This window comes from Ictidomys tridecemlineatus, unplaced genomic scaffold (genome assembly GCF_052094955.1).
Source record: "Ictidomys tridecemlineatus isolate mIctTri1 unplaced genomic scaffold, mIctTri1.hap1 Scaffold_46, whole genome shotgun sequence".
In the NCBI taxonomy this organism is placed as follows: domain Eukaryota; kingdom Metazoa; phylum Chordata; class Mammalia; order Rodentia; family Sciuridae; genus Ictidomys; species Ictidomys tridecemlineatus.
Window position 1 is genome coordinate 1,500,865 of NW_027522984.1, and position 60,948 is coordinate 1,561,812.

The 60,948-nt window shown below is 41.9% G+C and overlaps 1 long non-coding RNA gene and 1 pseudogene across 1 annotated transcript; one reads left to right on the forward strand and one right to left on the reverse strand.

The window, feature by feature from the left end:
- The first annotated feature begins 36,320 nt into the window (after positions 1-36,320).
- LOC144373673 (uncharacterized) lies at positions 36,321-58,256 on the forward strand. Its single transcript, XR_013433264.1, has 2 exons — positions 36,321-36,641; positions 57,786-58,256. It is a non-coding gene; the product is annotated as an uncharacterized LOC144373673 (long non-coding RNA).
- LOC144373699 (transmembrane 9 superfamily member 3-like) lies at positions 45,005-46,879 on the reverse strand (annotated as a pseudogene).
- Positions 58,257-60,948: the final 2,692 nt, after the last annotated feature.

A 60,948-nucleotide genomic window follows, 5' to 3' on the forward strand; every position in this document is an offset into this window, starting at 1 on the left:
GCAAAGACCAGACAGCCTGTCTTGACTACTCAATTCTGACGTCATACTGGGAAAGCAGTTAGAGACAGTTCAGCAGAAGTTGGGCATGGTGGTTACAATAAAGCTTTATTTAAAAGATGGAACTGAAGGTAGGCTAGATTTTGGACTATTGCCTGTGGCCTGTTGACTCCTGAACTAGTTTGTTTAATGGAGATAATAGTACTTTCATCCTCTTCTGATTTGAGGATTGAGTAAGAACAAGTAGATAAACTGCTTAGTTTAATGACTGGCATATAGATTTATTTTGCCTATTTTGTTAATTTAAAGGTTTAATGTATATGAGTATATATAGAAATTTTGTTGTGATCACTGTAATTATGTTTTGTAAACCTGTCTAATATATGTGCTCATGAAAATGTTGGTTGGGTCTGGTTCCTGGTTCTGAAATCCAAGTTCAGCCACCTGTCCTTATGAAATACTAAGCAAAAAGAATTTTCCATCCTGAGGGCCTCCAATGATTTTAATAAAGACTGAGAAAAGTCTTTAAAATAAAACAATGATTGTCCTTGATCAAAGTGCTAAGGAAGACCCAAGTTTGCTAATCGTTCTTGGTTGAGGATGAGGCCTGGCATTATCTTTAGACAAGCATCCCAAAGTAAATGGATTTAAAATTCAATTGGGAGGCTTGGTGATCTCATGGAAGCCTAATAAAAGCATTACTTGCCCAGAGCCCCGGAGGTTAGAGTGCCCTAGAACTAATTGAAAGCCATTTCACTGAGTGTTCTTCTTCAAAGTGAATGAATATTCTGATGAGTGCCGCTGTTTAATCTCAACTATTTTCTGTAAGTGGTAGCTTGATTTGCTGTTTTTATAAGTCTGATGAAGTATGTTTGAACATTAGCAGAGATTTAGCTGACGTTCCAACTTGTTTGTACAATTTTCCCCAAATTGCAGGAATTGTCCTTTCATTAATACCACTTGTGGTTTGGGTGGAGGCACGTTGTGGATGCATTATGTTTAGGACAGAACTGGAAACAAATGAACATATTAATTAGTTTTCACAGTCAAACTCCTTTGAGAGACATTTTGCATCAGATCAAGATGCAGAGAAAACACTGTAAGGTGACTGGGCACCATGCCTTCAATTAATTACATTGGAGTCTGATAACTTATTATGACAAAAATATATATTTCAATGTATAATATCATCTGAGAATACAGCAAAATGTCATGCCATTGGCCAGGAAGAAGAGGGGCTTAGAATCCCATGAAAGGATATACTGCCATTGCCATTTAAGGACAGAGCTGCATTCTGAGAAATGCAGCCTTGGTGATTTTATTGTTGTGTTAACTCATAAAAAAGACTCTTACCCAGACCTATATGGAACATGTCAATCACTTAACATGGCCTCTCCATACAATCGAGACATGTGGAAAGCACCAGGCACACGAGGCTGCTGATGGGATAATCTACTATTTTCAGTAAACTTTTTTAAAGTAGAAGAAGCATATACTGCAATATGGATAATAGTAAGTAAAGACATGAACCAGTAACCATCATTTATTATCCTTATCGAGTATTAAGGATGGTGCACACAGCTGTGTGTGCTCTGCTTTTAAACTCCTGGCTGTGAGGTAGGTTTGCTGACACCAGCATCATCACAAACTCGTGACATGATTGTGATTTGACACTACAAGGGCTGCCATGTCAGCAGGTGATAGAAATTCTCCAGCTCCATTATAGTCCCAGGGGACCATTGTCTCAGATGCTGTCCATTGTTGATTGAAATGCCCTTGTGTGGCACTTGGCTATAATCTTCTTAATGAAAAAGAAATTTAGATTCCTTGTCCTAAAGTGGAAAATTGGGAAATTTTTCCTGGTGTAGTTCTCTTTGGTACAACAGAGCCAATGTCTAATTTGGGTGGTGGTCAAGAATTAAGTCTTTGCATCCCCCTTTTTATAATCACAAAGTAACCAATGGGTACCACCATGTGGGATGGTGGCTTCATGACTTTGTATATGTGGGGCAGGACCCTAGCACCACCAGCAATTAACAAGTGACCTTGAGCCTCCTGGGAACAAGGTGAACACCTTGTTCCAGCTTCCCTGGGCTCTTTTGGGGTTACCCCTAAAAGTGTCATGTCCTGGGAGCTACTTTGGTCTCAGGTGAAATGGGGAAGTTAGATTGTTTAGATCCTCTCTAAAACAAGGATGCAAACATTGTCTCACAGGACCGCTGAGAGGGAGAAGGACAGCTGTGGCTCTGGCTCCAAGAGAGTCTGGGGCTTGGTGAGCTTGGTAAATAAAACCTCTGTAAGATGAGCCTTTGACATTGATTTTGGAGTGTGAATGTGAGTCTTGCAAATAGGGCACAAGGTGGGTGATTAGGGTCCATGGCATCAATCTTAAAAAACTGGTGGCTAATTTTTCTGTCAATAAACATTTAAAAACATATTAAGGGGCTAACGAAGGAGATTAGACTGAGCTAGAGAGGGTATATATGTATCTTTTTATAAAAATACCGGATTCATACTTCCACAGACATTTGCAGGACAGATGCTGTGCTTCTCTTCATGAAGCTAACTATCTCCTGGAGAGACAGACACAATCTAACAGCTGCACACACAGGAAGAAACACAGCCTGCTGAGGTGCTCTGAGGCCTCGGGGGAAGGTGTGGCTTGCTCTGGAGGTGACTGGCTGGGGAGGCTCTCCTCTCCTGGGTGTGGAGTCTCAGGTCAGGAGGGTAGGCGGTACCCCAGCCCCAGCAGGCAGAGGGCATCTGTGCTGGTGGCAGCCTGGAGGCAGAGAACAAACAGAGACTCTGGGGGATCAGGAGTTGCAAGAACAGGGAGAGTGGCAGGGTGGGAGGTCAAGAGGAGCAGATGTTGGTGACCTAAGGAGAGCTGAGTAAAGGTACCTCAGGGGCACCAGGCCCAACCAATGAACTAACTGAACTCCAGTGGGATTAGGCCTCTGGATGGGACCACCAGGCCTCAGGAAGTAAGAGGGGGATGAACAGGCTACAGGTCCCTGCAAGGGAAAAATCTTCCCAAACCAGAATCGGTGTGTGTGGGGGGACATTTTACAGGACAAATGACAGGGTCTGATTGTCCAACAATGCAGTGAAGTGATCCGAAAAGCAGAAAGTAATTGGGGAGAGCAGGTGGAGTAAAAAGAGCTTTAAATATCAGGGCAAATAATGCATCGCATGGACTGTGCTAATCCAAGCAAAATAGAAAGATGCCCCCGAGTCCATCAGGGGTAAGGAGGTGTGTACGCACCGGGGCACGGAGCCTGCCCTAATACCACAGGTGTGAAGGGTACATGGCAGTTAAGCTTTTATAAAACCCTTATTGAGTCCTTAGAAGTGTTATAACAGAAGTAACAGGACTTTGGGGATTGGTTGTAAAACAATCTGGCAAAGAAAATGCAAAGGATTCAAGTCAGAGACACATTTGGCAAATGTACAATAAACGTGGCAAATGGTCAGGACTTTGGAAGTTGGGTGATAGGTTGCATTATTTTTTTTCTCCTTTGGTAGGTTTAAATATTGCCACCGCAAGACACTAGATTTAGAGGTGGTGAGAGACATGATAACACAATCAGGTCTGTATTGGAAACAAGTTTTCTCTGGCCTAGGTTTCAGAGCATATGTTGGTTGAAATGTATGAGTTTGACCAAATGAGAAGAAGACTCATTCTAGAATAAGGAGCAGCTGAGCAGAGATGAAAGCTCCCAAATTTAATCAAGACCCAGTGAAGAAGGTACAGAGAATGGAGACAGAGTCTACTGAGCTGGCTGCTCATCCAGGGAGCTATTGACATCCAGGCCTCTCCTCCTATTTCTGCTAGAAGCAACACCTTTTTTCTTGGGGAGTCTCACCCCTACCTGGTGGTACCCAGCTCAGCCCTACCTCAGAGGAACCCTACGGTTTGGGGCCAACTTTGGCTCAGCATCAGACTGGCTGCCACAGAGATTCTCTCTCACTCAACCAGTGAGAATGTAGTCTTGAGGATTTTGCTAAAATTCTTGGGCAAAAAGAGCATCAGAGGGGTTGATAGCTGGAGAGAGGGAGAAGTTAAACCCAAATGACATTATTTCAGACTCTGGGTAGCCAGATCTAACTTTAGATCAGAACTTTTTCTCATGAAAAACAAGCCTCTCTTTTTCCTTTAGACAATCCAAATGTACTTCTTCCACTTGCAGCAGGATAGGTTATGTGTGATGCACAGAGTTGTGGACACTTGGTGGCTTTCCCATGTTCCTAGCCATGTGTCCTTCACACAGGTAGTTCATCACCTGCTTTAAAACTGTCTCAGTTTTGCCTGTAGCTTAATTTCTATTAGATGATCATCTCCTTCTCATCACTATAAATCTTTCAAAATTTCAAACTTATATGCTTACAAACTACTTTTTAATGGAAACCTGGCTCTTCTATTGAAACCATTGTATATGGTAATTAGTAATCTGAAAGATAATTTTAGTTAATTTTAAATTTAAAATCCATCATGCAAAATGAGTCAGATCAGAGTGGAGCTACCAACAAAAGAAATGAATCAGAGTGTGAGAGAAACCACACACAACCCCTGGAAATGAAAATGTGCACATTTCTTAGGGAATTATCATTGTCTCGATTTTTTACTTGTAATTATAATTTAATTATGAACCTACTTTTGCAACATTTTAAAAGTACATAGTTAGCATTTGAGTACTTTCCATATAATTATCTGTTATTGAACCTGCTCATTATGGAGTGGTTGCTGCATAAATTACTGTGCTTTGTGTAAAAATATTTTTCACTTTAGGTTGACTTGAAATAAAATAAGACAAGTCATTTGAATGGTACTTAGTGGTTCCTCAATATCGTATCACCACTTTGAACCTGACCATCTTAAAGAATAAAGTATAGATCAAATCTGGCATGTTTTCCTTTTCTCTTCCTAGGAATTGGCTTCTCTCCATTGTTTTTCTTGAGACATTCTTAGAGAATACATATAAATCCTGCTTCAGGCACTGCTGGACTCAGGGTCCTGGAAGAAGGAGCCAGTGAAATTTCAACTGCAATCCTGCTGGGTTCTCAGAACACCTGTCCTGTCCCCTAAGGGTATGTGGCGGGAATACTAGGCATTAATATTTGAGCATTGTCCTTATATATCTTTTCTAGCTTATTTCTCTTGTCAACCCCTAGGGAATAAAATAGCAAGATGTATATTAACAGAGCTCCATTTTATAGATGATGAACCAGCCCAGGTACTGAGTGACCCAGGGTGATGAGAAGCCCTCTGATGGGCATGTGAATGGCTTTGTAGTATGTATATTCCAAACAGGAGCCGTGAGCCACTGTTGGAGGGCACCTGGGCATGGGCCCAAGGGGGCACTCTCTCTGCTCTCCTGGGAACACCTAGTAGCTGCTGGGATGTGTTTTGCACATGGCCAGTGGCATGGGAGACCCCAGGTCAGGAGTGTCACTTTGTGCTTGTTTGCCCTGTTTCTCTGAATCACTGGGATTTGAGACTCTGCTCTGGTACATAACATCAAGCTAAGTTAAAACTGCTTTTATTGTTAAATTTAATTTATCGGTGTCCGTGGATCATTTAAAATTAAATGTTGCTATCCGATCTGAATCATCCTCTCTAATATCATCCTATAAGGAATGCCTGCATCTTGAGTTCTAAAAGAAAGGGACAGTGCCTTTCAGCTGCAGCAAGGCCCCTGTAATCTTTGCGGTTACTCTGAGCTGGTGGGAAGGCCACGGAAGATGCACAGACACAAACACTAATGTCTCTCAAGTGCCTGCTCATGCCAGTCAGGGCCGTGGGTGCTAACACCAGTCGCTGCAGGCAGGAGAGCTCTGCAGGGTCAACTCACAGCAGACCTCCCCCCGAAGCTTTTCCACCTTTCTATATTCTTCTACAATCTGTCCAGAGATTTTAACTCAGATGTTTATTATAGCTCTCAGCACATCCCAGCGTGATTGTGTCTTTTGTGTTCCTGGGGTCACAGGAAGATGAAGAAACGTGAGCTCCTTCTGCATTTGCACCTTCTCAGCATGGTGAAGTCCTGCACAGGTTTGAACCAGTGAGCTCTCATCTGGTCAGGCTCATTCACTCCCTGTTTCCTCCTGCTAGAATAAAGAGCCGTTAAGGACAGTGTCTTTGTTTTGTTCATCCCTGGAACCTAAACCAGAGCACTTAGTAAGAGCTTCACTTATTTCTTTAGCTCAGAAATGGATCAGGAAAGTTTTAATTTGCCTAACTGGTCCTATTAATTCTACTTGTAAATACCCTTGCACCTGGTCTGGTTTTCTCTGACTCAGAAGTCTTTGTCTAAGGTGATTTTGCCTCCCAGGAGATATTTGCAAAGTCAGAAGACATTTCTGGTTGTCACACCTGGTTAGAAGCTGGGAAAGCTGCAAAACACCCTAAAATGTATAAGACTGTCCCAATACAGCAACAAAAAATGATCTCAACACAGCATAAAAAATTCTGCCTCAAACATGAATTGTGCCAAAGTTGAGAAACTCTACTGTCACCTCATTTCTATTCCTGGTCCAAGTTATCATCTCCCAGTCAACTCTTTTAGCCTTCTCTCAACAGATCTCTCTGCTTTCACTCCACACCACAGCCAGAAAAATGGTCTAAAGCCACAGATCTGGCCACTTATCATTGCCCATTGTTAGCTTCTGTTGCTGTGGTGACAATCTGCTTGGACAACACAGTTCTGGAGGTCAGAGATCCCGGAGTTGCGGTATCGGCAGGGCACCCGTCCTTCTGGAGGTTCTAGGGAGGATCAATTTTCTGACATTCTCTAGATTCTAGGCTGCCTACGCTCCTTGACTTGTGAACCCGTCCTGTGTCTTCAGAGCCAACCCTGTAGCAATTAAATCTCTGTCTCATGTTCTGACCCTCTGATCTCTTCTTCTGCTTCTTCTTTTTGAAAATGTACTTGTTCTTTTTAGTTATACGGGACAGTAGAATGTATTTTGGCATATTACACATACATGGACTATAGCTTGCCATTCTTGTGGTTGTACATGAGGTGGAGTTAGACTGGTTGCATATTCATATACAAACAGAGGAAAGTGATGTCTGATTTATTCTCCTGTCTTTCTCATTCACCCCCCAGCCCCCATTGTGAGTGAGCATCTGCATATCAGAGAGAGCATTTAGCCTTTGGATTTTTTGAGATTGACTTATTTCCCTGTGATTCCACTGGACCCTGCTGGACAACCCAGGATAATCCCCTCTTGTCAAGATCCCTAACTTAATCACGCCTCCAAGTCCATTTTGCCGTGTGAGGTACTGGTTTCACAGGCTCTGGGATTCGCTGTAGAACCTTTGGGTAGAAGGCTCTATTTTGTCCACTATGGCCAGCCCCTGAGAGAGCTCTCCAGTGTGGGAGGAGGAAATCCAGGTCCTTACCCATAGGCAGGATCTGGCTCTGCCTCTCAGCTTCATCCAGGCTGTGCTCCCTCCTGAACATAGAGCTTTGGCAACTCCAGCCCTTGCCATTTCCTTGAGCGCTCACACCCACTCTGCCCCATGGCCTTTGAGTATGCCATTCACTTTCAGACCACCCGCCCTTGCTGGAGCTCTCTGTTCACAGGTACTTCTTTCCAAGAAGGCTTCCTAGAACCCTTCAACCTTCACACCCAAGGCCCGATCAAGACCTCTGCTCCACAGTTTATGGCACCCTCTTCTCTTCCCCACGGCACCCACTATGTTTCTAAAGAAAACAGCTCAGGTCTGCATTGGGGCTTCTGTCAAGATAGGGATGGTGTCTGTGTTCACGGTCCCCTCTGGCACTCACCAGAACCCTCACTCAGTGGTGCTCAGTTGACCTGTGTGGAATACATGCGAATGCATATCTGGATTACATAAATTAAGAGGAGAAATGCTTTAAATAATTATTTAAAGCAATTGAAGGATGCGACTGATCGAAGTCACATCTGTAACTGAGTTTTCTTATTTCCCCTCCTTGACTCGCACTGTCCCGGAGGAGAGAGTTTTCACATCCTTACATCCTGGCACGTGGGGCATTTACCTGGTGAACATTTGTCTGTGGAGAGGATGAATGATGTGTGCTTCTTACTGTGTTAGGCGCTCCATCAGCTGTTCTCAGACATCTGGAACAGTCGATCACCTTCTATCCATCCTCATGGAGTGGAGCTCATCTCTACCCAGGGACCCTTCCGCACATCTGAGCTAAACACTCCACCTACTGGGGGCCAGTTTCTATTTTTCCACTGCACCTGGCTCTTTTAAGCATTGCACCTGCCCCAATTCAGGATTGGACCTGCAATCCCACGGAAGGAGTCCCTGCTGTCATGTGCAAGAGGAATCTCTCCCCGCAGAATCTTTTATTGAGTGAGAAGTTCCAAAACCAGTATGAACTGGCTGGAAATGAACCAGTCAAGCTGGGACAGTGTTGAAGCTCCGTCTTCATGATGGAGCATTTGGAAAATGACAACATACAGTGCCAATGAGATGCTCATGGCTTATGATCAGGAGACTCCCCCTCAATCTCAGATACAGATAGAGGAGCACAAGCCATGTTCCCGTGACTCCTCCACACCACCCTTCTAATGGCAGTAGTTACCAGCCAGATCTAGAAACATGGAGTCTGAAGTGTTAGACTTTTATGTATTTATTTTCAGTGGTGTGAGTTTAAATATGCAAGCGCTGACACAGGTTGCATTTTTCAGCTTTATGGCCAAACAGCATTTTGGTGCAGATTGATGAACAGGAGCACGGGTGTCTGTTGGTGGTAAGAGAGCAAGGCTGGGGGTTTTATCTCTCTTTTCTCCAATTATTCTAAGAAGGAGAAAAGTTTTAGGCAAAGATAAATGGAAATTATCCAGTGACTTCAAATATATTACTCCCCAGATCTCCTGTCTGGGTAAATCAGAGATGCTCGAAACTACAGATAATGAGATAATTAAAAACTAGTAAATATAAATGTGAGGTGCCTTCTATCATTGAGCCCAGGAAATGTCTCTGATTATGAAACACTGACTGTGTATTTTGAAATGTCATATCAATTATAAGAGACGCTTTTATAGATCTCTCGAAGAAATATTTACATAAAACTATATTTTTATACACTATGTAAAATAAGGAAGTATAGATTTAATCAAAACTGTAAATAAGACTAAAGGTATGCTATAAGTGTGAAATATGCAACCATACAAAAATCTTAGCCAAATCCTAAATCAATTTCACTCTGAATTATATTGGCTTTCCCATTACTGTGTCTCCCTCAGCCCCCAGCCTCTTCTCCCCCTCCCCCTTCATTTATTTTATTGAAGAGGAGACATTTTGGGGAAAAAAGTCACTGTGGTTTTATGTTTCTGTGTTTGTTGAGAAAGGGGTTTAAATTTAGAGTTTATTTCTTTCTGCATTCTAATTGCATTTCTCAGTCTCTCCCGGTGCCCAGGAGACCACGTAGGTAGCAGTGTGGCTGCAGGCTCTGATTGGGATTGAGCATTGCCTCTGACCCCAGCTGTGTGCTCTGGGCAAGGAACATCATCTGAAAGGTTCTGAGTCTCCTTGTTGGTAAATGGAGGCCAGCTCAGTTGGGTGCTGAGGATTATGGCAGAGGAGTCAGAGCAGAGCATGGTATGTCCTGTGTACCCAGCTGTTGCTCTCATACCACTCAGTAGCCATCAGATCCTTGCCTGTTTCTTGGAGTAGTTGAGGTGCCATCCTTCCCATCTCCAGGTCATGGTTGGATGCAGAGGGATTGCGTGAGGCCCATGAGATGGTGAGTTGACTTGTGTCCTGGTAACTCCTGGTTGATCAGTGGTTTCAGGGTCAGAAGGAGGAGCTCCTGCAGGGCACCCCATTACTGCATTCCCTCCAAATCAGAATGCTTCATGGACCTTGCTTTCTAGGAGTCTCCCTTTCTCAAAGCTGTTGCTGACTCACTGAATCATGTTACTCCTTTAGATGGAGGTCAAATGTCACCCAAGAGGGGTGGGGAGACCTGGACATTTTAATTTACAAAAAGCACTAAGGTCAAATTACCAACTTGTCCTAGTTTTCCCAGGACTGTCTGGGTTTGGGCACTCAACATCCCATGCCCGGGCAATCCTTCCACCAGTCCTGGGCAATCCAGAATAATTGAAAGATTCACAATTACATAGGGTTGGTGTAGGAAAGGGGAGTGACTGTAAATGGGCATAAGGTTCCTTTGTTAGGATGTTGGAAATATTCTAGAACTAGATGGTGCTGATGCCTGTACACTCTGTAAATATGTATTTACATTCCTTGACTTGGTCCTCTGAAATCAGGTGAATTTTATGGTAGACAAGTTATATTTCAATAAAATTTCTTTAAATGAAATTATGAGATTGCATTTTCATTAAAATGCACTTCACCTTTTTCATAAAAAAAATAATAGTCTTGTCCACAAAATGAACACATGCATTAGGAATTTGAAATCAATTGCCCATTGAATTTGAAAAGATTTAAAAAGACTGGAAAAACTGAGTCTGTCTCAGGATCGACTGGTCAAAGGTATAAATTAACAAAATGTTTAAATAGGACAACTTGGGGAATCTGTAGTGAAAAAGAAGTGTACATACTCTTTTATTCAGCAGCATCATTTCCAGAAATTTATTCCATGAAGATAATGTCAAGAGTGCAAAGATGTTTGTGCAAGGGTGCTCATCACAGATGGTTTATAGTAGAAACAATTTCTTAACGTTAGAAACAACCTCAATTTTTATTAGTGATAGACTATTTAAATGAGTTATGGCAAAGCCATCCAGGAAACATTCCATCCTAAAACACCATTGAGATGGGAATATAAACCCAGCCCTGACCTGGGAGGACCACATCCCAGCTTGCCTGGGACTGAAATCCCCATGTTAAAGGAAACCCAGGGCTCCCAGTTGAAAGGAGATGAGTGGTCATTAGACTAGCTATAGAAGATGCCTAACAATGACACCAGAAAGTGAATGGGGGTTGTCATGGGATGTTGGATTTCAAGTGAGCTTAACTTTCTTAGGTTTTTGATTGTTAGATTTTTTTTTTTTTGGTCGCACTTGAATTTGCTTTTAATAATTGCATTTATGGCTGAGAATAAATATTTTCATTAAAAAATAAACTTCTCTTGATATATTAACAAGAATGTAGGCATATTAAGTGTGTGGGAAGAAAAGATTCTTTTATTCTTATTTTCCCCTTCCTTTACTTTATGCCATTGGCCTTTCCATTTGCAGGAGGTGATTCTACGGGTGCTCATCTACACATCTGTGAATCAACATGAGTATATGAGTTCCGGAGAGCCAGATCTACTTAGTTTTCTGGGCACAATACTTGGCACATAAGATAAGCATGTGCTTATTAAAATATGATAAAACTCCCAATTGGAATGAAATGTCAAGGTAATGCCTTTAAAACATTTCGTCACATTGGTGAAGCAAGTTATTATCTTTAAATGTTGCCAATTGATTTGGCTCATTGAACTTCACATGAGCTGACTAACAGCTCGATTGGATAGATGGATGAGTTGTTCCCCCTGGTGTCTTCCAGTTTTGCTTTGTCCCTATGATGACACAGTGTGTGTTTGGATATAAAGTCACAGGTTGTTGTTGGGCAAAAGCACAAAAATAAGAAGGCTCTGCAGAGAAATCCACCCCTTCCTATACATAGCACCAAGATTCATGTGTGCACATACAGTGGCACCCTGTCCCCAGGGTCCCCATCAAGGTTCCTAGTGGATACATGAAATCACAAGTGACCCAAACCTCTATCTACTATGCCGTTTGTACACACAGATGCCCATGACAAAATTTAATTTATAAAATCAGGCACAGTAAGAAAGAACAAACAAGAGTAATAAAATAGAATAATTCTAACGATGTGCTGTGATGCAGGTGATGTGACTGTGGTCTTCGAAACATCTCTTGTACTCTCCTGTACTGTCACTGAAGTGAAGCTCTCCACAGGGTCTCTCTGGAGCATCTGAGTTGCCAGCATCACTATTCTTGCACTTTGGGCCATTGTTGAGTAGAACTGAGGTCACTTAAACATGAGCACTGCAGTACCCCACAGACTGATGACCAGGGCAGCTGCTAAGTGGCTAGCAGGAGGCAAATGTCAAAACATCAGGGACATGCTGAGTCAAGGGGGGATTCCCATCCCAGGCAGGAGGAAGTGGGATAGTGCCGGAGACTCATGATGGCATGCAATTCGAAACTTGAGAAGTGCTTATTTCTGGAATTTTCCATTCAATACTTTTAAACCACCATTGACATTGAGTAACTGCTGATAAGTGGACACCACTGTGAAAGTGTGTATGCTAAACATTTCACACAGTGGAACCACTTCATATGATGGCTTCCAGTCATTCAGCCACATCATGGCTTCTGTCTACATCTATGCACACATAGCTTTCACGTTGTCCCCCAGCCCAGGGAATGCCCCTGCACACACACGTCACTCAAATGAGTTGACTCACTGTGAAAATGTTAATTTCTTGCTGAATGTCACCCAACTGGAGCTGTTTTCAGGAGTCCTCTATTTGGTTTCACCACCAAAACCAGGCATGGAGCATGTTCTACAGAGAGCCTGGCATCTAGTGGGTGTTTAATAAACATGATTCCCTTTTCCATTTCCTCCTTTTAGGGGGCCATGGTTTCCAAACTGTTAGAACGAGTAAAGGCTGTTTTGTGGTGATTTTTCCATAAGCCTGCTGTGCACAGGTGACCTCTGTCTGCCCAGAAGTGTTCTCTGGGTCCATTTCAGGATTATGACCTCCTTAAGGGCAGGGATGTGATCCATCACCTGTCTCATCCATCTACCTTATCCATCCATTTATCCACCCAGCGGTTTGCATAGTGCTGCAGAAGTTGTAGGATGGGAGATGCTTATAAAATTTAATTTTATCCCATGTGAGAAAAGCAGGTTCACAGCTTGGAGCAGGCTTCCTCTATCAAGTGAACCTGCATCTGGGGCCATCATCACCAGGCAAATAGCAGTGTGCATATTTCCCTCACTCTGGTGCATATTTCTACATACACTTGAACACATTCTCATCTTCCCCTTGATGCCCTGTCCAGGGGCAATGTGGTGGGGCAGAATGTTCAGAGATTTTTCTGGTCAGACACTGCGAGTTCAACTTAGGATCTGCTGCTCATTCATGGAATATGGTTGAGCAAGACCTGAACTTCCAGGACGCTTTGTTCCCTTAAACCTCAAATGGGAAAAATAGTACTTGGTTTCTAGGGCTGCAGTTAGATTGCACGTTTACACCATATGTATATTCTTGAGCACTATGTGTTTGTACATTTCATATATCTCTTCATGTTTATATATATATATATACATATATGCTTGTGTGTCTGTCTAACTTAGAAAGTGCCTGCTAGAAACTAGGACCTTAACTGCTAAGTTATCTAACACTTTTCTTACATTCCATTTTGTACAAGCTGCTAAATACTCATTTGAAAATATTCCACTCTGTACACATGCATGGGAACCCATCAGTAAATTCGACTCACGAGAAACATCTCTGCTCATCTCTGTGGATGTCTTCAACCTGCCCTGGCTTGGCCAATCTGGGTAAAGACAAAGCCTAACACAAGGGTTGGGTTTGGATGCCTGGAGTCAGTGAAACTCCACTCTTTTTCACATAGAGACAATATATATTAATAAAATATTACTAGAGTGCCTTACAAATCGACATCAGAAGAGAGCCCTGCGAGGCTACCCATACCCCTCCTCTAGCTGCTGCTTGGTCCACAGCAGACCAGGTGATAGTTCATGCAAGTGGGGCGCTGAGCATCAGGACACATGCCTGCCACTCACAGAGCTTCTCTGTGGGTCCCCTGGTCCTACAGCTTGTCCTGCTTACAGTTTAAATATCTATGTGACTAGTGAAGAGCTAAGAGCTCACATTTCTAGACATGTCTATGGTTGTTTCTTAACAGTTTTCTCTTTGCTATTTTTCAAATGTGGGCAAAATACACATCTGGAAAATAATAGTGTTCACCTTCGGTTTCCTTCATTTGTCCTTCCTTCTGTCCTCTCCCTTTCTGTCTCTCCTTCCTTTCAACCTGCAATGGTTCTTGTGTGATTCATTCATTCATTTAACCAGCATCTGTTGAGTGCCTACGATGCGTGCGAGCTATTGCAGGTGCCCAGTGTGGGTGGTGGAGGTCATGATCATGGGTGTCCTGGGGCTGATGGTGAAAGAGGCAGAAACCCTTTGAGAGCATCACATCATGGAGTAGAAAGCCAGCCTTTATCAGTGCAGTGCAGGAAGGCCCCCTGCAGTCAGGAGAGCTTGTGGTCATTCTAGGGGAGGTAACTCAATTACAGGCCTGGGGCACTTTCCCCAGGAGAGTGAAGGCTGTGCTGATCCTCCAGAGCAGGTAAGAGCTAGCTGGGAGAGAGGGTGGACTGAGGGGCTGAGGGGCACATGTCCACGTACATGCCCCCTGTTCAGGGCTGGCTGGAGGCATGAGAGTGGGGAGGTCTGGAGCAGAGAGAAGGCAGGAGACAATGGAGGAAGGCCAGGGGAGAGCCAAAGACTGGGCCCTGTGGAGTTTTGGAACACACTGTAAGGAGTTTAATATAAATTCTTAGAGTCTTCAAATAGTACTGGTGGGTTTTCAGCAGAGGTGATTGTCAGCTGGGGCACAGCAGATTCCAAGGGCAGCCAGGATGGGCAAGGTTCTGGAAGAGGCTGTGTCAGCAGAGGGCGGGAGGCAGGAGCTGATTATCACCTGGGGGGCTGGTGGCGAAGCACTGTGTTCCAGGGTCCTGGAGGTAACTGAGGACCAAACATGTGGACCAATAAGACAGCAAGTGAACAGCCTGGGGTGCTGTGGCTACGAGCATGGTGGGTAAACATTTCAAGCAGAATTGAAGCAGTAGGACTGGTTTCTTGGGTATGGGGCTTAACATGGGCTGCAAAACAGAAAAAATCCCAGGATCTCAGAGGACATTTCATGTTGGTGGAGCAGGTTAACAAAGCCATTTTATGGTCTGGATGTGAAGTGTTCCCCAAAAGCTCACTTGTGAGACAATGCAGGAAGATTCAGAGGAGAAATAATTTGGTTGTAAGAGTCTTAACCCAATCAGTGAACTAATCCCCTGCTGGGATTACCTGAGTGGCCACTGAGGTGATTGGGTGTGGCTGGAGGAGGTGGGAATTGGGGGTGTGGCTTCGGGTATATATTTGTATCTAGCATCTGAAGTCTCTCTCTCTGCTTCCTGATGATCATGTGGGTGGCTTCCCTCTGCCACACTCTCCACCATGATATTCAGCCTCACCTCCAGCCCCAAGGAATGCAGTCAGCCTTCTGTGGATTATGACCTCTGAAACTGTGGGCCCTCAAATACACTTTTCCACCTTTAAAATTCTTCTGGTCAGATCTTTTAGTCACAGCAGCCAAAAAAGCTGACTAAAACAAGCCTTAAAAAGAGGGATTTTGGAAGCAAAGGAGGGGGAAAAAATTGTCAGTGACATTACTTAGCAGCTGGGACAGTTTTCAAAGTGATTTGTCATTAATCATTTAGTTTGATGGCCAAAATCTACATCCACGCATACACACACACACACACACACACACACACACACGCACACACACACACACACACACACACACACCACACACACACCCCAGAACAAAGCAAAATCAGCTCAGAAAGGCTTAATGCAAAAAGTATATCTATTTGATCATGGGAATGAAAATCACTTGTGTGAAAGACTTCAGTTAGAGCTGGATCCAACTGCTCAAACAATGGTGCCAAGTCATTTCCTTCTCTCACGGGGCTATTCCCTTCTTTAGACTGACTTCATTCCTAGAAAGACTCTTCAGTAACACAAAACCCAGGATCTCAGAGTTGCCAGCAGACCTAGGTTTACTGCACATCTAGAAAGTCCTGGTAGGGTTTCTATTTACCAACAGTTTTAGGGAAGGTTCTCTTTTCTGTCTTATTGGCCTAGCTTTTCTCCCATGTCCATCACTGACCTAATCACCCCATCCTAGAGATTCAAACCTTGGCGCAGTTTTGGGGTTGGATCACATGTGCCCGCCCACCCCACTGGAACTAGAGATGGGCTCACTGTCCCCTCTCCAAACCCAATGGACAGGGAAAAGGGAAGGAATTTTCTCCACTAGAAAGCAGAATATCGCAATGATAAGAAGAGTAGATGTGTATTGGACCGGTGAGTGAACACGCAAACAGATAAGGCAGATGTTCTTTACCTCACAAGATGCTGAACAGGTGATTTGGTGAACTTAGAGGGTGAACTTCCATTTTAAGAGATTTCTTTTTGTAACAGCCTCTTGGGCACATACTGGTTTATAAATACCCTTCTATGGGAAAACCAGGTCTGTACTTGAGATCCGTGGTGTTTGCTGAAAGGTAGAGAATCTCCATGTCTGTCTCTTCCTCAGACTGGGGTCTAATATCAGACTCACTCATGTTCTCCATTCATGAGAGGAAGCTGTTTTGCTCACCTGGTATCTTTTAAAACAGCATGAAAATTGTCATAAAATTGCTAGTCAAATTTTATGGAAGGTGAAACAAACTTCAGTAGTTCTTTCTCATTTTCTGATGGAGGCAGATTGATACAGATTTGGGCTCATAATTCAAGGAAAATATGTCCTTGACAATGACTCAAGAGGGGTGTCTAATTTAGAGCCCTTATTCTCTCATAAGTTATTTTTTTTCATGTTCTTCTCTGAATTATTTCATCCTTTAGAAGATTTTTTTAAAATTTAATTTTATGTTCTTTTCATTTTATCTTGATTAAGCTTTGAAATGCCTTTCTGAGAAACTAATTCTGGCTGATAATTAATTTTAAGTTATTCTTTCCCAGTTCGTAATAGCTTTTGTTATTGTATAATTAAAAACAAAATTAAAATATTTCTGCCCCCTCACTGTTGTGAAGCCTATAATCCAGCTCCCGGCGATGATGGGGATGTCACCTGTGGAGGCAGAGCGTGGCACCTTCGCTATCTATGCAACTAAATTAAAACTCCAGCAAGAAGAAACAAAGCAAATATTCCATCATTTCATGGGATTGATGAGATTTTATGATAAATGATTTCCTCCCATCATTCAATACTCTTATCTCATCTTTTCAGGGTTCTAGGATAAATGGGGGTGAGGATTAAGTCACTGCTAACCTGGCATAGTCCTTACAACCTCATGGGGCATGCAAATCCCCACTGAAGTGAAACAGTCCCAAGCCTCAGGCAAAGGAGAGGACCTAACAGGGAACCTGAAGGAGAGTTCCTGCCTATTTCTCAACTTCCGGAAGTGTTGTGGAGACAGAATCCTAAAGACAGGTCACCCAAGATTCTCAAAGCCAGGTTATTGACACCATGAAGGGACTCTGCAGGTGTGAATTCTTGAGTCAGCTGACCTTAAGCTAAGGAGATCAGATGAGTCAGACCAATCAGGTGAGCCCTTCAAAATTAGGGAGTTTTCACTGGTTGGAGGCAGAATGGGAACCTGGAGGTATTTATAGATCCTGAAGGACTCAGGGCATGGTGACAGTTCTGTACTAGAGGTAGAGGGAGCCATCTGCCAGCACCACAAGAACCAGTGGAAAGGTGAGAGCAGCCCCAGTCCCCGATAGCCAGCAAGGAGAGGAGATCTCAGTCTTTAAACCACACGGACATGAAGGGATAGGGAAGCAGATATTCTCTCAGATCCTCTCTAGAAAAGACTGCAGCCTGGCCAACACTTAGATGTCAGCCTGGGGAGACCTTGGATAAGGAAGCCAGAAAGCCCAGCCACACTCTCTGTACCTTCAGACCTGCAAACTGTGAGATCATAAATGGGAGTTGCTTTTAGTGGCTAATTTTGTGGTATTTTGTTACACAGAAAGAAAACTAAGCCAAGCATTTAAAAGCAGATACATAAAGTCATGTAGAAGTAGGGGACAGTATGACTTGGATACAGATCTCTTAGATGTCAGGGTCAGCCCCTCCAAATGGTGGCAATATTACTGAGCTTCTGAAGCTGCATGGAAGCAGATTCTCAGAATTAGCTCAGAAACCATTTTTAGGTGTTCTTTATTCCCCCCAATGAAGAAATACAAGAAAAATCAAACCCAATAGGATAGTTATATGCTGAATGATGATGTTTTGGTCAGCGATGAGCTGCATGCAGGGCAATGGTCCCTTAGGGTCATGTTGTCTAGTGACATCGTGGTTGTCTCAGTTGGCATAAGTGCACTCTATGATGTTCACATAATGACAAAACCACCTGTGGAGATGTTTCTCAGAGGGTATCCCTCCTGCTGAGTGGTGCATGCTGGCCAAGCATTCTCTCCCTCTCATCACTGACCTTTACATACTCGAGAACAATAAGTCAGGGACGGAGAGAAAAGGATCACATGTTTTCTATGATATGTGGAGTGAGAGGGAAGAGTCGGATAAAAAGCATTGCCATGAGACCAGAAGGGAGGCCCTTGGAGTAGAGGAAGGAGGTCCAGGAATGGAGGACAGAAAGGAGGAGGGTGGTATGGAGAGGGAAATTGATCTAATTATTCATGAATATACCACTATGAAACCCACCACTTTGTATAATCACTACGCAGCAATACAATATATTCCAGTGACACTATGCCCGTAAGACCAAGAGAAGGAGAAAATGTGAGCTTCCCAGAGCAAGGTCCTTGATAGGTGGGATGTGTCCATGAGCTCCTCTCCTATCCCCACTGGATGAATGTGTCTGGGACAGTCTTTTGGGGTGGGGTTGCAATTGGCATCTAGCGGTGGAGCCAGGATGCTACTCAGTACCCTGGACAGCTCAGGCTGCCCCCCAGTTCCCAACAGAAACCACAGATGACCTGGCTGAACAGGTCTGCCTTGCTGCAGTTGAGAGATCCTGAATGACAGGCTCTGCCTTGGTGAGGATTTTAGGACAAATGGGAAGATTTCTTCTTTCCTCCATCCCACCGTGGTCCTGGTCTTCACTGACAGCATGCTCTTGATGGTTTGCAGAATATTTTATCATCTTCCATGCATCAATTTTAGCCTTCTAAGTCCACACACCTGCTTAGTTCCTGTCCTTTGACCCACTCGTTCCCATGACAGACACAGGAGAGCACTACCCCATGCCAGGAGCTGCTGTACAAGTGTCAGCTTCACATTTATGCAGCTTTTATAGAAATTCTGAAACACAAATTCTCTTGTACCCCCTCTTGGAGGGAGAAACTCCAAGAGCAGAGGATCCAGGCACCACACCTTAGATGGTGAAGCTTGTGAGTGGCAGAGGTGCATCCTGACCTCAAAGCCCGCCATCCTAATAGCAGCGCTTGGTGCTTCCTCTGTGCCCATTGAGATTAAACTTGCTTCGGCTTTTAGTTTTTGAAAACTCCCTAACAATTTTGCCCGCTGACTTTTAGTCTGATACTCAACATCACCTATCTGCTCGTGTTGCTGTATTTTTATCATTTCCAACCTGTTGCCATCCATTCCTTATCACAGCGTATCCCTGAAGTATGTGATTATTTTGCCTCTTCCTTATCGGATATAGTGAAGGCACAAATGAGCAAAATGAGATGGAAGCAATGAGCAAAGTGAGATGGAAAAAATGAGCAAAGTGAGATGGAAGATGAGAGCCATCTGTTACTCTTCATGGAGCAACTGGGGTCACCTTTGCAAAAACACAACATTGGGTCATATCTCGCAGTCTTGCATCAAACTTCTCAATGGCTCCCCATTTCTTAGGATAAATCCCACCTTCCTGGACATGACCCACAGGGTGCCGCACAATCTGGCTCATGCCTGCCTCTATGGTTCTGACAGCCAGGCTGAGGGGACAAAGAGACTTTCAAGTATATCATTATTCAACCACAGGGCAAGTGGATTCTCCTCCCAGTCTAGGTTGGCTAGTGGTTCCCTGGGGTGCCCTGGCTTCTGCCTCTCTTGGACCTCACCTTTGTCTTTGTCCCATCCAGAAGAGGGAGAAAGGAAGGACGGAGCTCACTTTCCCACCTCACTTCCTTGGGAGCCTCAGCGGGGAATAACCACTTGGCAGCATCTTACTCAAAGGAAGCTGGGAAGGGTCCTGGCTGAGCTCCAGAATACCAGGGCAGGGCAGCCTCTCCACAGCAACCCTGCATCACTCTTGTCCTCCTGAGCTCCTGCTCTGACATCTCCCATGGCCCTTAAAGGCTCCATGCTTACTTTACCACAGGATGGTGCATATACTTTGTTTAGACATATAAACATAATCCACTCCCTAATCTGGCTTATTCTCGCTTCTCTCTTTCTTTGGTCTTGGCTTGAGCATCAGTTTCTCAGGGAAGACTTCCCTGGGTGTTCTCCCAGACACACCCAGATTCTTCCTTATTATGGGATCTCACAGACCTCATTCATTTCCTCCCCAGTACTTATCTCCATGAAAAGTTATAGTTTCATGACTGTCTGATTCGACAGAAATGGTCGGGCTCATCCTGCATCCTAAGTTCCTACCACAATTCATGTAGCTGCTCAGTTACACTCATTAGGATCCCTCCAGTGGGACAGGCAATGATTCATTGATCATTTTATCATATGACTGCTGTATGAATGTAGTCACCGAGTTACTCAGGAACAGTTGAGAAGTGAAGTTGTGAATCTTCCTCCCAGTGTAGAGATCTGTAGATGGCTCTTATTTTGTTCCCTTCTGATTTGTTTATTTATTTACTTATTTATTTCTTTTAAAGTGATTTACATGTCAATTTATTTATTTATTTATTCATATTTATGTGGTTCTGAGGATGGAACCCAGGGCCTCATATGTACTAGGCAATCTCTCTACCACTGAGCCCCAGCCCTGATTTATTTATTTATCAAACATATAGGGAGTCAACATCAGCCATTTTCCTGGGTCCTGAGCATGCAGATGAATAAGCCACACTTTCTATCCTCGATTCCGGATGGGAAAGGGAATTGACAGATATCCACATGCTGAACAAGGCACTATCCATGCTGGAATGGAAGTGTGAAGGCCATGTTTCGATGCCTGTGAAGAGAAAATGTTCTTGTGTGGGGGGCCCGTGCTCCACACTGTCTTTGTCTATAGGCTCCAAGTGCCAAAAGATGATGCTGATGGTTCTGTGCTGACCAAGAGCATTCTGCTTTTCAGAGAGCTCTGAGATATGCCATCTCTCTTCATCCTCCAGCAGACCCAGGCCAGGTGGCCAGGCAGTGCCGCCTCTCACAGATGACTACAGGGAAGCCCAGCACATAGATGGATTTCCCCGAGAACCCATGGTTGATGAATCTTGGGGGTCTTGGGGAGGTGGGCCTAGGGTGACAGGGGCGAATTCCAGGCACACAGAGGAGTGGCTGCCTTTCACCTGACCCTGTTGTATTTCAACACTAGTAACTGGCATGGCCCTCCCAGGCCAGATGCCACAGACAGTTGGCCCAGGCCCCTGCTGTGCCCTGCCAACTGGCCCATGCTCCCTCGCTCTACACAGTGTATTAATTTTCTTTTTAAAAATGCATTTTTGAGTTAAAACTATATACACACCCACATTAAAAAGTAGTAAAGAATATAAAAGGGAAGTCATTTTTTTTTAAATTTTCCCTTCAAAACCAGTCACTTAATGTCATAGGCCATGACAGTTCTTGCATCATTTATGGACACTGCATGAAACCTACACACTCAGACACAACCTGGGGCCCACTGTTCTCACACCTTGTTGGGTGTGTTTTCTGCTTAATGTGTCTGGGAGAGCTTCGGGGTCCTGGCATGCAGGTTACTCATTCCTTTCATAGCTGTGGAGTAGAACTCTGTAGGATTCATTCATTTATTTAACCACCTATATAATGTAAGCATATAATTTAAAATATGCAGAATATTTTCTATAAAAATGCACAAATAATCTGTATATCCATCTATAAATACCTATGGATTATCAATTTACCCATCAATCAATCAATTAAATCAGGGGCCAGGTTCAGCCTGTCACCTGTTTCTGTGACAGCAACACTCCTGGGACACATAGGCACCCATCTGTCTATGTCACAGCAGAGTGAGGAGTTGTGACAGAGACCATAAGAGCACAAAGCCTGGGATATTGACTATCTGACCTTATAGTCAAGTTTGCCAAGACCTGCGTCTCATGTGGTTAGTGCATTTATCTGTGTGAATTAGATAGTTCAACCTCATATGGGTGGGTTTTGTTTAACTATTTTCTTACTGGGGAATATTTAGGTGGTTTTCAGAGTTTTATAATCAGTACTGCTATGAACATCCTTTCACATAAGATTTTGGGTAAACCAAGGTTGTGCCTACTTGATAAAGGCACAGTAGACTTGCTGGAACTACCATTTTATCTGTTTTACATTTTCGTAGATATTTCCAAGCTTATCTCTGGAAAGTGTGCAACAGTCTTTGCTCCACCACAGGGGGCTTGGAAAGATCTGCTTCTGCTCACTCTCACCCATGCCTTATAGTGATCTTTGCTGTTTTTTTAAAATTATGAGTGTAGTTGAGCAACTTCATGTGTGTTCCAAAGTTGTATTGTCTCCCTGGCAAACTTGTTAAGATTTTCTCTCTTATTAATTAGGATGATGTCTTTTTTAATATTTATCTTTTTATAAGAAATAACAATATTGGTGACTTTTTTAAATTCCATGTGTTTCTTATCTAATTTATTATCAACTATTGAAATATGTGTATTTTCTGCTTTCAAAATGAAGTCTTATTACTTTCTGGTTGTTTTCATTTATATTTACATTGTTTATCTCTATACAAGTTTGCGCTATCCAACTATCCACTTTTCCTAAAATATAATTGAATTTAATCAAATATCTTTTTATCCTTTCAACATCATAGGTTTTTCTGGCCTTTGACCACCTAGTAGACTAAATTATGCCAACAGGTTAGAAACCTCATCTGGACATGGTGAATCATTCTTTTAATGTGCTAGTCACCTTTAATTAGCTTGATGTTAACATTTAATTTAAGACTTTTTGCATGAATACTTACATCTTGTGTTGACTGGTGGTTTTCTTGTGCTTTGTCCAGGTTTTATCAATGGTGTGGGGGCTTCAGAAATGATTTTAGGGTGGTGCGGGTTTCTTCTGTATGTTCTGAGACATTTTAAATATGTTTGGAATTTCCTGCTCATTGAATTCATTTGGGAAACTCTCAGGCCTAGTGTTATTGGGGTGGGTAATGGGGGTTCCCTAGCCATAGAGCTTCCAATTCCTGTTGTGAAAGCAATTTATCGAGGAAGTGCTCCTGGGAGAAGGGACCCAGGGGCAACAGAACAGAGCAGAGAGTCTAAGTAAGGACAACATCTCAGCTGAAGTCGAGCACTGGGCTGATCCCACCAGGAGCTCTGAGCTTGAACACCAGCTCTGAGTATCTTCTGAGGTGGGGCGGGTAGCCCTGGATGTCGGGGTGTAGGTGAGGCCCCGGCTGCCAGCAGCTCCCCTGACTACCTCTTCAGGGACGGCAGAGTAGAAAGGTAAGAGGCTCCCACCAGGTAAGGTAATTCTCTGAGAAGGAGCATCTATGAGCTGTTGACCTGCATCCCCAGCTCTGGGAACAGGTATCTTGGCTGGTGGCCTTGGTGGAGGGAGCATCAAGGGAGCATCCTTGGTGGTAGGAGACTGGCATTAGGATGACTTGATTTACTTCTTGAAGACAGTTTTCCTATCACAAAATTTGGCACATAGTCAATCAACTTACTCTCAACAAATCATACTTTATACCAGCATTTAACCTTAAGTTATTTTGTAATTTTAGAAATGGCTGTAAAATATAGGAATATATGCTGTAAAACAAAGGATTAGTATTTAGGATAAAATGCTAAAATATCTCTTCACCTCCTGGTCCTCTTCCTTCCTCAAATCACACTGCCCTTCCTAGAAGTGGCCTCTGTTAGCAGGTGTGTTAGTTGATGTATATGTGTGTGTGTGTGTGTGTGTGTGTGTGTGTGTATGTGTGTGAATGTAGGTGTATGTACAGAATGTACTCACGTGTGTGTGCACATGTGTGTAAATGTAGGTATACATAGAGTATGTACTCACATATGTGTGTATACATTTGTGCATTTTTAAATTTTGCTTGACATTTGCACAGTCACTTATTTTCATGAGGACCGGGACGTCAATTTACAGAGGTGGCCACACAAGTCAGCACAGGTTCATGTTGTCTGATGTAGACTTTGGCTGCAGCTTGTGGTCTCCATGTGTGAAATAAGGGTTTGCATGTTTGAAATAAAATGTGAATTGACTTCTGGGTTCTGTGAAGCCTAAGACACTTGGCATGGGGGGTAAGAGGAGATGAAGTTGATGAAGTTGAAAAGCAAATCTCTTCAGTGTCAGTGGCTGGGATAGTCTCAATTTTATAAAAGTCATTACTTAACAAACAATTTAATAACCTCTTCTGTATCATCCTCGTTTTACTATATAAACCCAGGAAGCATTTTCTCTGCACATTCTTGTGCCCCCTGAACAACATCTCTGAACTCCAGTTTCCAGGGAATGGAGACCTGCCCTTTGGGGGTTTCCTAGCATTTAAATGAGGGGTGTTTGTAAAGCACGGAGTACACTTCCTGGCACAGAGTAAGCTCTAATGACTGTTGATTTGTTTCACTGCCACATTCCCGTCCCCCTAACTGCCTGATGATGGCTCTACACTTTAACGTGCTCTCCACTAGGACAAGAAGGGAGGCCACCAGGTCCACATGGAAATACCAAACCACCCTGTTCAAAAGCAATGCACATGGGTGATCTGTGGCCCAGTGTTGTACAGACAGACCACTCAAGTCTTGGTGGATGACTTCTTGTAAATGAATAACCTAGAACAATCTGCCAAAGCCTCAAGCTGCTCCTGCCTTTTGGATACGTGAAAGATGAGGGTTGACAGGAAAATCACATACCAGGATGCCAAAGGAGGATGCTCTACAATTTCAAGGCCAGCAGGTTACTTGATAAAAATGAAAACCAAGCAAATGAAACACTTATAGCAGACCAGCAGAGCTGACAGTGGCCTCCTCTCTAAATCACCAGCCATTTTTATATAGTGGGAGTGTGGTGGAGGCTGCTGGGGACTTGGGATTGAATCTTCTTTTTGGACGACCTGTCCTCTGAGTGGGCTCTGGGAGTCAGGTGCCTGCTGCAGGAGAAGGAACCATCTGTGGAAACAAATGCCCCTGGAACCCAACTCCAGCTTCAGATAGTAAGCAATTCCATCTCTGATCCTCTGAGGATGACGTCTTTGAAGTGCACACTCTTATTCAAGCTTGTTAATTATGTGTGACCTCCCTGGGGAGATGCAGCATGCAGGATGCCCTTGCTTTCTCTCAGGGTGGAGGAACCCTCAGGGAAGCCTAGAACAAGAGGAGACCTGACTGGGTTTGGGGCAAGCGAAATACGCTCCCTCCTCCTGGTAGCTAGGAAGAGAAGCCACATAACTGCCTTAGGTCTCTCTTGGCAGTCGTGTCATTTGGAGAGACCCCAAAACGCACCTGGGGAGAGTGCCATTCTCTTCTCACAAAGGCTTTGCAAAGAGCTGTGTGACCTCTACTTGAATTACAATCGCGCCTCCATTCCGTGTCTGGCTTCTAACCCTCCAAGCAGAACTTTTGATGTGTGCGCATTTTTCCAGCTTGGAGGTTTTGCTGGCAAACTGCACAGTTAGCAGTGGGCACAGCGCCGGCCTCTGCAGAGCTGGCAGGAAATAGGGTAATGTACTCAGCACCCACAGAGTCCAAAGTCACTTGGGTATCTTCTCATTGTTGAAAGCTTTGCCCAGCCTGATGTGTGTCCCAGTTACAATTATGCACAGTATGACTTTTGTAAAAACAATCTTTTATAACCAAACATCTTTGTTAAATTTGGGGAAAGTATGTAGACACCAATGGATACACGAAGGAACTTAATATCTGAAGGAGATAGTGGGTTCTTTTTAGAAAATATTCCAAGGCCTCTGTGGAAGTGAATGTACTTCAATTTATTTATTTATTGTTAGAATTTGGTAAGAATATTGAAGAGGGAAGCAGCCTCCTTCACTAACTTCCAGGTCACAACAGTGCGGCCTGGATATCTACAAGCCCAGCTCTCTAGATTTGCATCCTCTGCATCCCTGAAATTTTATCTCTGGTGACTAACATGTCCTTATGCCCCACCTTTGGCAACTCCCCTTCTACTCTCTGTGTATATGAGTTGGACCATCTTACAGACATCATGTGTGTGGAGTCCCGCAGTGTTTGTTGTGGAACTGGCCCACTTCTTTTGGTCATCTGTGACTCCCTTGTGTTGTCCTGGACTGAAGGTATTATTTCTTTATTTGAAGCTTCATGTGTGATCAGCCATAATCTGTAAACCTATACATATTTTGATAGACATCTAGAATTGTTTCCACATCCCAACTCCTGTGACTAATGCTAGAATGAAGGTGGAAGTGCTAATACCTTTTTCAAAACTCAATTTCAGTTTTTTTTAAATAAATACACAGAAATGGTGTGGCCAGTTCCTGAGAGTTCTAGTTCAATTTTTTTGAGCAACTGCCATACTAGTTTCCATAGCAGCCACACCATGTTTCACTCCCACCAATAGAGGGGTTCCAATCCCCCTAGTCTCCACTAGCACTTGATGTCTTTTGTGGGTTTTTGATAAGAAAACACAGAGCTGTAGCATGTGGTGTGATGTCTAATTGAGGTTCTGATTTTCATTTCCCTGAGCACCTCATAACAGTCATCTGTCACACACCAAATCAACTGAAACAAGGATGAAGATCACATGGTTATCAAATTCAACACCTTCATAACAAATATACACAATAAACTAGAAAGCGCCAGAAGTTAACTCAACCCCATAAAGGCCATATATGAAAACCTCATAATATAATCCTCAGTGGCGGTGGGAGCTGTTTATGTATGATCAGGAACAAGGCAAGAATGCCCAAGCTCACCACTTCTGTTCAGCAGAGTACTAGAAGCCCTAACCAGAGTAGCTAGGAATGAAAAAGAAAGAAAATACACCCCAATCAGAAAAGAAGTAAAAAATGTCTCTATTTGCATATAGTGATCTTATGGATATAAAACCATAACAATTCCATAAAAAAATTTAGTGAGAAATAATATGCCTGCATGCCAAAAGATGAAACAAGATGCTTATCTTATGCCACATGCAAATCACTTTAAAGTGAGTGGAAGGCTTAAATGTGAGATCTATGGCTGTAAACTTCCTAGAAAAAAAAAACAGGAGAAAACAACCCTTCATTGTCTAGTCATTCTCATTAGTCTCAGCAATGATTTCTTTTTTGTTTCTTTTTTGTTTTGTTTTTTGTTACAACATTTATAGCACAGACAACAAAACAAGAATAGATATTGGGCTGGGGATGTGGCTCAAGCGGTAGCACACTCGCCTGGCATGGGTGCGGCCCGGGTTCGATCCTCAGCACCACATACCAACAAAGATGTTGTGTCCGCCGAGAACTAAAAAATAAATATTAAAAATTATCTCTCTCTCTCTCCTCTCTCACTCTCTCACTCTCTCTTTAAAAAAAAAAAGAATAGATATTGGACAACATCTTCCCATACTGCAGAAGGGGACAAACAAAGTCAGGGCAGAAAACAACCTGCAGTAGGGAGGAAATGCTTTCACATTGTGGATTTCAAAAATATATAAGAATGTCCTAGGGTTTAATAGCCAAAAAAGTTACCAATCCAATGAAATCATGGCTAAGGACTGGAAGAGACATTTCTGCAAAGGGACCTGTCTTTATTAACCTAAGCAACCTCCCTGGGAAAGGTATGGGTGTGAGCAGAGAAATGGTGTCCAGTGACTTTCCCCAGGAACCCGAGGTCTGATTCCCAGCTGGTTTGGACCTTGGTTACAATGATCAATTTAAGAATTACCACAATGACAATAAATATGTTACTTAAATTGAAATTCTTGGCCAAAAGGTAAGCATGCACTTCAAATTTTGGTATATGTTCTAAAACTTCTCTGACAATTTTGCATTGCAATTATCAGAGCATGAAAATTCCATTTTCCAACCCTGTCAATATCAGATTTTTCTCATTCTCTTTATTCTTTTATTAGGTAGGAACATACACATACTTTATATATTTTTTGGGTAGCTATATTAACATGAAATGTCATCTCAAGTTTATAGTATGTCATATTTTATAAATGACCTACATTTGTCTTTTCCCATTTTTAATAGGCTGTTTGTTACTTTTTCTTCAATTATAGGAGCTCAGTGTATGATTAACCTCTGGTGAGTTAGCTGTGCAGACACCCACATGAACATCACCAAAATACTGTTTTCAAGCAACTGTCAACAGTTTTGCCTCATGTATAGAGCTCTTTGCCAGCTTGGAAATTCTGGTTCTTCTTATAAGTTTCCAGAGTGAAATCAAGTATTTCAGATAAGATATTCTGGTGAATATGGTTGATATTGTTGACAAGTCAGAGAAGATAATTTCAATATTTCACAATCATGATTTATTTTTACATGGACAACATTTGGCCCACCCAATTCAGGATTAGGTTCTATAAATCTCTTGAATTAATGAATAGAGTCAATCCATGAAGTCCTACTGACAGGAAATGCAAAAAATCAGGAATATGCATAATCTAGATTCATCTATCTATCTATCTATCTATCTATCTATCTATCTGGGCTATTTGTTTCTTGTTGAGCTCCTGGGGACTTTCCTGGTGGAGGGATTGACTTGCACTTTATCTGAGCCCTAGCAGCCATGCAGGTTGGCAAAGAAGATTTGGGCCAGTCCTGAGCTCCTGTAGGGGATCTCCTGGTGGCGGGATAAATCCAGGGCTATCCTGTGCAATGGGCTCCCATGCATGTCAGCAAGGCAGATCTTGGAGGAGCAAGAGCTCCTGCGGGGTTTTGCAGGTGGTGGGATAACCCTGGGCCTACCCTGAACTCTTGCTCCTGCACAGGTCGTTGAGGAGGACCTGGGCTGTGTATGAGCTCCAGAACATGTCTTCCTGTTGGCAGAGGCGATCCTGGGTGGATGCTAAGCTCCAGGCAGTGTATCCTGTTGGCAGGATGAACTTGGGCCTAACCTGTGCTGAGGCTCCCTTGCAAATCTGCATGGTCAATCTGGGCAGAGACTGAGCTCCTCCTGGGGTCTGCAGGTAGTGTGAAAGACCAGGGCTTACCCTGTGCTCCTGCTCCCGTTCAGGTCATAGAAGCTGATGTGGGCCAGTACTGAGCCCCAGCTGGTGTCTGTCTGTGGCCAGAGGAGATCCTGGGCCATGCCTGAGTTCTGGAGAGAGTTCCAGTGGGCGAAGGCATTCCTGAGCTCCAGCATGGTTGGCTGGTGGGTGCAGGTTGTCCAGACCAAACCTGAGCTCTGGTGGAGGTCTCACAGAGGTTTTATGGACCCGGGCTACCCTGTCCCCTGGCTCTTGGGCATGTTGGCAATGTAGATCTAGGCAGAACCTTAGATCCAGCAGGGGTCAGTTGGTGGAGGAATGGACCCTGTGTTACCCTGGGCACCATCTCCTGTGCAGGTCAGCAAGGTGGACCTGTGTGAGACCTATGGCTACAAATTTCCTAGAAAAAAACAGGAGAAAAAAACCCTTCATTGTCCAGTCATTCTCATTAGTCTTGGCAATGATTTCTTTCTTTTTTCTTTTTTACTTCCTTCCTTCCTTCCTTCCTTCCTTCCTTCCTTCCTTCCATCCTTTCTCTCTCTCTCTCTCTCTCTCTCTCTCTCTCTCTCTCTCTCTCTCTCTCTTTCTTTCTTTCTATTTTTCTTGATACAACATCTATAGCACAGACAACAAAAGCAAGAATAGATAATGGACAACATCTGCCCATACTACAGAAGGGGACAAAAATCAGCGCAGGAGACAACCTGTAGATGTGAGGAAACACTTGAGTCTGAATTTCCAAAATATATAAGAATGTCCTAGAGTTAATGGGAAAAATGTTACCAATCCAGTGAAACTATGGCCCAAGAGCTGAGAGAGACATCTCTGGAAGGAGGGCTGTTTATGATTGTAAGCAACCCCCAGGAAAGGCATGGGTGTGAGCAATGCAATGGTGCCCAATGACTTTCCCCAGGGACCTGAGGTCTGATCCCTAGCCAATGGGGACCTTGATTACAATGATCAATTTCATGGTAAAATTTAAAAATTTGCCATAATAACTATACATAAGTTATTTGAGTTGGAATTCTTGAGTTAAAGGAAAGTGTGCACTTCAAATTTTGATATATATTTTAAACTTCTCTGCAGAAGGGTTATGACAATTTTTCATTGCAATTATCAGAGCATGACAATTCCATTTTCCAACACTGTCAACATTAGGTTTTCTCATTCTCTTTATTCTTTTTATGTGATATGCACACACACAAATGTACTTTATATATTCTTTGGATTACTATATTGACATGAAATGCCATCTCAAGTGTATGGTATGTGATATTTTATAAACAGCCTACATTTGTCTTTTCGCATTTTTATTAAGGTGTTTGTTTCTTTTTCTTGAATTTTACGAGCTCCATATATGATTAACCTCTAGTGAGCTGTTCAGAAACCCAAAGGAACATCATCGAAGTACTATTTTCTACCAACTGGGAACAATTTTGCCTCATGTAGAGAGCCCTTTGCCAGCTTGGGAATTCTGGTTCTATTTCCAAATTTCAGATGTGAAATCAAATTTTTCAGATGGGGTATTCTGGTGAATATGATTGATATTGGTGAAATTCAGGGAAGAAATCTTCAATATTTTACAATTATGTTTAATTTTTACATGGATAACATTTGGGTCACCCAAATCAGGCTTAGGTAATATAAGTAAGTCTCTTGCATTGAAGAATAGAGTCAATCCATGATGTCCTACTGAAAGTAAATGTGAATAAAATCAAGAATATGAATGAACTCGTTTTCTTTCTTTTTCCTTCCTTCCTTCCTTTATTTATTTATTGTTTTGGCTATTTATTTATTCATCAGCTCCTGGGGGGTTTCCCCTAGTGGGATTGATCCATACCTAATTAGGGTCCTGGCAGCCATGCAGATCCATGAGGAGGATCTGGCCTTACCTGAGCTCCATTGGGAGTCTGCTGATGGGTGCATACAGTCCTGGGCCCTGCCTGAGTTCTGGAAGTGTCTGCCAGTGGACTGAGATAGTCCTGGGATGAGCCTCAAATCTGGTGAGGGTCTGCTGGACTCAGGCCTACCCTAGGTAAGGACACCCATGTGGTTGCAATAGGCTGATCTAGACAGAGCCTGAGCTCCAGAAGACGTCATCCAGTGGTGGGATGTTCCTAGGCTTACCCTGAGCATGAGCTCAGGAGAGTTTGGCCAGGCAGATCAGATCTAGGCATAAGCTCCTGCAGTGGTTGGCTGGTGGGGGAATGGACCTGTGGCCATTCTGTGCCCAGGCTTCCACTGCAGGTCGTCCTCACAGATCTGGGGTGATCCTGAGCTCCCAAAGATGTGTGGCAATGAGTGGAAGAAGTCCTGGGCTGAGCCTAAGAACCACAGATGTCAGGTGGTGGCAGGTAGAACCAGGGCTTTCCCTGGGGCCTGGCTCCTGGGCAGAGCTTGAGGTCCAGGTGAGGTGTGCAGGTGGTGGGATGGAACCAGTCCTACACTTGCCAAGGTTCCCGTGCAGGTTGGAGAGGCAATCCTGAGCCAAGCCTAAGCTCCACCTGCTATCCAGCAGTGGAGAAATGAACTCAGGCCTACTACTGGACTCCCACAGGTGTACTAGGATAGTGTGCGCTGAGCCCAAGCTCCAGCAGGAGTCAGCAAGTGAGCAGAGGCAGTCCTGGCCCGGGCCTGAGTCTGGTGTGCATCTGACCATAGATAGAGGTGGTATTGGGCCGAGTCTAAGCTCCAGCGGGGATCAGACACTGGTGGGATGGCACTATGTCTATCCATGTGTAGGCTCCCAAGTAGGTGGACTAGGCTGATCGGAGAAGAACCAGAGTCCAGAAAGTGTCTGCCTTTGGGGTGAGGCTGTAGAGCTTGTGGCCTGAGCTCTACCAGGGGCCTACTTGTGGCAGTTGATCCCAGGCCTACCTTGGACTAGGCTCCCACACCTGTCAGCACTGCTGATCTGGGTGGGGTTGAACTTGGGTGATTGATTGTCAGTGGGTAGAGTCATTCATGAGCAGAGCCTGAGCTTTGGTGCCAGTCTCATGATGACTGGATCGACTTGGGCTACCCTGGGCTCTGGCTTTGTGTCCTGCCAGGACACTGAGTTGGATCTGGTTAGAGCTGGAGCTCTGGTGGGATTATGCAAGTGGCGGGATGGAACTGGGCCTCCCTTGCACAGGATCCTGCGCAGGTCAGCAAGGCCAATCTTGGCCATGTTTGAGCTCTGCCTGTGGGCAGAGACGGTCCTGTGTCTGGCCTTAGGGCTGCTTGGGGCCTGCTTGTGGCAGTTGGTTTAAGGCCTAACTTGGGGAAGGCTTGCTTGCCTGTCAGAGGGAGATCTGGACTGGGGCTGAACTTTGGTGACTGTCTGACAGTGGACAGTCATTTCTGGGAGGAGCCTGAGCTCAGGTACCAGTCTGAAGGTGACTTGATGGACTTGGGCTACCCTAGGCTCTACCTCTGTCTCCTACCATGTTGTCGAGTTGGATCTGGCCAGAGCTGGAGCTTGGTGGGGGTCTGCAGCTGTCAGGATGGAGCTCAGCCTCCCCTTGCCTGGGCTCTTGTGCAGGTCAGAAAGGAAAATATGGGCTATTTATGAGCAGCAGGGGACTGCATGAGGGTAGTGGTGGTCCTGGGCCAAGCCTGAGCTCCAGCAGGGCTCAGACAGTAGAGGAATGGAACATTCCTAACCTTTCCCTGGCTCTGGTGCAGATGCTCCAGCTAGACCTGGGCTGGGAATGAGCTCTGGAGAGTGTCTTGCCTGTGGGCAGAGTCGGTCCTGGACCAAGCCTGAGCAGAGGTGGAGGTCTGGTGATGGCCATATGTTCCCAGTGTTAACCTGTGCCAGGGCTCCTGTGCACATCTGCAAGGGTTAACTGGTTGAATGCTAAGATACAGCAGAGTGTCAGCTGTTGGCAGGTGCTGAGGGCCATTACCAAGTAGGAATGACGCATCGAAATCCTTGCCAGCGTACCCCATGTTAAATGGACTTGCCTTGGAAATTTGCTGCGACCTTGCTTGTGTGTTTGAGAAAGGTGACCCTGCTCAATCACCAGGGTGGATCCAAGATTAGGGTGTATTTTGCAGGAAGTATCCCAGTCCTTGGGTTTAGGGCGTGACAATAGGAGTTTTAGGGAAGTTGGAGGTTGAAGATTATTCCTGCTGAGGGTAGGGCGTGCCTGCTGCCTGAGTTCCCGCTGAGTTCTCCTGGAGAGAAAGTATTTAGGACTTAAATTGTGCGGGAGATGGGGATTGCCCCTGTACCGGTGTGGAGGCAGTGTGAGATCGGGAATAAAGAATTGCTGTTTGAACCTACAAAGGTGTGTGGTGGCTCGTGATTCTGGTGCCAAGCCGAGACCTTGGCAGGCAGGAGGGAACAGGATCTACCCTGTCAGGACTTCTCAGTGGATCAGCAAGGTGGATTGGGGCACAGATGAGCTCTGGCAGAGGTGGGCCTTTGGGCAGAGACTGTCTTGTTTCTGGCCTGATCTCTGCTCAGAGCCTGCTTGTGGCAGTTGGATCCAGGCCTACCTTGGGCCAAGTTCCTGCACCTGTCAGCAAGGCTGATCTGGGTGGCTGCCAAAATGACTTTTGGTAGGGTAGGCCTTTGGGCAGAGACTGCTAGTCTCATGGTTACTGAATTGCCTTGGGCTACCCTGGGCTAGGACTTCATCTCCTGCCATATCATGGAGTTGGATCTGGGTAGAGCTGGAGGTCTGGTGGGGTTTTGCATGTGGCGAGATGACATTGGGCCTATCTTTGCCTCTGCCTTCAAGCAGGTCAGCCGGGCCAATCTTGGCCAAATTTGAGCTCCACTTGTTGATTGGAGGTGGTCCCGTGTCTGGCCTGAGCTCTTCTTGGGGCCTGCTTATTTCAGCTGGTACCAGGTCTACCTTGGACTAGGCTCCCGTGCCTGTCAGTGAGGCTGATCTTGGTTGGGGCTGAAGTTCTGCAGCTGTCTGTCAGTGGGCAGAGTAGGTCCTGGGCAGAGCCTGAATTCCAATGCAAGCCTCTTGATGACTGGAAGGACAGGGCAACCCTGGACACTGGTTTTGTCCTCACAGGTCCTCATGGTGACTCTGGACTGGATCTGAGCTCCTGCAGTGGTCTGCTGGTGGGCAGAGGCAGTCACGGCCCAAGGCTCAGCTCTGGGGAGGGTCAGCCAGTGTTGGGATGGACCTGGACCTACCCTTTCCTGGGCTCCATACAGGTTTGTGAGGCTGATCTGGGCAGAGCCTGAGTTCCAACAGGTGTCTGCCAGTGTGGGGACGTGGTCCTGGGCCAGACTTGAGCTCGGTGCAGGTCTCCCAGTTGAGGGATGGACACTGGCCTACCCTGTGTCTGGCCTCCTGCCCAGGTCAGCGGGGGCAGATCTGGACTGTACATGAGCTCTGGTTGGTGTCTGCAGGTGAGTAGAAGCATTCTGGGCTGGGCCTGAGCATCCCACTGCAGCTCCAGTGCATCTGGGAAGGGCCTGAGCTCCGGTGGGTATCTCTGGACCTTTATTTTATTCATTTGTTCATAGAAGGTACTGAGAGTCAAACCCAGTGCCTCACACGTGGGAGACAAAGGTTCTATCACTGAGTCACAACCTCAGCCCTATTTGCTTCTTGTTGACCTTTAATCATACCATATTTTTGTTCTATATCATTTTTTTCATGCATGAATTTGAATTTTAATAAATAGCTATTATTTGATATCACCAGCAATGCTTCCCAAGCTGGCCCCAAATCAGACCTTGATCCTCAGCAGGGTTACATCCCACACATCCACGTCTCCTCTGGCATAGGTGCGAAAGAGACATAACTAAGACATGGTCCATGACTCTCAAGTTTTGGGAAAAATTGCTTTGAAGAGGTAAAGGGTAAGTGACACTTGACAGAGATCTGCAGAATTCAGAGCAGGTATGTTTTTGAATAAGATTTATGTATTGATAGTTTGTTTATTTCCTTTTTGCTGATGTAGATTTATCTGTAATTTTTTTTCGTTTTTCTTTTTGGAACAGGGATCAAACCCATGGCTTTGGGAATGAGAGGCAAGCACTTTGCGGCTTTGCCATTGATCGCTTCCCAGGCCATTCATTCATTGTCAGCGTGGGAATTTGGGGCTGATTCTATGAATGAATCTACTATGAATATTAAAAAGAGACTGACCAATGGCATTAGTATGTGTCCCACCCAATCAGCATAACTTTGGACCAATAGCATTGGTACTTTTTTCAAGTCCTAATTAGCATAAGTTTGGACCAATAGCAGTGGTACTTCCTTCAAGTCCTAATTAGCATAAGTTTGGACCAATAGCATTGGACCAAGTGCTATATAAACCCCTTGGAGGCTGTTCTGCGATGAGAAGCTGCCAGGCCATCCAGATTGCTTCGCCGGAGCCTCGCCTTGCCTCGCCGGAGCCTCGCCTTGCCTCGCCGGAGCCTCGCCTCGCCTCGCCGGAGCCTCGCCTCGCCTCGCCGGAGCCTCGCCTCGCCTCGCCTCGCCTCGCCGGAGCCTCGCCTCGCCTCGCCGGAGCCTCGCCTCGCCGGAGCCTCGCCTCGCCGGAGCCTCGCCTCGCCTCGCCGGAGCCTCGGAGCCTCGCCTCGCCGGAGCCTCGCCGGAGCCTCGCCGGAGCCTCGCCGGAGCCTCGCCGGAGCCTCGCCTCGCCTCGCCTCGCCGGAGCCTCGGAGCCTCGCCTCGCCTCGCCTCGCCGGAGCCTCGGAGCCTCGCCTCGCCTCGCCGGAGCCTCGGAGCCTCGCCTCGCCTCGCCGGAGCCTCGGAGCCTCGCCTCGCCTCGCCGGAGCCTCGGAGCCTCGCCTCGCCTCGCCGGAGCCTCGGAGCCTAGCCTCGCCTCGCCTCGCCGGAGCCTCGGAGCCTCGCCTCGCCTCGCCGGAGCCTCGGAGCCTCGCCTCGCCTCGCCGGAGCCTCGGAGCCTCGCCTCGCCTCGCCGGAGCCTCGGAGCCTCGCCTCGCCTCGCCGGAGCCTCGGAGCCTCGCCTCGCCTCGCCGGAGCCTCGGAGCCTCGCCTCGCCGGAGCCTCGGAGCCTCGCCTCGCCGGAGCCTCGGAGCCTCGCCTCGCCGGAGCCTCGCCTCGCCGGAGCCTCGCCTCGCCGGAGCCTCGCCTCGCCGGAGCCTCGCCTCGCCGGAGCCTCGCCTCGCCGGAGCCTCGCCTCGCCGGAGCCTCGCCTCGCCGGAGCCTCGCCTCGCCGGAGCCTCGCCTCGCCGGAGCCTCGCCTCGCCGGAGCCTCGCCTCGCCGGAGCCTCGCCTCGCCGGAGCCTCGCCTCGCCGGAGCCTCGCCTCGCCGGAGCCTCGCCTCGCCGGAGCCTCGCCTCGCCGGAGCCTCGCCTCGCCGGAGCCTCGCCGGAGTCCCGAGGAAGTTCCAGCCTGCTTTGTTTCCCGGAGATGGTTCCTCGACTTTGTAGAGACTGCCGAAAGAAGAAGAAATGGTTGAGGATCTGCGGGGGTCTGCTGCAGCCCTGCGTGGAATGGCCTGCCTTGAAGAGCTAGGACTCCTCTCTGCTGCCGAGGCCTCCCTGCCCCTCGCGGGCAGCGCCCTACCTGCCAGCAGAAGCCATGGAGCTTCGTCTTCGAACTCCGGTTTCAAAGGTATTGTTATATTTTAGATAATTAGTCTAAATATTGAAATTTGTTAATTTTAATTTCCAATAGTGAAAATTATGAGATTTATAAAGAATAGAAAATTATTTCCCACAGTTCTGGAGGTAAGAAGCCAGAAAAAGTCTGTCCCAATAGTTGAGTCATCATTTGGCAGAAAAGTGGGAGAGAGTATACCCACTCTTAAAAGCCCTTTTACTTTCCATTCATTTGATGTTGATTTGAGTGTTATTAGATATGATTTTATTAATTTTCACTTATTGGTTGTTTAAATTATAAAATCCGTTTTAAAGATTTTTTTAAGTTGTTAATGGACTGTTTATTTTATTTTGTTTATATGCAGTACTGAGAATTAAACCCGGTTCCTCACACATACTAGGCAAGTGCTCTACCACTGAGCCACAACCCTGGCGTTTTTTTGGTGTTAAGTTTTGTGAGTTCTGCATATATCCTAGGGATTAATGCTCTGAGGTGCATGTGGGGAAGATTTTCTCCCATTCTGTAGGCTCTCTTTTCACATTATTGATTGTGTCCTTTGCTGAGAATATACTTTTTAGTTTGAATCTATCCTGTTTATTAATTATTGAATTTACTTCTTGAAATGTAGGAGTCTCCTTAAGGAAGTCAGGTCTTAGGCTGTCATCGTCAAGATGTGGGCTTACTTTTTCTTCTATTAGGCACAGGTAGTCTGTTCTAGTGCCTAAATTTTGATTCATTTTCAATTGAGTTTTGTCAAGAGTGAGAGAGAGGGCTTTACTTTCTTTTTTGTTTTATGTGGCTTTACAATTTTCCCTGCACCACTTGTTGAATAGACTCTTTAAATTTAATGTATGTTTTTGGTGCCTTTGTCTAGTATGATATAACGGTATTTTGTGAGTTTGTCTCTGTGTCTTCTGTTCTGTACCGTTCATTGGTCTCTGTGTTGTTTTGGTGCCAATGCAATGCTGTTTTTTGTTACCGTGGCTCTGTAGTACAGTTTAAGCTATACTATCATGGTGTGTCTTACTTCACTCTTCTTGCTAAGTATTGCTTTGGCTATTCTGAATCTCTTATTTTTCCACATGAATTTCATGGTTGCTTTTTCTAGTTCTGTGAAGAATTGTCTTTGGGATTTTAATATGAATTCCATTAAAATTTATCCCCAAGCACAAATTAGTTAAAACTGAAAAAGAATCCCAGTTCACTATGGACCTGACAGCTATCTGGTCACTGGTGTCTGTTGAGCCAGCTACTATCTCCTGCACACTGGGTGGTGGCTAAGCTGAGGTTACTTGTTGCATTTCGGTGTTAATGGTGTCTTAGAGTTGAGTCTACTCTGCATGTTGGTGCTGACTTCTAGATTCAGGCACACTTTTGCCACCACACAACCTGGGATACTTTTCTGGTTTTTTTAAACTTAATTGTGTCTGAAAATTTCTTTGGGTCCTTTAACCACTTTGCTTGATCAATGTCTGTGTGCTAGGCACTACACTAGGTGTGGAGTACAGAGTGAATAGGCCAAGTCCTTGCCATGGCACTCAATGAAGTTTGTAGGATAATCATAGCATCTATATCTACCTCAATGTTACTGTGAAAGTTAGAAGACGGTATGTCAATAACTGCAGTGCTGAGGACTGTAATATTGTTGAGGAAATTCACAGACGATTTCATCAGGCACCACCTTGTTTTTGTCTGGGAAGTCAGAGCAATATAAAGTTGTTACTTTTTCTGTAATAAAAACGGACATTGTTTTATTAGTTACACATGACAGTACAATTCTGTTGACAATTCGTACATTCGAATCAAATGGGGTATAATTTCTCATTTTTCTGATTGTACAGGTTGCAGACTCACATTGGTCATACACTCACCTATATATACATACAGCAATAATGTCTATTTTATTCTGCTGCCCTTCCTATCCCCCCTTCCCCCCTCCCCTGAAATTATTCTGCTGCCCTTCCTATCCCCCCTTCCCCCCTCCCCTGAAATCTCTCTACCCCATCTAATGTGATATACTTCCTTTTTTTTTCTCCTCGCAACATTATACATGTATTCTGTATAATGATGAGGATCTCCTTCCATCTTCCATGCAATTCCCCTTCTCCCTCTTTTTCTCTTCCATCTCTCTTTCCTATTTAGTGGTAACCTTCTTAATGCTCTTCCTCCCTATCCCATTTTGAGTCACATCCCGTATATCAGAGAAGACATTCGGCATTTGTTTTTTTAGGGATTGGCTAACTTCACTTAGCATAATCTGCTCTAATGCCAACTATTTCCCTGTAAATGCCATGATATTGTTATTTTTAGTGCTGAGTAATATTCCATTGTGTATAAATGCCACATTTTTTTATCCATTCATCTATTGAAGGGCATCTAGTTTGGTTCCACAGTCTAGCTACTGTGAATTGTGCTGCTATAAACATTGTGGCTGTGTCCCTGTAGTATTCTCTTTTTAGGTCTTTTGGCTATAGTCCGAGAAGGGGAATAGCTTGGTCAAATGGAGTTTCCATTCCCAGCTTTCCAAGGAATCTCCATACTGCTTTCCAAATTGGCTGCACCAATTTGCAGTTCCACCAGCAATGCATGAGTGTACCTTTTTTCCCACATCCTCCCCAGCACTTATTGTTGCTTGACTTCATAATGGCTGTTATTCTTATTGAAATGAGATGGTATCTTAGAGTAGTTTTGATTTGCATTTTTCTATTTGCTAGAGATGGTGAGCATTTTTCATGTATTTGTTGATTGATTGTATATCCTCTTCTCAGAAGTATCTTTTCAGGTCCTTGGCCCATTTGTTGATTGGTTAATTTAATTTTTGTTGTTGTTTTAAATGTTTGAGTTCTTCCTATACTCTAGAGATTAGAGCTCTATCTGATGTGAGGGGTAAAAATTTGTTTCCAGGATGTAGGCTCCCTATTCTCACATTATTTCTCTTGCTGAGAAAAAAACTTTTTAGGTTGAATTCATCCCATTTTTTGATTCTTGTGCTTTAGGTGTCTTATTAAGGAATTTGGGGCCTGCCCCCACATGAGAAAAACAGACATTTAACACAGTTTATATCTGAAACCTGTGAACTTCAGGGATCCCTGTGGGTTGCCTGTCTCCAGGTCAGACACACAGTTCTGTGCTTACTCAGTACAGGTTTGGAGACCCTTGAAGCTTCTCCTATAACCATGAGAGCCAGTGCTTCATAGTCTGGCAAATTCCGAGTCTCCAGCTCACATAGATGACATATCCCATAGATGACATATCCCTATGGTGCTGACTTCCCCCCAATCAGTTCATCTCCTGCCTTCACATACTCACTGGCTGCCATTTAGCTGGAAGGCCCTGTTCCATGATGGGAATGTTCTAGACTTTGCCTTAATTGTTCAGAGCTCCTGGAGAGGGGCCTGGCCTTTCCTAATCCCCAGAACACTGTGTCCTCTTCATGGTCCTGTTATTACTGGCTGTGAGTGTGCTTTTTGCAGATGGTGGTGTACTGCAAGCTCATACCACATTCATTTTGTGTCCTCTCCTTATAGCACTTAGCAAGGTGCTGAGAGTTGGTCTGAAAAATGACCCAAAACTTCATGACCATATGGTTAGGAAAACCTAGGGGCTGGAGGCAATGATAGTCTGGAGAGAAACCAATTCCTCCTAGGGAAACACATGCACAATCAAACTTCATTTTAGTAAAACAACATCCTGCACACTAAAACCAAGTAATTCTGGATGGATTTCGGAGAGTTAAAAAAATGAAGGGAAAACAGAAGTAGAACATAAAATTGAATAGTTTTTCAATTTCTGCTTGGGATCCGGTTGTCACTGTCAGATCACACTGTGCTCTAGCTGGGGATCATGAATATATCACATGAAGTGAGAGATGTAGAAACACATATTCAGTTATTTGTCTTGTTGTGACACAGCACATTTCCTTAGTCTTTTATGAGGGAAAAATTACACATTTCCTTTAAATATTGCTCCTAATGAATGCTATGCTAAGGCTGTTCTGCCTCAGCCAATAAAGACCTGGGCTTTGTTCAGAGGGACCCAGATTTTTAGAAAAAGGCTAAGCAGCAGAGAGAGACACATATCAAATCAGTTGTCAGAACAGGACTCCACCATGACTGTAAATATTGAGCAATCACTTCTGGTTCTGTGATTTAGTATCTGTGCTGCCTCTGCATCTGGTGGTCTCTAACTGATAAGCTGGCTTTTGACATTGGCCTGCATGAGGACACCACAGGTGAAGACTTGGGGATGGTGGAGAGCCTGGCTGGGGTTGGGTTGGACCATTGTGTGAGATGCCATGGAAGATGCATTAGACCAATACCTGGTGGGTAGAATCAGGAAAAAGTGCTTTCTTCTTGACATTGATAGAGGGAAGGAAGTCTGAATTTTTCCTAATGGCAATCCCCAGGTAATTAGTTGGATATTCAAACTAGGTTTCAAACTCTACTCTTTCATGAGTTTGGAGGGGAAAACTAGTACTTACTATTTTTCTTACTGGGTGTTAACTATCATAGTGTGCACTGGTTAGTTTATAAAATATCACTGCATATCTCTCATTTTAATCAGATTTTAAGTATACACATGTAAAGTCCTCAATGTCAACATACAAACAAAAAATAGAAAATGAGAACCTCCTTCATTTCTCTGACCATAGGCCATTGTGCTGAATTTAATATCTGTTAAGGAGATACGCATTTCCATATTTTTGAAACAAATATAGGTATATATTAACATACTTACACTTTTGGAAAGTCAAAATAAGAGAACTCTTCTCAGTTCTCTGAGGATTTAGACTTAATTGATAAACCTCTATGCAGTATGGATCTTATCTCAGAACCACATTTAAATAAATAAATAAAATTAAGGCTCATTGGCAAATAAATAAATGAAAACCAATAGCATACATTTTCTGGAATGCTATTGCACAGTAAAGTGGTGAGTATTGATAACATTTAGATATGGTATATTTCAACAAGGTGGAAGAAAAGATCCCACATGTTTTCACCATATAAAAAGGGGAAATGTTTAAGGAGGTGGGTGTCTTTAACCTGATATAAACATTGTACCTTATTTGGTGTATCAAATCATCACATGGTACTCTCTAAATACATAGAATTTTTACATTTTATATATCAGCGACAAATTTAAAATATTTTCCATATTCTCTGAAGTTTTGTAAACAAAACATGATTAAAAAGTTATTTATTAATAAATAACTTCTGAGAATCCTAGGCACTCTCATTTCATTTTCCATAGGCTCAGTAATACTTCTGTATTTTCTCTAGGCTTTTGGTATTCTCATCTAATATATTTTGGCACACTGTTAAATGAAATTAAAGTCAAGGTTGCTCTTCAGCCAGACATATAAGACAGGTTCTGGAGATTGTGTTCCTATGTTAAGATGATACAGTAAGTCCCTTCCCCTGCATCAGATCCCTTGTGATACTCTGCACCCCCATAGATCTACTTTTACTGAATTACTGGATTATTTATTGTATTTGTTGTCTGCTTCTCTTCATCAGAATGGCACCCACAAGGCAGGTGACTATTTTTCTTGTTTATTGATGTATCATAAGCTACTGTGAAACAGTGGTTGGCAAATAAATAGTGGTTACAGTATAAATGGTTGTGTGAGTGAATGCAAAACTAACTACAACTCTAAAATGTGGATCTGGTGAATAAAGATAAGGAATTCTGCCAGGTGACCTGCAAGTAAGAGAGATTGTGTAAGGAAAGCGTCATGAAGCACAGGCTACATATTGATGCTAAGGATGCTTCAGAAATATTATTGGATTAGTCTTCATTGACTCATGCAAAATTAACTTTAATTGAGTGCATTCTACCTCAGGGGCAAGTCTTTTGGGATAAAGGTCAAGGCAAGGTGTAGATCCCTATCTGAGCTACTCTTTTCTTTGGCTCTGAGTGTAGATTTAAATGCAGAAGTACATGGAAAAGTAAATCCCCTTTTCTTAACAAATAAGATAACTGGGAATCAGCAGTTTCTTAAAGCAAACTTTTTCGCTTTCCCCCTTTTCCCAAAGCAGCAGATTTCTGCTCTCACCAATCAACTAACCATGTGAGTTGGGGGAGGAGGCATCTGCATTTGTCACTGGGATCAGTTCCCTCACTCCCAGGGCAGGTGGCTACAGACTCCCCAGTCCCCACCCTGTAACAACTGAAGCTTCAGACAGCCTTCCTTCCAAGAGCACCTTCCCAGTGGGTGATCTGGTGACACAGGGGAACCAGGACTCTTCTGGGGTCTAGACTGACAGTTTCCCTGGACCAGGTAAATGCTGCCTGCTGGGCCCTGGCCAGGCATCCTCAGCTAATGGGATAACAGAAACAAAGTTACAGTCCCCTGTCAGGGACAAGAATGAAGGCCAGGGGAACTGGGGCTGTTATTGCTGCAAAGCAGATTTCTCTGACATCTCCCTGCATTTTTCTGTTTTTCCCCAGTGGTGACCAATAACATCCTAGGCTGAAAGAGTTTTGTATTGTCTGGTTGTGCAACAAAGGAAGGAGAAACAGAGGCCTGACCTTGTGTCTCCTATTTATTTCTTCAAAAAAAATTCTCTTGTTCTGCAAGGGATAGAATCCAGGGCCTCACATATGCCAGGCAAGTACTGTGCCCCTGAGCTCCACCCCAGTGCCATCTTCTCTTTCTTTATGCTCCATTCAGTAGTCAGCAGCTGTGCTGGTTCTTACTTCCAGTGCATCCAGAACCTGGCCTCCACTCCATGCCTCCATTGCTCTGGCCTCCCTGGTCAAGCTGTGGCCTCTCCTGGTGCCTGGGATGACCCCAGTGGGCTCTTGGCTTCTCCACCTCTATATTTCTATCTGTAGGAAAAGACCAGTGGAGGGTATACTTCTAATCCTTTCCTTTTTAAATGAAGCACTGCCACTACTAAAGTTTGAATCTGGAATGATCCCTACAGGCCCAGGTGAGAAAGCTTTGATCACAGCCACAGGTGCTATTGGGAGGAAGTGGGATCTTTAAGGGGGAGGCTAGTGGGGAGCTTCCTGTTAAGGGCCTCCTTTCATGGGACTGAGGAATCCTGGTCTTTTAATTTCCCACTCTCTGCTTCCCAGCCACCATTAAGTGAGTCACTTGCCACCATGCACTGCCAGGGTGATATGTGGTTTCACCCCAGGTCCAAGAACAACAGGGCAACCAACCATGGAGTGAAGCCTGCAAAAGTCAGCCAGAACATACCTGTGTCTTTTAAAGCTGATTACCTCATATATTTGTCACAGTAATGGAAGGCAATGAAAGTACAAAGCAGGGGAGGGGACCACAGAGAAAAAAAGTGTAACTTAGTGAAAAATTATGTGGAACACCCTAGAACCAAGTCAAGAACAGCACCTTGTCAGCATCCCACATGGCTGCATCCTAGCCCTATTCCATCCTTCCTCGGAAGTAACCAGCACCAGGGCACACAAGCTCAAGGGCTAAGACAGACACCCCATGCACCACTTGGTATGTCTTTGTGCAGTTCTTGGTTTGCAGGTTCTCCGCCCTGTGTGTCTTTTCCTTGGTCTCTTTGTTATAGTGGCAGGCCCTGGGATCCATGGACGTCCTCACATCTGGATTTTGCTAATTCATATTTAGAATATTGTACACATCTTTCTTTCTCTTTCTTCCATATCTCTTGCAAAATGGCAGCTGGATGTAGAGACCTGTTCAGAGTAATCTGTGATGCTGAAAAAAGTTCTGAATTTTAAAGTATATATTGGGACCTGAGGCAAATAAAATTAAAAACAAGATCATGATGCTAATGTCCACCAATTGAAGCTCACCAGGCTGTCACCTGTGGTCAGAGTCAGTTTACCTAGATTTCTGGTGGCTCCACAGCCACACAGAAGCATTTCAGAAAGAAACATGGAGCAGTGACCCTTAGAAGATTCTGTCTTTTATTCAATGACTCCACGATGTGAGTCAGGACAGGGGCAAGAAGTGAGGCAGCTTGGTGATTGAGCATCTTCAATCACTTTTGTACTTTTGTCTCAGGGGTGGGAAGATTACTGGAGAGTCACAGTCCATGTTGGTAAAGAGGTTGCTCGCTAAATGGCCATTTCCCCTTGTTCTGGGCAAACCTGGGGTAGGTAATGCCTGGTAAGAAAAAGGTTGGCTCAGTAATTTCTGTTGCCTCAGAGTCAGTCTCCACATAGTTTTTGATATGATCACGATGTGGTCCTGCCTGAGGTTTTCGTTCTATTAGGAGTGCTTTTGTTGACTTGTGGAGATCATGGACGAGCCACCTATTATCAGGAAGGCCATTTCCCTTTCTCAGTTCCTTTCAGGGTTTAGATGAAAACAGCACTGACTTCTACCCATATTAAAGAGAAATTGATCCAAATTTCCAGGTTTTCTTGTGTCTCTAGTCAATTTACACATTAGTATAGATTTTTTTTTTGACAAAGGCCCTTGTTCCCATGTAAACAAGTGCTCCACACATTACCCCAAGGCTGTGCTAAATACCACCATATATCCAAAGTAAAATGATGTTTGAAGTAAGCCATACATCTTTGTTTCAAAAAAAATATTAGTAAAACGAATACGTGTAAACAGGGATTGAAGTTGATTCAGCAGAGAGAAAACTTGTCCGCTGCCACCTATAATCCCATTTAGCAAGAAGTATGTGCACACAATATCACATAGATGGTAACAATGCAAAGGATAGCCAGAACCAGCATTATGAAGTCATAGACATAATAGATGTGAAAATGAAATACATTTCAATAAAGATAGAGCCAAAAGGTAAAATACTTCCCAGGCAAACAATAACTGCAGGCTACATAAAATATTTTTTCTCCAGTATAGGACAAGGCACAGCATTGGCACAACAAAGGAAGTTGGGCTGACCTAACAAATTTCAGCCAAGTATTATACCAATAAGATTTAGATTTTTGTTCCAAAAGGAATGGCTCTTGAAGCATGGTAATAAATAAATATAAAATTGAAGAAGGCCTGCAACACACTGAAGCTGGGATAAGGAATGCCCCAGTGAACATCTGTTTTATCCATCTCCTTTCTCCTTGTCTAGCATACAGACTTCCTCCAAAATAATCATTCATTGGTGATGTAGCAGCATAGAAAAATATGTAAATCTTCTATCATTGCAATAATAATAACAATGAGAAACACAGGAAATATCTGAAATCCAGAACCAAGTAGAGAGGAAAATATTAGCTGGTGTCTTGATGATCTAAATACATCTCCATGCACCTGTTTCTATCCATATCCATCTCCTAAGTCTATCCATGTCAGCCATTTCTTCATTACTGAACCAGACATAATCTTTCCTTAAGTTCTCATTAAAATCATTGAAACTAAGCCTATCAAGAAGATCACCATCCTGAAGGAGTTGAAAATTAAAAACCAATGAATCCCCTGTTGAAAAAAGGATGGATCACAAGATATTTGTGCAATCGTTCTTCAAATTTTACATCTGAATTTTTCCATTTTACCAAATATGACATCTGTATTTTGGTATTGGGAACAGTTTCACATTTCCTCCAACAATTAAATTTTCATTAAAATCTATTTCAAGCTTTTTGTAGGTCCAAAGATAACAAACTTCTACATTTTCATCTGCTTCACCAATAATACCCCATATTGCTAAATCAACTATGTACATCTGTTACCAGTAGTGAATTTTGATAGCATAAACAAAGGCTTCTCTTTTCTTTATCAAAATTAATTTCACAGTAACTGGCTGGCATCACATCATCTTTAAATTTAATATCTAGACCACTAAATTCCATTTCAACTCCTTGAAATGTTTCTCCTAGAGCTTCATGGTAATGACTGTTACTTTTTTTGACCCCACACAGATTAGAAGTGAAAAGTACTTATATGTTTCGAGGCAATTTTGGAAGGGTCCAGCAGTTTTCATCCATAAGACAACTTCTTCTGTATCTTGAAACTGACTTTCCTGCCTTGCTCCACTTCACCATTCTGAAAACGATCCAGTCCTAAGTGAAAGCCACTCCTAGAATCCTTAACATCCAATCTTGAATGTGAAAATGTAATTAAACCACCGATCAACTTTAGACCAAATGCAAGAGATTGTTTTGGGGCCAGGCCTTCCACTGGGAAACTGGAGGCTTTAAGGTCAGAAGGGGCCTAAAAGACTACCAGATGGAGCCTCTGCTGGGAACATGTGTTGATGCTCCTCTGCCTGGGCCCTGGGCAGCAGCAGCAGCAGTACAGCAGAAGCTGACAGGCCAGGAGCGCCCTACAGAGGCCTCATCCTGAGCGCTCATGCCTGACTGGCCCATCAATTGCTCTGCCTCTGGTGCTTGTGCGGCAGTGATTCGCATCCACAGGGCACTGGCAGACTCAAGGCCTGGGCCCAGCCGCTCTGCTGATGCCCCTGCCTTAACAGCTCCTGTGCCGCCCTCCTGATCCTGCCAGCCTCTTTCTCTGACTCAGCCACAACAGCATTGTGCAGATTTAAGTGAGTTTTTGAAAAATGCTTATCCCACCCCCAAAAGATAAAAAATTCATAGGGACAAGGATATCACTTGTTCTCAATTTGAATCTCCCACACACCAGGCATAGAGCTTGCCAAAGGTGACTATTCTATATTTTTTGAAAGAATATATAAATAAATTTCTTTCAAATAGGTGAAATAAAAAGTAAATGAAGAACTAATGAGTTGAGTCAAGGAAGTAATTTTAAGAATGCTGTAGAGGGAGGGGTTGACAAAAGACTGAAGACTGGACCATGCACCCTGATTGACAGCCTGTTGGATCCTAGTGCCCCACAGTGCCCAGGAGCTGATCAAGGATAGGAAGCATTCATCACAAGACCTGATGGGGAGTCTTTCCCTGATTGTGTAGTTGGCTACGATCTATTAGCTTACTTTGGATTCTAGTTCCATACTGTGTATATAGTAATTGTGTGACAAGCCAGAGACCATCTGTCACACAATTACTATATGTGCAAAGACTGGTTTTCAGACTGGATGGTTTTCAGTATGTGCAAAGCATGTGAGCATTAAATAAAGGCTGTTTTCATTTCTTCAGCTCCCTGTGCAGTTCTTTAGCATAATAGAAGATAGATAAGGAAAGCAGACAAACAGACATTTTAAAGCAGATTTTCAGAGTGGTCATCAATATATCATTATTGTAATTCTTCAAAGTTCTTGGTATTTTTTAATTGTATATCCATCAGGAACAAATCTAAGCTTATTTGTCTAAGGTAAGGAATTTGTTTTTGCCTCTTATTTACTAAACTTTTTTAAAAGTCCTCAAGTTTTTAGAAAACATTTATTCACATGTCAGGCTTGATGTTGGGGTTACTAAGATAAAAAAATTGATTTTTATCCCCAGGAAGTTCATTGTACATTGGAAATAGAGATGCACAAACCATGCATTTCTTTACACTGTGATAAGTAATATAATAGAGGTATTCACACAACGTATAAAATTACAAACAAAGGCTAGAGGCTTTTTATTTAGCTTCAAAATTGACTTTGGCAAAGAAGATTTTGTAAGGCAACTGTAAGAGTTTCTTTGAAGGAAAAGAAAATAGGAATCAGAGGGTGTGTGTGTGTGTGTGTGTGTGCAGTGTCTTCATGGGGGGGTATAATTGGTATTTCAAGTGTGTTCAAAGCATGTGAAAAGTCATTAAGATTTCATATAGCAGTTTCTCACTTTTCATTCTATATAGCATTTCTGTTTAGTAATCATTGATGAGATGCTGTGGCAGACAAACCGGGGCCATAATGACTCTTTATTCTAAGGATAACGTGAACCCACTGGATTTTATTCAGAATTGTTTCTTAGCTTTTCTTTTTCCTTTCCTCTTTCTTTCTTTACACCACATACTCTTGTTCAATATTCACAAAAAGAATATGGCCTCCTTTAAAAGATTTTGACAATTCTAAATAAACATTATAAAACAATTATGATTTCGTCGATAATATTTTCCCAGTTACTCTATGGTGAATGATTTATTTAATTAAAGATGTCACCCTCCTTTTACCAAACCCCCCCCAACTCTTAGATGAAATTGTTATATGATTTCTTTGCAGTCACTGTGTTGAAAATAAAAGATTTAGGATCAGTGTGGTTAGTGGATAGATAATTTTCAGAATGAACTTAGGGGATCTGTTAGGAGTTTACTGTGTACTTCACGTAAAAATGATAAATGCCTGAATTGAAATAGTAGTGGTAAGAGCAGAGAGAGCAGGGTTGGTATGGAGATACTTAAAGAGGTTGGATCAATAGGACTGGGTCAAAATTTGAATGTGGGTTGGAAAAGATAGAAATGTTCAAGTTGACTGCCCAGGTTCTGACTCAGCCTTTTGGGTAGAAGGTGACCATATTACAGTGTGTTGAAGGGTTAGGTTCAGAAATAAGATAGGAAAAATTCTGAGTGTACCTGGGAATCTATTGATTTAGAGATGGATAATGTATAAAGTATATGGACATTGACTTTAGCTCGAGAGAGATCTGATAGGCAAACAAAGATTTGAAGCTCATTGCTGAACAGACAGTAGTTGAAGTTACAGGATTGACTAAAATGTTCCAGGACAAAGTTAACTGGGATCATAAGAAGAAAATCCCATATTTACAGGGAGGAGGAAAAATAAAACCTGAAGGATACTAAACAGAATATCAGTGTAGTAGGAATTAAAGAAAATTATCAGAATCTTGGGAGATGATAGAGAAAATAATTTTAAGATTTTAAGATTATTCAAGAAGAAGGAGTCAATGTTAAAAGTGATTAAGAAGTCAAGGGGGTTAACCTCTACAATTGTCCATTTAATTTTGATGTTAAAAAAGCATAATGGCCATCATGAGGTGGCATTTTAATTTTTTTCTTTTAAAAAAGTGATTTCATTTAGAAAGAGAAAACAGAACGAAACCAAAAGTATACTGATCACAAAAACATCTACTTAATTTTCTAAATGTTACAAAACCAATTGATCATTTTTATGAAAAGGAAGAGAAATGGGTGTATTTTATTTGCCACTTCCATATCATTATTTCAGTAAATTGTTGATTTTAGTAAATCCATATTACTAAAAATGACAAAACTGCCTTCTCAAATCCCTTTTTTTTAGGACATCAGCTGTATTTTCTTCATTATGTTAAGGTATAATTCAGAATGTTATTTTCTAACATATTATTAACAATTCTAGATTCATGTCACAGGGGTTATAGTTTGAAATTTTTCATCAAACTATTAATTCATTTTAAAGCAACAGCAACCAAACCTTGTAGCATCTCTTATGTGATTCACCAAATTAATCAGCAATTAAAAACATCAAGGAAAATGTATTCCCAGAGTGAGAATCTGCTCTTTGATTCAGGTCTTCAAGTTTAACTTCTAAGTATGGGAGACAACATATACAAAGTTCAAATCTGGTGTCAATGAAGACAGGAAAGAGGAAGAAACTATAAAGTTTCTCCTCTATTCCCTAACAATATCTGGTAAACAACAGGTCAACAAGTATTTCAAATTAATGTGAACACAAAGCTCAAAATAGCTTTGGCAATACAGGAGAGCAGAGAAAGCACTCAACTGTATGCCAAGGACAAAAAATCAGATGAGAGGGTACAGGTGAAAAAACTGGCAGCAGGAGTAACATTTTGGGATGAGGAAGGAAAGAGATGCTTCCCTGGATTTGCCCACATTCTGAAGCAGGATTGTGTGAGTTATGCTTCCTAGATTTGTAGCATTTACAACATGCATGGCTAGTAACTCTGGAGATGTTAAATCAATTATGTATTTAATCCCAGGTCTCAATAAATTATTTCCTCAATAAATAATCTCTTCAATTAACTAAAGAAGATTCCACAAATACATAGCATTTCCTATGTGAGGGTATCCTTTGTGAATAAATACATGTCTTATTTCTTTGGTCTCTGTTCACCCAAAGGGCAGAGACAAGACAGCTAAAATGGGATTTATTCTCTCAATAAATTTAGCATTAAGAGTCTTTAGCCTTCAGAACATCTACAGAGCAATGGAATTATCTAATTCATATTAGGAGGGACAGAAGATTGTGTCTCTCTAGAGTCAGAGAGGCACTCTAGATACTTCAGAAAATTATAAGCAGAGAACTTTCCAAAATCTCCTATGAAGCTATATCTGGTAAATGTAATTTACTTTCTAATTGACTTAAAATATTTTCAATTGGGAAATGAATTAGAATGTATATCTAAATATTTCAATAATCTAGCACAATGCATGACTTTAAGACTTGGAAAATCACAGCACATGTCAATATAAGCACATGGACACACACATGATTTGTATATTTCATTTAGGATATGATATAAGGAAATGCAAGATTAAATTCTGACATGGAAAATTGTCAAGTCTTCATGAAATTACATGCAGTTGAAGAGATTTAGAAAAGGCTTCATGTCTTACTTGATGTGCATAAATAATTTTTGAAAGAACTGCAAAAAGATACATTGTAAAAGAGGCATAGCTCTAGAAAGTTTATTAAACCAATGATAGCCAAAGGATGCCAACAAAGGAAAAGTATTTCGATTTCTGTGATCCTAAAAAACATCCTAGTTATTATTAGAAATAATAAAACATTATTTCATAAGATTGATTTCCAGTTTTCCAAATGTGAGAGCTATTGGGAACAAATTAAAAAGCATTAGAAAGTGCATCAAAATCTCTGTTTGGAATGAATAAAATTGACACTAGAGATGTTGAGGCAGTTTCTTAGCTCCTGCTTGTGAAACCCTGGCCACATATGGGTGACTCCTTTCTGACACCCAGCTCCTATCTATTATTCAACCAGATTCATAGGTTGTATGCTAGCTAGAAAATAACCCTTCCCTTGCTCCACTTAACCAAAATCTTACATGTTTTCAGGTTGTTTCTGAAATGTCACCTGCTTCATAAAGCCTTTTCTAAATCTCTTCAACTGAACGTAATCTCTCCTTCCACTGCCCTTGTAAAGAATCTCACTCCTCACCTTGTGACATCCATTTGTATTATTGCCCACACTCTTTTTCAACTTCCTAGAAGGAACACAGTTTCTTGTTGAGATATGTATTCTTTGTCCCCTTAAACCAACATCAGATAGATGGATAAACAGACAACTGATGCTCAAATATTTTATTTTTAATTCAATTAAATTACAGAGAGGAAAAGCAGGCAGGTATAAAAGGATTTTAAAGGACAGACAGAAGACACTTTGGCCAAAATGTTGTTTATCAGAAGTGTGCAAATGGGCCTAAATAGAAGGTATCCTGCCAGTCTATGGATGGACGAATTCTCTTTTGTCCACACGTTTTTAATTTTTCACTCTTATCACCATGGCTTGTTTATTATATTTGTGTCTTACTCACTTGCTTCCTACAGTTGATTTTCACAATGGTCATGTGCCAGTTGGCTAGAGCATGAAATGTTTCTTTGTGGAAGTCAAAAGTGGTACAATTACAAGGTCATCTTATCTCTGCACTTTTAATCAACCATTTAATTCATCCTGATATTTGACTTTTGTGTACTTCCAACTCATGAACATAATTTTACTTCTGACTTTAGATCCCATTTTAGAAATGTCAGCTCTGAGTTTTGAGTATTATTCTTCTTGGCTCTCCTCACTCTGACTCTTACAACCTTGGCATCCTCCTTTGTAAGATCATTTTAAGCATTTTTTATTGGATTAAATGTAAAGAAGAGCCAGGGCATGGTATAGAAGACAGTATTTGTGATTGCTTTTCAGTATTACTTAAGTTTTGAATTTTTTTTGTCATCTAGCTCTTCCCCTTTAGTTTGTCAGATGGCTATTTCTGTGCTAAGTGGTTCTGAAGTCTTTGTTAGGGACAGTTCTGTTTCTATAATGATCCATTAAATCAAGTGCAATATAGAACATTCAAAGATGTGATTTTATCTTCTTCAATTACTCATTCACTCCAAATTCCAATATACAGTATATAAGTAAAACTTCACAGAATTAGTTAAAAGTCTTTACATGATTAATTTCAAAGTACATGTAAATTTATTTCCGTGGAATATCAAGATTAAAAAGATGATATTCTAGAAGGTAATATTGTGGTCCTAAAATAAACTTTGTATATTCTGAGATAGTCTATACCATAGCTTTCAAAAAAAATTTAAAAAATGTGAATTGAATTAAGATTCAAAATACATTTTTGGAGGAGTAAATTATGCATTTAAAAAACACTATATGTCTGCAGTAGAAAGGATGTGCATAACATTAATTTATTTTAAAATTTGAGTAAGTAAATTAATTTAATTTTGAAATAGTTCTAATCTTATAATTTTGAAAATAATTTCTAAAATTAATTTTATTCTCTGAAATGAGTTTCACTGTAATTCCTTTCTCTCCTTGTTTATTTTCCCATTCCCCTCACAACCTCTTATATTACAGTAGGTGGGGTAGAGAGAGAAGATGGGAGGGGAGGGGAGGGGGGATAGTAGAGGATAGGAAAGGTAGCAGAATACAACATTTACTAATAGGGCATTATGTAAAAATATGGATGTGTAACCGATATGATTCTGCAATCTGTATTTGGGGTAAAATTGGGAGTTCATAACCAACTTGAATCTAATGTAAGAAATATGATATGTCAAGAGCTTTGTAATGTTTTGAACAACTAATAAAAAAGTTTCACTTTATAGAAATACTGAATTTCATTTTCTCTAAATGTACTCTAAAAATAATCTCACAATTTCCAATTCAAATTGATTGAATTTAATATGCCATCTTAAATTTGTTTGCAATTCCCGGTACAAATAGGAAAAGTCAACTATTCGTTTATCCAAATTATCAGTATTGTTTGAAAATGCATGAAATATTTACTTATGTTCTCTTTTTACTGCTGATAAATTTCTCTTTGGAGGAGTATGGAAGTTAATAATACGTTCTCACTTTAGGAAAAATAAAAGATAAGAATCTATGCTTATTTAATGCTTATTATGTGCACTTTATAAGTAGTCTGACAATTACCTTTTGAGGTTTTTGAGATTCTGAGTTTTTCTTCCTTCCTATCTTTCTTTCTTCTTCTTTTTTTTTTGCATTTAGTAGGGTTTGAAGGAAAAAAATACCAAGAAGTTAAGTAACTAAGGTGGAAACATTCTAAACAAGTCAAAGGTCAATTATTTAAATTAAAGTTCACAGGTTATCACAACACAAAATAAGCAAAGAAAATATAGTAAGTTATTATTATTTGGAGATATAAAATACATACTAGATATTGGCAATTAAAAACAGGTAAAATGCATACTTTTAATGTGTGTTCATCTTTTTAAATGTAAGTTAAAAACATAAGAGTCTCATAGAATCACTTAAAAACAGCAAATCACATAAAAATAGAAAAACCTGTTAAAATTTGATTTAGCATTAATTTCAGGGTAATAGAATACAGGTTATTTTCATTCTTTTATTTACTCTAAATTTCTGACTATGACTATTTCTCAGGGTGTTTTCTTTCAACCCCTCCCTCCAATCCCTGCCAGTACTAGGGATTGAATCCAGGTACATCTCCTGCCCTTTTCCTGTTTTGTTTTGTTAAAGATAAGGTACAGGATCTTGCTAAATTGCTGAGACTAGCCTCAAACTTGTAATCCTCCTGCTTTAGCTTCCCAAGTCTCTGATCTCAGTTTTGTTTAACACCAACAATATATTTTGCTGGGAATGTTGCTCAGTAGTAGAACACTTGCCTAGCATTTGTGAAGCCCTGGTTCCAACTCCAGTACTACAAAAGGAAAGAAGGAAGGAAGAAAAGAAAAAACAATATATTGTTTTAGAATCATAGATACATATACACATAATAATATGAACTCATTATTAAATAAAAATATGAACTCAGATTTAAAACATAAGGTTATATTCTTTTTACTACTATCAAAGGCTGACTACCTAAATCTAAGAAAAGCTTTCAAATACTTTTGTTGGTGTTTGGGTGTCTGTGAGTGAGAGAGAGGGAGGGAGGGGGAGAAAGAGGGAAGGGTGGGAAGCACACAAGCTCACCTGTCAGAGAGCCTCTGTTTACCTTTAGCTGTTCTCTGTGTAGACAACCTTCATGATAATTACTTTTTGTGCAGATGGGAAAATCCTTCCTAAATTGCATGTAACATTTTTTTTTCTTTTTGAGTTCTATTGGTTGTTATTGAAGATTCATTAGAACATTTGGAATTACCTTCAGAGCAATTAAAAATTTAGAGTTCCAGGGAAATCTGACTATAAATACTCTTGAAATAGCTGGGCTAGTTGAACTTATGGTGAGGTTAATATTCAGCATTAGGAGATTTGACTGTTTCTGTTTAAATGGCAAATTTAGCTAAAGTCCATTTTAGAGAGTTCCAAGTTAAATCAATGATGTACACAAAAGAACCTGGAAAAAATAAAGTATTCCACTTGAACGGCAGACTAAGGATAGTAATTAGAGATCACAGGCCCAACCACCAACTAGTAAGATTGTATTACAAAAGACAAAATCAGCAGTAAAAGAAAATAAAGCCAGGAGCCCAGGTCAAAGTCAGGTTTGACAAAGGTTATAAATCAAAACAAATAGCATCAGAGTTTAAGGAGAGGTGGACCAGTAGCAAATGAGTGGTAAACCTAAGTGAGTTGTTGCATGTGGTTGTTGACTCTGATTCTCTTCCTTCCCTGTTTCTCTCCTTCCCTTCCTCCTTTCTCTTCCTTTTTTCCACTTCCTTCCTCCATTTTCTTTCTTTTCCAACAATCATCTCTCCTACATGCACTGTTTAAAGTGTCTATTATAATTATGAATACGTGTGTTCCCTGTCCTCACAGTGTTCTCAGACTATGTGTGTTGAGACCATAGGTTAATATTTGTCTTTGTTTAATTTATCTTGAATATTCATCTGCAGTGTTTTGGTTTTGTTCACAATCTAAAATATGAATCTAATGCTGAACACATGGCCTGTGCTGTGGAAAGTTATGGGCTTTGGGGCAGAAACCCCACCCTTGACCTTCAAACTGAAATGAACATTCTATGCAATGTAGTGTCTATAGCTACTGATCTTGTAGAGTTCACTTGTAACAGTGGTGCAAAAAGCCTTGGATAATAGCCCCATGTTGACTGGGTGATAAAACCAGAGAAATTCATAATGAAACTTCAAGGAAGAGGGATCATTTTTCTTACAAGATAAATGAGTTCTTGTTATCATAAGAAACACGGGTGAAATTTTACAATTTTACAAAACACACTTGCCCACTGCTGTAATAGTATGGAGTTTGATATCAAATCCAGACTTGGAAAAAATAGGAACACAGGCTTAAAATATGTTATATTTCAAGTGGAAATTCATAACAGCTGCATAAGGGATATGATATTGCCTTTTAGCGAGCTAATTTCGTCCCAATTTTAATAGTGACCAAAGGTCAGTCCTTTTGGATTGTGTGCAGAACACATTTGTAAGTTAGCTGTTATAAATCATCCTTATGTTAAGTGGAAGGCAACTGCAACACAAGTCTACGTATTAAATCAAAAGTGTCTTTTACAATGTGGGATGGAGAAGCAAATGTTTATAGTAACAGTCTCTTAAGTGCTTGATGAAATAGAAAGGTAACTTTGCTACTTTTGTGTTGGACAGGATTTATGTAAAAGAAAGTTTTTTTGTAGAGGATACCAAACCATGCAGAACAATTCTCATTTTGATGTGGACATATGTGCTGTCTGTCTGTTTCTGTGTCAATCTTTCTATCTTAAAACCACATTTTAGAAAGTATTAGCTGTGTCCTGAATGTCCCTAATGGATTAGATTTAGAGAGGGCTTGTTGGAACATTGGATCATTTCTGATTGATCAGTTAGAGGGACTGAAATACAGCTAGTGCCACAGCTGACAGCAGCACAGACACTAGAAGTAGGTGATTGGTGTTGATGGATGGATAGAACTTGGGATTCATTACAAATTTCAAATGGGATCCAGAGAAGTATTTCTGGTAAAATGATAGTGAAAGGATATGGCAATGGGAATATAAATTGGTATAATCTTTTTGACTTGCAAATTATTAATAAAAATTACATATGCTTTAATATTTTTTATGTATGACAAACTATGCTGTTTATATATATAATTTAATAACAATTATTTATGATGTGTCAGGAGTCTTAGAAATGTTATTTTTCCTTTTCTAGTATTTCTATATCTAGGACTATATACTATATAATAATCAATATCCATAAAAGAATTAAGTAATAAGGTATTTGCTTCATTTTAGTCTTTTAGAATGCATTTCCAAGTAATCTACAATAAGTATACATTCAATTTATAATTAAGATAATAAGCTTAATTTTTTTCTGGCTCAATGTGATTCCTGACTTCTCTTCAGGAAGATTTCCTTCACATGGCTCCCTGCCCAACTACCTTGTCATTCAGATACCCTGCCTGTCTGAAAATAAAATCTTTGTGCTACTTTTTGAATCTTCAGAGTAGAGTGGGTTTTTTGTAGACTTAGAAGATTTTAGTTTATTCTTCTTAGGAATTCAGCCCCCACCATAGTCAACTATTGATTATGGAACCTCCTTATCTGAATATAATCTGGGATGGAGATGTAAATCATTCCATTCTACCTTCATTTGCTCACTGACACCCTGGATGACTTTATACTTTCCTGAAGGAATTCTGTTAGGACTTTCCAGTAATATATTTAATGTCCCAAAACTTGGGGATGTCAAGGGGGTACATCAAGTGGGCCTCATCTCTCAGAGACTTGGCTCCATCTCACTACATATATGTCTGTCTCCACTGAGGACTTTGCTGGTAAAACAGGCTACCAGAATGTTCTCCTAAGAATCCCTAGGACACCTTGGTAAATTGAAAGTAAGGGGTTTGGGCATTAAAGGTAGTTTCTCTAAGAGATGTTGGTACAGTGTAGGGAACTCAAGAAATAGTTGATGAAGAAAAGAATGCTACCTCTAGTATTCCCAGTCAGATACCCTGCCTGTCTGAAAATAACTATAGTTTTCAATATACAAATGAGTGTTTCAGATAATAAGTAGGATGTGGGTATGACATAAAATACAGAGATCACTTTGTAGAGGATTTCACAGGATAAATGTCCCATCTTGGGACAAATATTCATAGTTAATAAGGAATATTAAAGAGTACAGTTTATAGTGTGATATATGTGAACATGGAGGTCAATTGTTTTTTTGTTTTTTTTTTCTTTTTTTTGCCTAAGGATCCTAAGAGCTAAAATTTTTATGGCCCTGAACTTCTGTTGAACTTTAGTAGGTTGAATAATTCCTGCACCAAATATCAAGTCCTAAGCTCTGGAATTTTTATATTTTAACCTTATTTGGAAAAAAGGGTCATTTGCAGATGGACTAAATTTTGAGATGAAAAGATTACCTTGGATTACCTGGGTGGACTCTAATACTGTCGCAAGAGTCCTTATCAAATAGAGGCAGAGGGAGATTCCATGCAGACCTACCAACAAGAAGCCAAACAGAAGAGGAGGCAGTGGTCTGATGATAGAGGCAAAGATTAGAATGATGAGCTCCCAAGCCAAGATGTGCTGGGAGTCACCAGAGGTGGAAGAAGTGAATCAGGACACCAGGGACTTGGGGACTGTAGCCTGTGACATGTTGATTTATGACATCTTCATTTCAGAACTGTAAGGAAATAAATTTCAGTGATTTTAAGCAAAGAAGTTTGTGGTAGTTTGTTTCATGGCAGCCCTGACAAATAAATACAGTGATTAAAATAACCCTTACATTAGAGAACATCCTCAGTGTGATTGGCTATGATGAAGTCCTTCTAAACAGTGTGCTTGTAATTCGATGAGAGGTAAAATCAGTATTGAAGAGCAGGTCTGCAGAGGTGGTAGGTTAGCAGAACAGAGGTAAGAGCACTTGCTATTATAAGGCCACAGGGTAGGAGAGTGATGGGGAAGCACGTGAGGGAGGGGCTCTTCCCTAGGTACCTGTCTCTCGTTTAGTCATATTTCACTGAACCACCCAAAGGAGATGGTTTTCTGGTTACTGTGCTAGGTGGGAACTGGGGCCATAGTCTGGCGTTATTTATCCAAATTCTGCATTACTCTTTAAAATAATATGGATTATGGTAAACAGGATTTATGGTAGTTTGTCAACATGGAGAGCATTACAAAGGAAATTTCTAGACTAGTGTTCTAGACCTGAAAAACAGATCTTTTTAAAGGAATGGATTAAATTAGTGGCTTGAAAATAAAACAACACTAACAAAAAACCTCTGCTGCTACAAAGCTCAAGACCACCTCCAAAAGCATTCTTTCCTCAAAACTATCTGGTAGATGGCAGACTTGGTAAATTTACATTTGACAGACAAATACAAAACTTTTTCATGTTACACAAAGGCAATGTTATAATCTAGCTGTGAGGCCTTAGCTCAATTGAGGTACTGAGATGTGGGCCAGATGAAGATAATTCAGGGAATCCAGCTGCTACAAGAGTCTCAGGGTGCCTTCCCTCAGTTAGCTGAAATCTCAAACGCTTATTGCAAAAGCAAGAGAAATTTGATAATCACCTGGCAGTGGTGACCAGACTTATTCTTGCTAAAATAAGAAAGAGATTGACATACTCTTCAAATGATCAAAAGGGAAATGCAAGAGCTTTCTTTTCAGACTTTCAAGTCACACTTGAGTTTGGTCACATAGTGTGTAAGAGGCTCAGCAAAGTCACTTGTTAAAATATATAAAATAAATTTGGTAAATAAAAGGAGAGATTGGAAAGAATGAGGTATTTATTTACCTCATTGAAAAGGACCAATGAAACTGATCCCCCCTGTTAAAAGAGGAAAAGAGGATATTGCCAGGTATTTAAAATGTATGGACAGGGCATTATTTCTAGAACACACCTAGAGGGTAGTTTCCATGTGAGGTTTCAAAGTAACAGAATTCCATCACGTCAGTTATCACAATATCAGTTTAAACAAATAGATATTGATGTTTCTGTTACAAAAGTGATGCAGTTCACTATCAAAACAAAATAACCCAGAACTAAAATTAAGGTACATGACATGGACATGACATTCCCATGGAAAGCTACTTTCTGAAGTCATCCTTGGTTAACAGCTCAATGCCCAAAATCATAAAAGAAAGGCCTGGAAAATTTGTACATGTACCCTAATCCAATTCCCTTAGTTTAGAGAACAACGGGATACAAAGAAGGCTATGGAGTTGCTGAAGCTTGGCAGCTACTGAGAAGATCCTGGTTTGCTCTCATGTCACCTACAGACACAGAAACCCTTTATCAACATGATTTTTCTCTTTATGTTAACAGGGAAAGTTATCCTAGATTTCATGAACTAAAGTTGAGCATGGAAGAGATTTTTAAAAGGAGAGCTGACTAAGGTGGGCAAATAAAGTGGTAGTTTATGATTTCATTATCATCTTGAATACATTGTAGATGCCTCCATTTTTAGTTTCAAATTGCAAGTAAACACAATAACAGTATTTACCAACCTCTGGAAGTTTCTTTATTGGAAACATGTACATATATTTTAGCTCTTTATGTGGGAACTCAAACTTCAGTTCATGAATAATTTGGATAGTTACTATGTGCTTTCCCATCTCTCCTCTGCAATACTCCCAAAGGCTACTAATTATGTGGCAATAATATCAAATAATTTTAAAATTACCTTTGAGATACTACAATTTTACTGAATACTGATGCTTTTTCCTATAAAAGAAATTTACAAATTCCTTTCTTGATTTCTACACTTTATAATTTTATGTAGTATTTGCCTTCTCTAGGGAAAAGGCTGCAATATTATGAAAGTCCCTGAAAAGGTTTACAAATGTTTTGCATATTCTAACCTAACCTATTGCAATTTATCTCTTAAATATGTGCCCCTTTCTTCATGATTTTTAATGCCTTCTCAGATTTTCAAAGTAGTAAATGAGCCAATACAGAGATGGTCTAGTTTTTATCCTCACAGTGCTGAGCACAGTGGTCACAATGCCCTAAGATATGTGTATGAATGATACTGTGAGAATATGTACATATGACTGGTCTATGTTTAAGTGTATTTACATATGTATATATACACTGTTAAGTATAGGGTTCACACAGTTTTCAATGAGAAGAGAGGTTGGACGGCAAGCCAGGTGGATTTGGAATCAAATGTTGACTCTTGCTGGTTGTGATTTGGACAAGTCAATTAGCTTCCAAACCATAGTGTCTTCATGTACAAAATGATAATAACGGGTGTCTTCAGGTGTTGGATCTTCCAAGCATAGAAAAAGATAATGAAATAATAGGCCCAATACAATGCCCGGCATATAGTTAAATGTCAACAAATGGCAGTTATCATTATTTTCTCATGAAATCACATTATATTTTAAAGGACTTAAGGGTATTGCC